This window comes from Vigna umbellata, chromosome 1, assembly GCF_029865625.1.
Source record: "Vigna umbellata cultivar VRB3 chromosome 1, Vumbellata_1.0, whole genome shotgun sequence".
Classification (NCBI taxonomy): Eukaryota; Viridiplantae; Streptophyta; class Magnoliopsida; order Fabales; family Fabaceae; genus Vigna; species Vigna umbellata.
The window spans coordinates 93,917,298-93,975,016 of NC_142165.1; the positions used below are offsets into that span (position 1 = coordinate 93,917,298).

A 57,719-nucleotide genomic window follows, 5' to 3' on the forward strand; every position below is an offset into this window, starting at 1 on the left:
AAATGAGGTCCTCCACACTGAAAACATCTAACCGGCCCCTGTTGGTTTGACTGTCCAGCAACTACCATAGCTTGTGAACCACTTGACTGAGCTGGACGAGCGTACGGGGTCCTGTTACGATTCAAATTGGTCCTTGTCAGAACTGGTCCTCTTGATACTTGTTGCTTCTTCTGTTGTTCCGCCTCAGCCATATTTTTCTCTAATACTTTAGCCCTCTCCACCATGGCTGGAAACGTCCGAATGCACAAGCTAGAGATCAACACCTTGAGATCACTTCTCAGCCCGTTTTCAAACTTCCTACACTGCCACTCTTCACTAGTAGCCATTGTATAGAACCTCACTAGATGTTTGAACTTGTTTGTATATTCTGAAACCGACATCCCTCCCTGTACCAGTTGAAGAAATTCCACCTCTTTAGCAAAACGAACGCTATCTGGAAAGTATTCTTCATAGAACTTCCCTCTGAACACTTCCCAGGTAATAGGACGTTGAGCGTCCGTCAGTATAGCCTTAGCGCTCGCCCACCAGTGGCTTGCTTCTCCAGTAAGCAAATACTCCGTGAAAGCCAAGCGATTCTCATCTGGACATCTTTTAGCATTGTAAATTCGTTCCATATCCTGCAGCCACTGGTCTGCCTCATCCGGAAGGCCCTTCCCACTAAACTTGGCCGGATGGTGTTGAAGAAAGCTCTCTAAACTCCATTCAGTATGATGAACAGCATTGGAAGAGGACGCTCCTGGCGTGCCTCTGGTGGCGGCAATTAATTCCATCAATTGTCTTTGAGTGGCTTCAGAGTTGGCGCGTGCGGCCTCCAAACTCTGTAGAGCAGCAGCGTTCTGCTCCATGAGGGTAGTATTTTGCTGTTGCAGCCTCTCAATCACTGTCTCCAACAACCTAGTGTGATTAGGTGCATCAGACTCGTTTGGTTGTGGGGGAGGAGGTAATCTAGGCGCCATCGTTTTCTGGATCAGAGAAAACGAACGTTAGTCATGTCTAAGAGTTAAAACAGTAACTCATTAAACATTAAAAAAGCACACAGCAAAATGCAATGCACTCATAACCTACAGCGTCCTTAAGAGAACAAAACTGCTCTGATACCAATAATGTAACATCCCAGAAATATACAGTCATCAACTATATACTTAGAATAATCACATTAATCAATATGGCAAAACAGTTTAATAATACAGTAAGCAGATTGAATAAATGGCCGAACGGCCTTTCATTTAAAACAACGAGCGTTTACAAAACAAGGAGGACGAACGGTTTACAAGAATTGACCGAACGTTCCAATATATATATACAGCAACAAAAGAGCGCTCGCTCACAGACGCTCGCTACTCTAATCAAACTAACTAAATAACCGAACGCCTCACTGTTCGGCCTTCACCTCAACTTCTACTAAATTTTCTTCAGTAACGAGTTCCTCTTCAAGAGTTTGCTCCAGAGACGCATCTCCCTCTGCTCACATCCACACGGATGATCATTGCATTTGACAAGACGGATATACATAGACAAGACAACACGAAGGAAATGCAAGGGTAAGCTTATTGAATTTAATTCAAGTCAAACATACAATTTATACTTATCAATCATATCAAATACATCACAACACATGCATCCAATACATACATTAACTCAAATCAAACTTCCTGATACTAGACAGACTGTCCGGACTGTATGAAACCTGTGTAGCTAAGGCGTCCATGCACTCAGGTGGGGTAACTGGAATGCTCATCAGTATCCACCTGAGGTTAGTCTTTTTGCCAAGTTACAGTTATGGTCTAGACCTCCTGCCATTCCCACGCATGACCTACTCCTCTCTACTTGAGAACGAGCACTCACGGAATATCAGGATGGATCACCATCTAAGCTTACCACGTTCATACTACAAATATCAATATCCAGTCAAGAGTCGTTCCACCCTGGAACGCTCGTTCAAATTCCAAAATCATAATATCATATCATATATGGTTCGCACAATTTATACTTCCCTCAACATCACATTTTCATTCTTAATTACACTTCCATAAAAAGACGAACGTTATTTCACTGTTTGGACGAACGCTATTTAAGATCAGAACGAACGCTATTAAAGACCAACGCTCGACAGAAGACGAACGCTATTAAGGATGTACGCTCGACAAGGGTCGAACACTATCAAATACAAAAAGCTCGAAAAAGAAAGAGCGCTATCACGAAGGATAAAAATAAGGAAAAAAAAAAAAACAGGCGAACGCTCGACATAAGAACGAACGCTATCAAGAACGGACGTTCGACATAAGGTCGAACGCCACCAAAGACGAACGCTCGACAAAAGAAAGAGCGCTACTAATCGTTTGCCTTTTTGAACGACGTTCGGTCTAAGACCGAACGCCACTTAGGACGTACGTTTTTAGATCGAGACTCTTGGCTGAATTCAAAATCATAGAAATTGGGATTTATATAAGATGAGATATTTAAAGTTTATGTTTCAATAATTTGACTAAAAGTTCACGGGGATATTATCAAAATTCTCAATTCTCACACAACACTCGTGATGTTTACGTCTGGCCGAAAGCACAACGTAAAAATATATTAGAGGGCGTTCGTTCTCAAAGGGAGTCCTTTCCAAATGAAAGGGTCCGACTAATACAAGAATTTACTGATAATACCGAACGGTCAATGACCGTATCAATACGAACGTTCAATTCATGCACTTTCATATAATTCTTCTTTACAGTAACTCATTTTCCAGTATAAACTTTCATGCATTAAATCAATCTTAACATAGTATTTTTCCATACTTCTCATGCTTTTAATCAACATCATATACTAACATTCAAATATCAAAATCATCCACGTACAACGTCACAGACCATTCATACACTCAGCATATAATTCCCAGTACATACATGCAACATTTTCATATATCATCTCAGAATCATAATCCTAAACTCCAAAGTCAAATATCATAAATCATACTTTCAAACATTACGTAACGCGCATGCAGTACAGAGATCATGTGAATTAAATTCTAACAAGCTTCCCTTACCTGGATTGGAAACGTGCTTTCGTTCTTTAAAAGAAAACCAGATCCCAGTATCAACTCTTCTACCCTTTTCGTTCAAAAACCCAAAACTCTTCAACTAAAAATTCAGAAAACCAATACTGGTTCAGAGAAGGTGCATGCAGATTTAAAACGAGCTTGCATGTGGAAAATGAAGAGTGGTTGAGGACGTGAAACTTACCCGTTTCAGAATCCAAAACCAATCGGTTTGATGGAAAGCTCACGGTGCAGTGCTGATTATCACGGTGCTGAAACGTGAACGGAGAAAAGGAGGGTGAGTTGCAGAAGAGGGAAGACGGAGAGTTCTAGAGAGATGGAGGAGAAAAATGGAGGTTTGGTTTTATGAGGAAGATGAAGGAGCACGCAGAGAAGGGAAAAGTGTTTCAGAAAAATTAGTTTCTCTTCCCAAGTCAAACGGACATTCTCTCCTGCGCTGCCACTTGGCTTCCACTATCAAACTCAGAACCTTCCAATTTGACACCTGGCGGTGGCATGCAGAGTGAGGGCGTGTGCTTCTTTAATGGCACAGAACACGTGTCACACGTATTAATGGAAGCAGGGAGGTGACTAAGCAGAATAATTAATGGGGCGTGACAATCCCCTAACTAAAAAAAATTTTCGTCCTCGAAAATGGAAGACTTACCAGGGAAATAGATGAGGGTATAGGTCCTTCATGGCATCCTCAACTTCCCAAGTAGAATCACCAGTTTTGTCGTCCCACAACACTTTCACCAAACGAACATCCTTCCCTTTGTATAGCCTGGTGCGTTCGTCTTCAATGCGAATTGGCTTCATTTCAAACGTTCGATCTTGGCGAAAGTTGAATGTTTTCCAGCTCCAATATGTGCGAGGGATCAGCTACGTACTTCCGAAGTTGCGAGACGTGAAACACTGGATGAAGGTTGGACAACTGTGGAGGTAAAGCCATCTCGCATGCAACTGGTCCAATCTTCCTTGTGATCTGGTACGGCCCTACGAACTTGGGAGATAATTTCTTTGATCTCAATGCTCTTCCTACTCCAGTAGTTGGATGCAGCCTCAGAGAAACGTGATCACCAGCTTTGAACTCCAAAGGTCGTCTCCTCTTATCTGCGTATGATTTCTGCCTGCTTGGACGTCCTCAATCTGTCTTGAATTAATTTCACCTTCTCAGTTGTTTGTTGAACAAGCTCCGGTCCTGTTAATATGTTCTCTCCTTCTTGGAACCAGCAAAGAGGTGTGCGGCATTTGCGTCCGTAAAGCGCTTCAAAGGGAGCCATTCCAATGCTTGACTGGAAACTGTTGTTGTAGGTGAACTCAACTAAAGGCAAGACTTCATCCCAAACGCCCATGTGATCAAGTACGCATGTCCTCAACAAGTCCTCTAACGTCTGGATCGTTCTCTCGGATTGACCGTCCGTTTGAGGGTGGTATGCTGAACTCATTTGGAGTTTGCTGCCAAGTTCATTTTGCAAAGACTGCCAAAACCGAGAGGTGAACCTTGTGTCTCGGTCAGAGATGATGCTGGATGGCACTCCATGTAGACGAACGATCTCTTTAATGTAGAGCTTTGCCAAGTTAGTCAATGACATCTTCAGGTTAATGGCAGAAAATGAGCACTCTTCGTTAAACGATCCACTATCACCCAAATGGAATCGTGATTCTTGAATGTGCGAGGCAAGTGTGTCACAAAATCCATTGAGATGCTGTCCCACTTCCATTCTGGAATCTCCAAAGGTTGAAGTAGTCCACCTGGTCTTTGATATTCAGCTTTAGCACGCTGACATGTTAGACATGATGTTACAAAACGTGCAACATCATTCTTCATTCCTGGCCACCAGAACGATTGCTTTAAATCATGATACATCTTAGTCATGCCAGGGTGCATGCTAAGACGGCTGTGATGACCTTCGGCTAAGATGATTCGCTTCAATTCTCCATCATTTGGAACGCAGTCCTACCCATATAGCGTAGTAGACCGTCCGTCCCAACATTAAACTCCTTTGCCTGCTCTGTGCCGAGCGCGCCTCTTATCTTCACTAATTCCTCATCATCCAGTTGCTTCATTCTGATCCGCTCAAACACATCACTGGATATCTTAAGGTTGCAGCATTTGATGCTGTTCGGTTCTATATTAAACTGCAACTTTAAGTCCCTAAAGCTTTCCACTAAGCTTATCTCACGCACCATCATGGACGAGACATGCACCACTTTTCTGCTTAGAGCGTCTGCCACTACGTTTGCTTTACCAGGATGATAAAGCAACTCAAAGTCATAATCCTTAAGAAATTCCAGCCACCTCCTTTGCCTCATATTCAACTCTTTTTGATCAAAGAGATACTTAAGACTCTTATGATCACTGAAGACTTGGAAAACGGATCCATACAAGTAATGTCTCCAAATCTTCAAGGCAAAAACGACCGCTGCCAGCTCTAGGTCGTGTGTTGGATAATTCCTCTCATGTATCTTCAATTGCCGAGAGGCGTAAGCCACTGCCTTCTTCTCTTGCATGAGAACGCACCCCAAACCTTGGTGAGATGCATCACAGTATACTTCAAATGGTTTGGCAGTGTCCGGAATCACCAAAACTGGAGCGCTCGTCAGCTTCTGTTTCAACTCTTGGAAGCTGGATTCACACCTATCGGTCCAAGCAAACGATGATCCTTCCTGGTCAGCTGTGTTAACGGTGCTACTATCTTAGAGAACCCTTCTATGAAACGCCTGTAGTAGCCCGCCAGTCCAACAAAACTCCTCACTTCCGTGACCGAACGTGGGCTTTCCCACTCTAAGACCGCTCGCACTTTAGCAGGATCAACTGAAATTCCACCAGCTGACACAACGTGTCCCAAGAACTGTACTTCCTTCATCCAGAATTCACATTTAGATAGCTTAGCATACAGTCTTTTTCCCTCAACACTCCAAGTACTAATCTCAAGTGCTCTTCATGTTCTTCACAGCTCTTCGAGTAGATGAGAATATCATCAATAAACACCACTACAAACTTGTCTAAATATGCCTGAAGATGCGGTTCATGTAGTCCATGAAAACTGCAGGAGCGTTCGTCACACGAACGGCATGACCACGTACTCATAATGTCCATAACGTGAACGAAAGGCTGTCTTCTGAATGTCTCCCTCCTTAACCCGAATTTGGTGATAGCCTGATCTCAAATCTATCTTTGAGAAGACGTTCGCTCCATGCAATTGATCCAACAGGTCGTCAATGCGAGGCAGTGGGTATTTGTTCTTGATGGTCAGCTTATTCAATTGACGATAGTCAATACATAGCCGTGAGCTGCCATCCTTTTTCTTTACTAACAGTACAGGCGCTCCCCAAGGTGACACACTTGGACGGATGAACTTCTTGTCCATCAATTCTTCAATTTGCTTCTTAAGTTCAACCAATTCAGCAGGTGCCATCCTGTATGGTTGAACGGATATGGGAGCTGCGGTTGTTACCAGATCAATTGTAAACTCAACTTCACGAACGGGTGGTAATCCAGGCACCTCATCGGGAAAACGTCTAGATATTCACCTACTACTGAACTTGCTTCTCTCAATTAGACTGCGTTCGTTCAGAACCTTCAGATTCATTATCCACGTGAGTCATGATCAAAAAGCAACTGGCTCCTTCCATTATATCTTCTTTCCACTGGCCGAGTGTCACACCCAACTTCTCTTCATATTCTTCAGGAAAAATCAATTCCTTTGCTCCACAATCATGAGTATGTGATTGGTAGTAAGCCAATCCATCCCCAGAATCACTTCTAAGTCCTTGAGAGGCAAACATATGAGGTTCACCTTATACCTACGCCCTTCAATCTCAAGAGGACATCTAACACATACGGTAGACGTTCTCACCTCACCAGCAGCTGGTGTAGACACCACCAAATCAAACTGCATCTCGCGCTCCACTATCCCAACTTATCAACGCACGCCTTCGAGATGAAGGAGTGTGTCGCCCCCGAGTCAAACAACACACAACAATTTATTCCATACAGCAAGCATGTGCCAGTGACGAGCGTACCTGAGCTCGCTGCTTCTGCACCAGTGATCGCATAAACACGCCCAACAGCTTGGGCTCGTCCACCACCTCTAGTCTGATTTCTTCCAGTGTTGGGTGGCCTCATCACTGCACGTCCACCCATATTGCATTCACTCTCTAGATGTCCAGTTCTTCTACACCGATTACAATACTTTCCTCCAACCAATTGCGGGCATGATGATCTGAAATGAGGTCCTCCACACTGAAAACATCTAACCGGCCCCTGTTGGTTTGACTGTCCAGCAACTACCATAGCTTGTGAACCACTTGACTGAGCTGGACGAGCGTACGGGGTCCTGTTACGATTCAAATTGGTCCTTGTCAGAACTGGTCCTCTTGATACTTGTGCTTCTTCTGTTGTTCCGCCTCAGCCATATTTTTCTCTAATACTTTAGCCCTCTCCACCATGGCTGGAAACGTCCGAATGCACAAGCTAGAGATCAACACCTTGAGATCACTTCTCAGCCCGTTTTCAAACTTCCTACACTGCCACTCTTCACTAGTAGCCATTGTATAGAACCTCACTAGATGTTTGAACTTGTTTGTATATCTGAAACCGACATCCCTCCCTGTACCAGTTGAAGAAATTCCACCTCTTTAGCAAAACGAACGCTATCTGGAAAGTATTCTTCATAGAACTTCCCTCTGAACACTTCCCAGGTAATAGGACGTTGAGCGTCCGTCAGTATAGCCTTAGCGCTCGCCCACCAGTGGCTTGCTTCTCCAGTAAGCAAATACTCCGTGAAAGCCAAGCGATTCTCATCTGGACATCTTTTAGCATTGTAAATTCGTTCCATATCCTGCAGCCACTGGTCTGCCTCATCCGGAAGGCCCTTCCCACTAAACTTGGCCGGATGGTGTTGAAGAAAGCTCTCTAAACTCCATTCAGTATGATGAACAGCATTGGAAGAGGACGCTCCTGGCGTGCCTCTGGTGGCGGCAATTAATTCCATCAATTGTCTTTGAGTGGCTTCAGAGTTGGCGCGTGCGGCCTCCAAACTCTGTAGAGCAGCAGCGTTCTGCTCCATGAGGGTAGTATTTTGCTGTTGCAGCCTCTCAATCACTGTCTCCAACAACCTAGTGTGATTAGGTGCATCAGACTCGTTTGGTTGGGGGGAGGAGGTAATCTAGGCGCCATCGTTTTCTGGATCAGAGAAACGAACGTTAGTCATGTCTAAGAGTTAAAACAGTAACTCATTAAACATTAAAAAAGCACACAGCAAAATGCAATGCACTCATAACCTACAGCGTCCTTAAGAGAACAAAACTGCTCTGATACCAATAATGTAACATCCCAGAAATATACAGTCATCAACTATATACTTAGAATAATCACATTAATCAATATGGCAAAACAGTTTAATAATACAGTAAGCAGATTGAATAAATGGCCGAACGGCCTTTCATTTAAAACAACGAGCGTTTACAAAACAAGGAGGACGAACGGTTTACAAGAATTGACCGAACGTTCCATATATATATACAGCAACAAAAGAGCGCTCGCTCACAGACGCTCGCTACTCTAATCAAACTAACTAAATAACCGAACGCCTCACTGTTCGGCCTTCACCTCAACTTCTACTAAATTTTCTTCAGTAACGAGTTCCTCTTCAAGAGTTTGCTCCAGAGACGCATCTCCCTCTGCTCACATCCACACGGATGATCATTGCATTTGACAAGACGGATATACATAGACAAGACAACACGAAGGAAATGCAAGGGTAAGCTTATTGAATTTAATTCAAGTCAAACATACAATTTATACTTATCAATCATATCAAATACATCACAACACATGCATCCAATACATACATTAACTCAAATCAAACTTCCTGATACTAGACAGACTGTCCGGACTGTATGAAACCTGTGTAGCTAAGGCGTCCATGCACTCAGGTGGGGTAACTGGAATGCTCATCAGTATCCACCTGAGGTTAGTCTTTTTGCCAAGTTACAGTTATGGTCTAGACCTCCTGCCATTCCCACGCATGACCTACTCCTCTCTACTTGAGAACGAGCACTCACGGAATATCAGGATGGATCACCATCTAAGCTTACCACGTTCATACTACAAATATCCATATCCAGTCAAGAGTCGTTCCACCCTGGAACGCTCGTTCAAATTCCAAAATCATAATATCATATCATATATGGTTCGCACAATTTATACTTCCCTCAACATCACATTTTCATTCTTAATTACACTTCCATAAAAAGACGAACGTTATTTCACTGTTTGGACGAACGCTATTTAAGATCAGAACGAACGCTATTTAAAGACCAACGCTCGACAGAAGACGAACGCTATTAAGGATGTACGCTCGACAAGGGTCGAACACTATCAAATACAAACGCTCGACAAAAGAACGAGCGCTATCACGAACGGACGCTCGACATAAGGTCGAACGCTACCACAGGCGAACGCTCGACATAAGAACGAACGCTATCAAGAACGGACGTTCGACATAAGGTCGAACGCCACCAAAGACGAACGCTCGACAAAAGAAAGAGCGCTACTAATCGTTTGCCTTTTTGAACGAACGTTCGGTCTAAGACCGAACGCCACTTAGGACGTACGTTTTTAGATCGAGACTCTTGGCTGAATTCAAAATCATAGAAATTGGGATTTATATAAGATGAGATATTTAAAGTTTATGTTTCAATAATTTGACTAAAAGTTCACGGGATATTATCAAAATTCTCAATTCTCACACAACACTCGTGATGTTTACGTCTGGCCGAAAGCACAACGTAAAAATATATTAGAGGGCGTTCGTTCTCAAAGGGAGTCCTTTCCAAATGAAAGGGTCCGACTAATACAAGAATTTACTGATAATACCGAACGGTCAATGACCGTATCAATACGAACGTTCAAATTCATGCACTTTTCATATAATTCTTCTTTTACAGTAACTCATTTTCCAGTATAAACTTTCATGCATTAAATCAATCTTAACATAGTATTTTTCCATACTTCTCATGCTTTTAATCAACATCATATACTAACATTCAAATATCAAAATCATCCACGTACAACGTCACAGACCATTCATACACTCAGCATATAATTCCCAGTACATACATGCAACATTTTCATATATCATCTCAGAATCATAATCCTAAACTCCAAAGTCAAATATCATAAATCATACTTTCAAACATTACGTAACGCGCATGCAGTACAGAGATCATGTGAATTAAATTCTAACAAGCTTCCCTTACCTGGATTGGAAACGTGCTTTCGTTCTTTAAAAGAAAACCAGATCCCAGTATCAACTCTTCTACCCTTTTTCGTTCAAAAACCCAAAAACTCTTCAACTAAAAATTCAAAAACCAATACTGGTTCAGAGAAGGTGCATGCAGATTTAAAACGAGCTTGCATGTGGAAAATGAAGAGTGGTTGAGGACGTGAAACTTACCCGTTTCAGAATCCAAAACCAATCGGTTTGATGGAAAGCTCACGGTGCAGTGCTGATTATCACGGTGCTGAAACGTGAACGGAGAAAAGGAGGGTGAGTTGCAGAAGAGGGAAGACGGAGAGTTCTAGAGAGAAGGAGGAGAAAAATGAGGGTTTGGTTTTCTGAGGAAGATGAAAGAGCACGCAGAGAAGGGAAGAGTGTTTCAGAAAATTAGTTTCTCTTCCCAAGTCAAACGGACATTCTCTCCTGCGCTGCCACTTGGCTTCCACTATCAAACTCAGAACCTTCCAATTTGACACCTGGCGGTGGCATGCAGAGTGAGGGCGTGTGCTTCTTTAATGGCACAGAACACGTGTCACACGTATTAATGGAAGCAGGGAGGTGACTAAGCAGAATAATTAATGGGGCGTGACAAAAAAAAACATTGGGAGAGATTATCGAGTGATAAAGAATTTGTGTATTAAAAATCTATAACCCTTAATTTAATCTATGAAGCCTCCAATGAGTTGGTATGCTGTAAACTTTTTAATTGTGACTATTATTAAATATAATATACATTTTGATGAGATAAAAAAGTAAGACCATTTAAAATACTAATATTATTTTCTGAACTATTTTCTACTCTCGCTTTCCAATATGGCCACCTGTTTTGAGTATTTTCCATGTGTTGGATTTTGACATTGATAGGAATTGAAAATAATGTTCCAGTAATTAAGACGGATATAATAATAATATGTGATAATTTTATTTTTAATTTTTTAATTAATGTTCTTCAAGAGTCACCCTAGTTAACATTTATAACTATTAAATAAATAAATAAAAGGCTGGCTCTGTTTTTGACTTTAACAAGTCTAATAGTAAGTTTCTAATCCTTTTTTAGTAATTTTAAATCAATGTATTAACTTTGTTTGCTAATTCTATTAATGGTAAATTTATTTTAAAGAAAATTTTAAATAAAAGTAATAATAGAATTAGTATTCAATACTCTACACAAAGACAAATGAGAATGACAAATTGACAATACACACTTCCTCTGTAAAATTTAATGTCAATGGGAAAGAATATAAGAAAGGAAAAGAAAAGAAAAACAAAAATAAAAAATCTGCTGGGAAAGTGTCACACACTTCGCGTGTTGGTGTCGTTTCTGCTTTTTCTCTCACTACTCTCTATCTTTCCGTCATTAGCCGGAACCCTAATTCGATCTGCCGGAACTCGAACTCACCGGTGAGTCTCTGACTTTCAGCGAGACATCTGGACCTTGTCGGTCTTCTTAGTCTTTCTATGTTCAAAGTTCGTTCATTTGATTGAAGTTACAGTGACATAACTTGAATTGTTGATGCAGTAAATGATTGTACGATTGAGGAATAGGTGAGATCAGAGGGGCTGGATTTCCTCGCCGAATGGAGGGAGGTAGCGTCTTTAGATTTTCTTTTTCTGGTACTTTTCATGTCCAGCTTTTTTTTTAGGGGTTCTGGCTATTTTTTTATTAGGCTTGGATGGTGTTTATTGCTCCTTTTTTTTTTCAGCAAAGATATAGGTTTGTTGGTGTTTAGATTTTCTTTATGGGGGTGAAGTGGTGATTCTTTTTTTAATTTCTGATTGGGTTTGACTAATTTAATTGACGTGGAGACTGACTGCGTTTAATTCCTCAAACAAGGTGGCCAATCTCAGTAAATTAATTGGGAAGGTTTTTAAGGATATATTGTTAAGAAGCACTGTTTGTCAGTTCGTTGGAAGGGTTGCTGCTCTGTGTTAACTCTAAACTGATCACGCAATTGGCAAAGTGGACATCCTTTGTGTAACTGCAAACCCGGTGTGTTTTCAAGAAAAAAAGGAAGATATAGGTCATGAAACAATTTTTGTGAGAAATCTAATTTTATACAAGCCATTCATGAATGATTTCACGTGAAAACTCTCACGACGTATACCGGTGCTATTTTTATTCAATAGCACTACAAAGAAGAAGCTTCCTTAGTCTTACTACGTGATGCTTGTTTTAACCTATCTGTGTGGTGAATGAATGGAAACCACATGGATGTCTTCAATTAGCTGTTTTTATCATGCATACCTTTTGTTTTTTGCCACATTTTATACTCTTAAACAACATTCCCCGACCACTTGACAGTCATTAAGTCGTTTGCCACTGCCTCCTACCCTGAATGTTCAGTGGCTTTCTCAGTGTATTAGTTGTGCGGAGAATATATATTCATATATATTAATCATTTAATCCGTATTAGTGACTAGATAATTTTTCAATAAGACTTTTGTTTTTTCTTTAATTATGATATTTTAGGGAATTCTTGAATTGGAATGATATGTTAACTTATGAAACATGATGAAGTTGTTTTCTGCTGAGGCTATATGATACCTGCTTCATTGGAGTAGTTGTTCCTAAGTAATCAATAGCAGCCGGAGTGGGGCTAGGTGGGCGGAGTTTGCAGCTCCCAGATGCATGTGTCTCTGTTTTTAGTATATATTGATTTGGTGCATCTCAGTTTTGGCACTTCAGAAACACGGGTGGTGGACATAAGCAGTTACTTTTGGGGTTTCTGTATTAGATCTGGTTGGACAAAGGTCACTTCAGTTTCTAGATCTAGATCAGCGAACCCATTGAGCATCCATAACCAAAAGTACCTTTTCTAGTATTTAATCTTCTGCTACTCTAGCTGTTCTGCTCTATGTTAATGGAAGCTTCTTAGGGAAGCATTCTTTTGTCTGTATGTGCATATATATATTTATGAATATTAGTATATAAAGTTTAAGCGTGTATTTATAGTTATTTGACTTATTTCTCATATTCTAATATGCTCATATGTTTCAGGGATACATCCATGGATTATGATGACAATGATTTTCAAAGCCAGAATCTCCATATACCTGGTGAAGGGAGCACAAAATTTCCTCCTGTTTTAAGGCCTTATGCTCTCCCTAAGTTTGATCTGGACGAAAGCCTTCAAGGGCATTTAAGATTTGATAGTTTGGTTGAAACTGAAGTTTTCCTTGGTATTGAAAGTAACGAAGATAATCAGTGGATTGACGCATACTCCCGTGGGAGTAGTGGAATAGAGTTTGGTTCAACTGCTGCTGAAACTTGCTCTATTTCAAGGCACAATAATGTTTGGTCTGAGGCCACTTCCTCAGAATCTGTTGAAATGCTATTAAAATCTGTTGGACAGGAGGAATTTATCCCAAGAGAAACTGATATACAGGAGTCTGATGCCTTTGATGAACTGGCATGCTTAGCTAAGCAAATGGAGCCTGATCCAAAACCTGATGATAGAAATGAATATAAAGATAACGCTACTGATTTAAAGCCACCAGGTTTTATGCATGAAAACTTGGCTGGTTCAAAAGAAGAAGAAAGAGACCGGTCTCTGGCTGTAGTTTCCCAAGGTGAACTGTCCATTGATGGGAGTTTAAGTAATCTGCCACCACATGATTTATTGGGAAATGATGACTTGCCCGTGGCTAGGGGAATTCCCATTACCGATGACAACAGTGATGATGCAAATGAACAAAAAGTTGAGATTGTGGCTGATGGTTCTCTTGAAGAAAAAACACCAGAGGACTCAGCTGTGTCTGGGCCGAAGAATAATAGTATTACTGTAACTTCCATACAAAATATCTCTTCTACTTGTGAAGTATTAGAGATTCAAAATGTGCAGAATCATGTAGTTCACATGGGTCATGAGGAGCAAAGTTCTATACAGATGCAATCTAAGGAACACGATTTGGATTCTTTGGCGATTAACAAAGATTCTGATGTTGAAATTCGAACTTCAAATTTAAAGGCAGTTGGGGCAGAAGAATTTCTTTCTGATAAACCTCTTTGTTCAATTCCTATGGAAGAAGCATTGAAAAGTGGCAATGTAGTTGAAGGCCTGGAGACTTCTGGAAGTAGTTTAGGGGGCTCCTTGGGCATGGTATCTGATGATATTTCTGGCTTGCAGAACACAGGAAGATCCAATGAAGATGCATGTTTCAGAGATTTGTCTTCAGCCAATGCAAATGAAGATACAATTGTGGATAATCTATCTGCTGTAAATACATGTGATTCACCAATCGTTGCAATTAAAGACGATTCCAGTTCTGAGGGGCAAATAATTGGGGTCAGCAAATCTGACCATGGTACTTGTCCTAATTTTCAGAAGAATACTGTTGAGACTACATATAGCGAAAACAGTGATGCTAAGGAAAATGAGTTAGCAAACAATGGTAACCAGATGGATATGGAGCTTTCATTCAGTAAGTCAGAGGCATCTATTTTTTCTGTTGGGAATGATAAAACTTCTACTATTAATAAAAGGAATGATGATATCAAAGCAGGTGGTTTCGCAAGTTTAAGTTCAGTGAATTCTACAACATCATGTATTTTGGGTGAGGAAGCACAGGTATGTGAAAATGATGAGCCTGACAAGCAGGGTGACCAAGGAAGCTTTTTTCAAGATATTTCTGCCATTGACCTAGTGAATAAAAAGGTCACTACTGATTCCAGCGTAATGCATTGCAATGTTGACCAACCACATCATGTTGATTGTGGAGTTAGTTCATCATCTCTTAGTACAGATAACTTGGAAACTAACTTGACTACTGCCAGAGTATCAGATGATGTTGAGCCTGTCAATAATTCAGGTATACTAATAAAATAGAGTGGATTAAACACAAGGATATGAATGAAGTCATTATATGATTTAACTACATATCTTTCTTTTGTCTTATTTTTCAGACTAACAATATATATTAGAAAATATTAGTTTAACATTCTGTGAAATGGCAGATGTTACACTACCTAACAGAGTTGTATCCACACATGGAGTTACAGACCACTTTGAAGTTGAAGGAGTGATGCTTGTTGGGTCTGCTTCTATTGATGAAAAGGACAACACAGAAGCTACCGTAGCCAATGAAGCAAGTGCTGAAACTACCTTAGCTAATGAAACAAGCGCTGAAGCTACAGAAACCAATGAAGCAAGCGCTGAAGCTAAAATATGCATTGAATTAAGCTCTGAAGGTAAAAGAGCCAATGAATCTAGCTCTGAAGCTAAAATAGTTAGTGACGTAAGCTCTGAAGCTAAAGTAGCATATGAAGCAAGTTCAACACTTCCTGTTGGGTCTTCTGAACAGGAAACTGCTCCTTGTCCTGATACTGGAACTAAAAAGTTACATTTTTTTGATACATCAAGACAACCGTTGTGCGAGACAATAAGCAGTTGTGTGACAACTGCTTCTGGAAAGATGGATAAACCTCAAGAGACACCAAGTGATAAGGCTGATCAGGAATGTGCAAAAGATGCTGGTGAGGCTCTAGTTCTCCATGAATCGATAGAGATGCGGGGTGATGAAGTTTCCGTTTCTTTTACCAAGGATGACAAGGAGGCAATACCAGAGTTCCATGACAAGTCATCCTCAAAAGTATCAGGTATTCTTTAAAATCCTGTTGTAAGTGATTTATGTGGCCATCCTAATAGAAAATTGGAAAAAATAATGTAGCATACAACACTGATTATGATCATTTATCTACTTTTTCCTAATTGAATGATCTATGCTTATGTTCTTACCGGTCTTGACTGATGATTACATCATGTAACCTGAAGCAAAGCATTGTTATTATGTATCAATTCATGAAATATGATATCATGGGTATCTCATTATTCTTCAGTTTGTTTATTATTGCACACAATGAGAAACATTGTTCCTGTTGTCTTTTCTCGTCTTATTATTTTTTGGTGCACTTAATAAAGTTTTAGCCAAAAAAACTGTGTTGTTGAAGAATGCTTGACTATTTTATTTTAAAATAGTGATTTTGTGGCTTCTTAAACGTCGAACTAATTCTAAACTACAAGTGATTCTTAATCATTTCATGTCTTTGGGAGAATTTTTCTGCACCAAGCAAAAAATATCTGGAGTAAGGGAAGCCTCTGCACTATTACTAGAATAAAAGTTACAGCGTAGCCTTATTTTGGCTTCATTGTGGATTGTATTTCTTGTTTGCTAACTGATCTTAAATTCAACATTGGCTTATAGGACTTGTCAGTTTTTTTCTCCCCAAGAAACTAGAAAGCAATACATTTACTTGTGATATATACATGTGTGATTGATTGAGCAGAAATGATGAAGGCAAGGAAAAGTCAAAGTTAGATCAGGGGAGAAAAGCAAATAATGACCGTTTTCCGACTAAAAGTGAAAATGGAAGACTTGTTGAAAATGCTTATATTATTACCACCCTAAAACATGTGTTAATTTATAGAAATTGTTTTTGATTGAACTAAGGACTGTTTTTCGACTAAAAGTGAAAACTAAAAACTTGCCCTCTTGTTTCCACTTTTGAGGGGTGTTTGTGGTTCAATTTTAATATGTTAGTGGCAAAAATAATTTGTTCCAATCATTAAAAAAGCTTGGTTTGGTGTATCAAATTCAAACCAAGTCAATCTAATCTTTTTTGGTTTGGATCAAATTATTTCATTTCATTTTTTCTGTATTTTCTTAAGGTGATAACACACTCTCTTGATCAATGAACAAATGAAACTTCATTATCTAGAGTAAGAGTAAAGGCCTGAACTAATACATGCATCAATCTTTCTTGCAGATAATTTTTAATTTAGTTATTAGTTCTTATTCAATAACAAGTTGAAAAGACTTAATCAAATTATCAAGTTTCATCCAAGATCACAACCAAAAATTATAAATCACTTGTCAAAATAATCTCAAGTTTCTAAAGATACAATTACATATTCATAATCAATTATTCATTGACTTTTATTTTGAAGTTTGAACATGAGAAGTAAAAATTGAACCGCCCCAAATGAATTAATGCAGCTTTTTGGTTATCTATTGTTTTGGATTAGTTTATTTATTTGGATACATTCTTGAATACTCCTCTTTTCTTACTAATAGTAGGGAAACAAAAAAGTAAAAAGGAAGTTGAGTTGTTTTATCCGCATATATAATTCCTCAATTACCTAAGCTTTCTTTTTTAATTTTTTTGGGGGAGAGAGGTGTTTATAGGAAAAATTAATAATTGAAGTTTGAAACTTATACAATTTAGAATGTGCAGAGTTTATGATCTGTGTTGCAACAAACAATAATGGCAATATTGATTAATGGGCGATCAAAAGGGCTCGGGCTAGGTTTCAAATACTTTTTGGACCAAGGTCATGGATGATGCCTGTTATGAGAAGAAGGGTTCACGAAAGAAGGTCCATAGTAACACATCCTTCCAAAAGAAAAATCAGGAGCAAATCTCCCATTAGTAGAGAATGAGATGAAAAAATGTACGAGAGGGATGAACCTAAGAGATTGTGTGTTGTCACGTGTCATTGCTATAGCAGATACTCACGTGACAACAAGTCACAAGTATTTTGTGTGTTGTCAGAAGGTTGACTTACCATGCTTACAATGACCATATTTCTCTCCACGTCACCTCATCCTCTTTATTTTGTCGTGTGCCCTTGAGAGTGATGGTCTCTGCTTATTGCATATGGTGGCATTCTTATTCCTTGTTACTTGTCTACCTTCAGAATGTTTATTGGGCCTGCCCTGTTCTTTTTTTGCTGGCAGTTTCCTTGCACAGCAAAGCCAGTGGTGAACTTCTGGTGAACGTTGTAAATGTTTGGTAATTGTGTACCGATTTATTTTGTCCTGTCTTAAAGTTATCCAATCATATGATGATAGAATTGTTGAATGTAACGTGCAAATTATGTGTTAGTTGTTTTATCGTTGTAACATGCATCCCTTCCTGTTTAACATTTTACTGAAGTTCTTCTGGCTTTTGCACCTACGATTAATTAATTTTGTAGGTAAAGATTTATCGGCAAATATAAGTTCCAAATCTTCTTTGGCTGATTCTTGCACCAAGTTGCATGAAACGGGAAGCAGTCCTGCCAACCATACTGATAATGCTCGTGGTACCTCTGTTAATTTTCAAAGCCAACCTGAAACTGAAAAAGATGTGAATCAAGTTAAGGCTTCCGGTCATCTAAACCCTTCAATTTCTGAAAGCATAAAGAAGGATGCATTGAACATGTCAACGGATCATGATCCTAAGGGGAATGGTGCATCTAAAGACGAGAGAAGCTTAGCTCCTGTGGCAAATTTGCCCAAAAAAAGTGCTTCAGGAAAGACCACCAAAGGAACAAATTCTGGCAAAAGGCAACGAGCTGCTGCCAACCAAGCTTCAATGGTAATCCCTGTTGTGGTTCATGATCTAAGTCTAAAGGCTCTATTATCTGAAATCTATTCTCTGTAATATATATATATATATATATATATATATATATATATATATATATATATATATATATATATATATCATTATAAATTCTTCGTTTTTTATTTCAAATTCCAATGCACTCATTTTTTTCTCCTTTTTCTTCTGTTCTTATTTGAAGGTTGGAGAGGAATCTCCGCTTGCTTCTGTAGTAGGTGCTCCCAAAACCAAAGTTGCTGGAAATATCTCCGTTGGGACTCCACAAATATCTGATGGTGTCATGGCACTCACTGTGTCTCAAGGAACACCTGAACACAAACCTAGGCGTTCCTCTAATAAGACAGCTGGAAAGGAAACTTCTAGGAAAGCAAATAAAGGAAAAAGTCCAGGAAAACATTCAGAAAGAGGGGATAGATCAACTAGCTTGTCTTTGAGCCCGTCCCCTGGTTACCAGGTGATGCAATTGAATGAGATGCAGCAGTACGGGCATGTTGATTCTGTCAGTACAAAGCAATTTGCTATTTTAAATGCTTCCACTTCTAGCCTTCCAGATTTGAACTCTTCTGCTTCTCCACCTGTTCTGTTTCAACAGCCTTTCATGGATATTCAGCAAATACAATTGCGTGCACAGATCTTTGTCTATGGAGCGTTGATGTGAGTTTAAATCTTAACTATGTTATATATTTTAGTTTCTTCATTGTCGAGGATACATGGATGTGATGTGCACACATGCCTATGAATTGTATTTCTTCATCCATTCCCCACAAGTATTCTGTACCTGTCTCTCCTAAACTCCCATGGTTAATTAAAAATGGGATCTGATTTTATTTTATGGATTTCGGATTTAATTGATTTGTTGAGCCTCACACCTATTTTATGCTCGTTCAATCAATATACTATATTAAAGCAAAGTAACTTCATGAGATAGTAATCTGTTTAGGTGGCTTGTTATGTTCTGTACTCCCTTTTGTGATAGTCAACAACGCCTGTTATTTCTCATATTGATTGATGTTGCTGCAGTCAAGGCATGGTACCTGATGAGGCCTATATGATATCAGCTTTTGGGGGCCCAGGTCTTTTTCTAAATCATGTTCCTTTTTCATACTCATTTCTCTTTTTTTGTTCAAAATATTGAGTATCATTGTGCTCTTTAGATGGTGGAAGGAGTATTTGGCAGAATGCCTGGTCTTCCTGCATGGAGAGGCAGCATGGTAAAAAATCTCATCCCATGAACCCGGAAACGCCTCTGCAATCAAGATCCGGTATCCTATATGCTTACATACATTAACGTGTTTAATTTTTTTCTATAATTTTACCGTGTAACTATATAGATTTGAGATCTGCAGGTGCAAGAACCACTGATGTAGCAGTTAAGCAAAATGCACTTCAAGGTATCTCTTCACCTCTTGGTGTAGCTGGCAACAAGGCTACTCCGACAATTGCCAACCCATTAATACCCATTTCATCACCCCTTTGGAGTTTACAAACTCCTTCCTGTGATTCCCTTCAAAGTGCCCTTGCAAGAGGTTCTATTGTGGATTATTCACAGGCACTTACTTCTTCACATTACCAAACCCCTCCTTTCAGAAACTTTCTGGGACACAACACATCTTGGTTATCCCAAACCCCTCTTCGTGGATCATGGACTCCAATTCCTGCCTCTGATAGCAACACTTCCCATATTTCTGCGTTACCTCTCACTGATACAATTCAGTTCAATTCTGTCAAAGGATCGTCGGTTCCTCCAAGTATTAAAAATGCTCCTCTTGGTCTGCCACCTTCTAGTGCAGGTGGGCAAAGTGTCTTTTTGGCAACTACCCCTCTGCATGATACAAACAATGTGATGGTATTGAATGCTCAGCATTCTTCAGATCCAAAACCCAAAAAAAGAAAAAAAAGTATGGTGTCTGAGGATCTTGGGCTGAAAGCCATGCATTTGCAGTCTCAACTAGTACCAACTCCTGTTGTAAGCAGCCATATATCTACTTCTGTTGCCACTGCAACCCCTGTTGGGAGTGTGCCCATAACTACTGTTGAAAAATCAGTTGTGTCTGTAATTCCTCTATCTCTTGCTGAACACCTCACAAGTGACTGGAATGTTAAGATGAGGATTTTGTCAGATGAGTCTCTTACAAAAATTAAGGAGGCTAGAGAGAATGCTGAGGAAGCTTCTGCTCTTTCTGTGGCTGCTGTGAATCATAGCCTGGAGATATGGAAACAGTTGGATAAACACAAAAATTCTGGACTGGTGTCAGATATTGAGGCCAAATTAGCATCTGCTGCAGTAGCAGTTGCTGCTGCTGCTGCTGTTGCAAAGGCAGCCGCTGCTGCTGCCAATGTTGCATCAAATGCTGCATTGCATGCAAAATTAATGGCTGATGAAGCATTAGTTTCATCTGGTTATGAGAGTTCTTGCCAAATTTCTTGTTCAGAGGGTATGAATAACTTAGGAAAAGCAACCCCTGCGTCCATCTTGAAGGGTACTATTGGAACCAATAGCTCTAGTTCTATCATCGGAGCTGCGAAGGAGGCTGCAAGGAAGAGAGTGGAAGCTGCTTCAGCTGCTAGAAAACGAGCTGAAAATATGGATGCTATTGTGAAGGCTGCTGAGCTGGCAGCAGAAGCTGTATCCCAGGCTGGAAAGATTGTAACTATGGGTGATCCTTTGGCATTAAATGACTTAGTAGAAGCTGGTCCAGAGGGTTGTTGGAATGCAACCCGAGAATCAAGTCAGCAAGTTGGCTTGTTAAAAGACATGACCAGTGGTCTGGTTAGCGCTGACAATATTGGAGACAGACCTGGAGCTTCCCAGATACGTAATAGAGATATTTCATCTGATGAAAAGGGGAAGACTGCTGCTAGAGAGAAGTCACCTTTTCATACAGTGCAGAGTGAGATATCTCAGGACTATATGAAAGGCATTGATGGCATTTCTTCTATTAATGTCAATGAAAACAGTTCAAAAGGACCAAACCTAGTCAATCCCATTGACGAGCTTCCTGAATCTGAGATTGAAATGCAGGCTGCTTCCACAGCTGGCAATAGACCTGAAGATGTGGAGGAAGATAGCATAAAGGAGGGCTCACCTGTAGAGGTTGATTTCATTATTAGTGAATTTGATTAGGTTAACTAGATAATACCCATTTGATTTCATAGTAGGCATAACATCTTTGGCGATTATTATGTCATAGTTAATTAAAATTAGTGCAACGTTTCCAATTTTGGAACTGGTTTTGAATTAATCTTTTCCTGGTTATCTGAAGCAATCATATGTTTCAGGTTTTCAAAGATGGAGAAGGATTTAAGGCAGCATGGTACAAAGCCAAAGTATTAAGTGTGAAGGATGGTAAAGCTTATGTAAGCTACGATTTGCCTGTTGATGATGAAGGTTAGTTTTTAAGAACAAAATACCTTAATTACTTGACATGTGAGACAAACTACGTTAGTTTCTTTTTCAACTTTTGTACTACACACGAGCCAAGTGGACCTTGATATTTTTCTAGCGTGTGCCATAGCTTTAATACATAAATTCTCAATTTAGGTTGGAAAATTGAGAAAACAATTGTTTTACAGGTGCGGGGCCTTTGAAGGAATGGATTTCACTTGAAGGTGAAGAAGACAAACCTCCCAGAATACGCATTGCTAGTAATATACCTGGTTTGCGTAACGAAGGGACAAGGAAGAGACAGAGGGCAGCTATGGTAGATCATAATTGGTCTGTTGGGGATAGGGTTGATGCATGGGTAGAAGACAGGTATAGTTTTACACTTTCTAGTGCCTGTAAGGTTTATTTGTTTGACACTAATGAACAGAATTAGAGGAAGCTTTAAGGTTTACGTTTTTTGACACTAAACAACAGAATTAGAGGAAGCGATTTAGTTCCTATTACCTTTTCAACGTAAATGAAACAACAGATTTTTTTAACAAATAATTCTGTCGACCTCTGATTGTATCTTATATATGTTTGATTATGGAGACTGTAAAGTTTTTATATCTTTATTAATTATAGTTAAGATGCGATCAAGACATTTGCAAAAGAGAATGGATTTATTGCACAGAATAATCAGTATTGCACCATTCTAGGGAATGCTTTTCAGATAATACCAATAAATGGACTCTTTAAATGAACATTTGGTTCTTTAAAGATTAAGTGTGTGAAAATATCAGATTCAACTCATCCTGATATTAGCCTGTCTTGTAGAAGCTTCATAGTTGCAAAATCTGTTTTGAACGGAAGCATTTCTTCTATTGTTGCAATTTTGGAAAGCTGAAGCACTTTTAATTAATATTTCAGACATAGGTTCTGTTTAGATAAACTTAGTTACACTTTTAGGTGAAGAAAATTAAATAAAACTAATTAAGCTTATTCCATAAGTTAAAATCAATATATCATCACAGCTTATCTAAACTGGGCCATAGTTCTATATAATACTCCTATATTTTACTGTGGCTATCTCATTTTATTGTTTTTTATCAGCTGGCAGGAGGGTGTTATCACCGATCAGAACAAGAACGATAAAACAATAACTGTTCACTTCCCAGGTATCTGCATTATTTGATTAAACTTTAATGAATATTGTGCTAACAATTGTGTATGTTGGGCCACTTTGAAACACACAGTCTAAATTGTTTGCTGCAGTTAGTGGAAAAACATCACTTTTCAGAGCTTGGCATCTACGTCAATCTTTTATTTGGAAGGATGGGAAATGGATTGAGGCTCTCAAGGCTGGTGCAAATGACAGTTCTACGCATGAGGTACTTCGTTTGCAACCTCTTCTGATGCTTTAATTTTATGCATACCTGCACTGAGTTGTACGTTTGGCATGCAGGGTGATACACCTCATGAAAAACGACTCAAGTTAGGTAGTCCTTCAGTAGAGGTAAAGGGTAAGGGCAGGATTCTGAAAGGAACTACTGCCGTAGAGTCAGCAAATCCTGGCGAGTTGAGGTTACTGGACTTGACTGAAAATGATAAAGTGTTCAATATTGGGAAGAACAGCAAGAATGAAAATAAATCTGATGCACACAGAATGGTAAAGACTGGTCTTCCAAAAGAAGGATCAAGAGGGATTTTTGGTGTTCCTAAACCTGGGAAGAAAAGGAAATTTATGGAAGTAAGCAAGCATTACGTTGCTGATGGGACAAGTAAGATCAACGATGGAAATGATTCGGTTAAGCTTTCAAACTTCCTGGTACCACAAGGTACCGGTGGATCACGTGGGTTGAAAAACACCTCAAAAAATGATACCAAGGAAAAACTCGGAGCTGGCTCCAGGCCTGCTTTTAAGTTTGGAAAACAGCAGAGTGTTTCAGGGAGAGTGATCCCACCGAAAGAAAACACTTTATCAAGTCGTGCAGAAAGGATCAAGGATTCTTCAAGTCATTTTAAGAATGTATCTCAGAGTGAAAATCAGGTGGAAAGAGGGAACGTTGGAGCTGGGGTTGGACCAATCTTGTATTCGTCCCTTGAGTCTTTAACTGATTCTCATTCCACTAAAAAGACATTAACATCAAGGGCAAGTAAAGGAAAACTTGCACCTGCTGCTGGTGGAAGGTTGGCTAAGATTGATGAGGAAAAAGCCTTCAATGGAAATCCTGTGAAGTCAACATCTGATATCGCTGAGCCTCGTAGATCCAATCGCAGGATACAGCCAACTTCTAGAGTAAGATCATGACTAACGTTAACTGAAAATGGTTGTTCTAGTTCGCATGTTATTTATTTTATGCGTCTACAATAAAGCCATTTTTATTATCTGACCTGTAATTTTTTTTTTCATATTGTTGTCTTTTGTTGAGTCTGACGGTTTTGACTTTGCGTTGGCAGCTATTAGAAGGATTGCAGAGCTCTTTGATTATCTCAAAGATTCCTGCTGCTTCACATGAAAAGGGTCACAAAAACCAGAATCGGAATATTTCTAGGGGGTGAGAATTTGTGTACATATATAATTCAAGTGCGTCGACTGCTCTTGAGTAACCTTATGAATGTAATAACATTTCAACTTTTTACTGCCACAGGTAACCAAAGTTAAACGAGAAGTTGCTATATGCGGTTTAGTTGGAAGAACAATACACTCGGCATAGATGTGTATATTTATTTATAATAGGGAACATAGGAATGGAAATTCTTGTTTCCTTTGTTTTAGGCAGACTAGTCCAGTAGATGTTAATATCGATTTTATGTTGTTTACAGAATGGTTGAATTTGATCCTGTAGGCTGTATATGGAATTTATCCATGTTGACTTGTTTATAGAAAGGTTTGTTGATATGATCAAATGGTAAAGTCATGTTCCTCTTCTCCTTTGAATATCAGCTTGCGTTCGTCTCCCGTTGTACTTCGTTATCTCTCTTTTCAATCTTATCTGCAACAACGATAATTTGGAAAAATGAAACGGATAAATGAGCACTTATTCAGAAATGGTAGGCGGAATCATAGGTAATCTATACAATAACTTTGATCATAAGCTCTTCCAAAGCAAATTTCCATGAATGTCTGATGATGTCAGAGTAGTGAGGTAATGTAATGATACAGAGGGGGGCACATGAGGGAAACACTAATTATGTTGCAAAATCAAATGACCTATAAGACATCTATTATCAACATTTGCAACGCGTTAATGTCTCTTACGTTTAGCCCTATGCATGAATCTGAATTGAGCCATTCACTATGTAAACAAAGAGGATTTTGATTGTGGCCAATGACTGAATAATTACCACTAATTTGATGGTTGCCAAATCGGACTTTAAAATGGACGACTAGCCGAAGAGCATTTCTTGCCATTAACGAGGTCTTACTTCTCTATCCGATTAAGGACGCTGTACCAAATTTACTCATGTTTATTTATCTCTTTCTGCCCTTCTCCCAATTACCCTTCGTACAACACTTTCTTCGCCGGCAACAATTTCATTGTCTGCTTACAACACTTTCTTCGGACGGGTTCCATCTTGACTCAGATCATCCATAAACGGTTTCTCACACACACACGTGCTTGGGTATTCGTGAAACTCTCCTCGGCCAGGTCTCATCTCATCTGGCTCTCCCATGAATCCTCTTTGGCATGCTTTAACCTTGCTTGCAAATGTATCCCAGACCATCTCGTGCCTTGATGTGAATAGTGCACTCAGCTTCTTTGCATTAGGTCTGATGGTTCTTTTGTGACCCATATACCTCCTGATTCGCACAAATGCAATAAACATGTTCATCGTATTACTTTTTGAAACATAAAGGAAGAATAAAAGGATGATACCATGTGTTCTTACCTACGTCCAGCTAGGATTTTGGCCATGTTACCATTGTTGTTAGTGACAAACACATTACTTTCATCACAAACGATGTAGTCAATAGCAGCAAGGCGGGAGGAGAATGGAAGAAAAGGTTTCAGCTCTTCTTCAGCAAGCATCTCCTTTGTATAAATGTTGGGGAAGAGATCTTTGAGAGGCTGCATGGTTTCATCTCCACCATATATCTCTCCTGATGCAACATAGAGGTATGTGTCATTTGCAAAACCCAGCGCTCGCAGCATTAAACCCACTTCATGAGGAGTAAGAGGACATTTCCCACGCTTTCGCTCTCCATCAGGGCTCAAATCCTGTAAATACCACAAAATGATGGCTAATCAATATCAGCGAAGAAATAACTAGTTTTAAGTGCTTCGGAACTTCAGCACGAGAGAAAAGAACAAATTGCCATCAAGTTGTCGTCTTGCCAGTATGATAAGATTGTTATTAGAAGTCAGGATTGCAGTCTTACAGGTAATGTTGTCCACCTTTTCCTGATTTCACCGAGCTCATGTCTTTCTTTCTCACCCCCACCAAAATAGCAACCTGAAAATGCTAGCATATCTGGCTCAAACCTGCAATGAATAATTATGAATGAGATCCTTAACCTTTTGCGAAGGCAATAGCCACAGTTCAAACCTGCCACATTGTTATTATTAAACTCTGTTGGAGATTTGACAATTTCAAATTGTTCAACGCAAATCAACCAATTTCAGAAAATCGTATAGAGAATGTGAAAAAAGGGGAAAGTTAAATCAACCAGATTAAAACAGCTCAAAATATTAAAAAAGATAAGAGTGGAAATTGTGTGATTGGGAGAGCAAGTGCCCAAAGAAAAGAAAACTGGTTCTAAGATCTATAAAATTTAAGTGATTGCATGCCAGAGCAAACAACGATGCTTTAGGTGGAAGTTGAATTTGAACTTTACACATCAGTTTCATTGGGCAAACCTCAAATGGACTGCTACATAACGGCTTGCCATCTTACGCATTTTCATTACAACTCTTTGACCAAGTTGTCGTATAGGTTTTGTAAATCTCAAAGCATGATAATTAACACGGCAGCGTAATTTTTGCAGCTCATCATCAAGATTATTTGCAAGTCTATAATCAAATTTAGTCAATTGTAGAACCTGAAAATATCCAAGAAACCAGTTACCACCACAGCCAAAGTTAAAGGGAATTATCAAAACTGATATAAAACAAAACTAACAATTCAGTATGCAAGTCGTTTACAGAATCAAAACATTTTCAAGGAAGATAATTAAGAAATTTCAAACATATATCAATCATAATAAAAAGTGCCATTACCCGTCTTCTCAAGAGTATTGGCAAAACTTGATCAAGATAATATTCAGGTTCTGATTTCCTTGGGACACGCATTGTATAAGGGGGCTTTTCCATAGACCGCATGATCTTATCAGGAACTCTTTTAATAATAGTAACATCTTTTGCAAGATATGTAATGAACCAATTCACATCAAAAATATTGGCGAAGTCACTGTATTCAACCAAAACGGTTGCTATTAAAAGAAAGAATTGTTGACTCGATTTTGTTCACTGTAATCAGCATATTGAATGAATGTTAGAATCTGCAGTTTACCTGTCATCCTTCCAGAAAGAGTGATGATCCAACTCAGGAACAACTAGTGTAGCATTAAGAATTCTTGCAACCACAACTGCGTCTGTTATCTAGAGGCAAGAATACCATTGTCATTTCCACAAGAAGGGCGTATGAATCACTTTAGATGAGAAAAAAAAATATGATCATGACAACAAAGAGAATCTGGGCCTCGTATGCTCTTTTAAAAACTGAAACAGAACCAATGAGCTAAAATAAATGTTTTTCATGATTTAATGAATAGGAGAGACCACCAAATGGCCTATTATTTTCCATTCATACAGGTACAGCTAATCACCACCAGTGACCGTCAGATCTTACAGAAAATTATCTCCAACGAAGATATTCTATATCATAAAACTTATGTCCTACTTACCCCAGTTCTTTGTTGGTTAAGTCCTCCACTTGTAGCAATCAGCAAGTAGCCACTGGACTTGCGCTCACGTACAGCAGCTATATTATCCAATAACCAAACAAGATAGAAAGTGTCATGTAGAAAAATCAGATAGTTCAACCAAATCACAAGGAATGCATAAGCATTTGTTTAAAAGAAAAAGCAAAGCATAAGACAACAACCCCTAGATTTCTACACAAGGCACATAAAGGAAGATGATGACTTAGCAAACTGATTTAAAGAAAAACGGGAAACCATTTAAAGTTTTCTAAACCATTCAGCTGTCATATGTAACACGGAAGTAAAACTATACCATATACAAAAGCAGTAAAACTCCATGCTTAAAATGCTAGCCTAGAACTGTCACACTAAAATCGCTCCTACTGTTATAAGCCTGTTATTCTGGAATAAAAGAAAGCTACTGAACACTGGTACAACACAAGGTAAACACCAGAAGCATACAAGACATTGACTAGCGTGATGGAAATCCGTCAAATCACTGGAAAGCTCACACACTGCACCCAGTAAAACTCTATTCTTTCTTCTTGGCCTAAAGTATCATGTACCATCCTAATCTTGCTAAAATATCTCAAATGAAACATATTTCCTTCTTTTCTCCCGAGGTTTAGTGTTAGAGACAACAAGGTAAAAAAGGACTCTGAAGTTTGAACTTCACGTAAAAATTGCAGCAATCTATAATGAACCTACGGATATCACATCACACAACCCAAAGCAGCAAAGAAATCAAACAACAGACAAAGAGTAACTAAGCCCCAACTTAGCAAGAAGGAAAATCACGACAATCTCAAATCCCAAAATTCCAAAATTGCCGTTAGGATTCATAAACCTTCTTCCATAATAAGCAACCACCACACACCAAAACAACAAGGAGACAACAGCAACATTAACACAAGAAAGCAAGAAGACTTCACTCACGACCAAAATGCCGCCCCCTCTCTTCGCATCCATAGTAGTATTTAGAATACTGCGATTGCCAAATATCAATTGGCTCATCCTCACCTCCATCCTACAAACATTCAATTAAAACACGGTTAGCATCATCATTATCAGTAGCATCAAGAAACACATTGGTGTTATGTAATGTTGTTACGAACCAGTGTGGAGAGGGTACGGCGGTGGAGTCGGTGAGAGTACCATTCGAGATGAGAGGCGACGTGACCCGTCAAGAGGGAAATCAGGCCCAACCCGAATAGCATTACCCCACAAACCATCGACCAAGACACGTGCTTGCCATTAGGGTGCAAAAGAGCCAGGCTGGTCCGAAACCACCGACCCGTCCACACACCGTTTCCCATTTCACATCACCAAAACCATCTCCGATTCCTCATTCCGAGTAATAGAAAAGCCGAGGCAACGAAAAACCCTGATTTAGGGTTTTGCAGAAATGTAAATGGAAGAGTGCGCAGGGGTAGAAGAAGAAGAAGAAGAAGGATTTTTTTTTTTGTTTGCTTTCCCAAAATGAAAATGAAAATGTCTGAGATGTTTAAATTTTATGTGTGATTTAGTTTGGTTTGTTTTGGTTTACCTAGATTCCGTTATTAATAGAAATATATGAGGTGAGAAATAATGTCTGAAAGTGGTTTTATTAGTTAAGACAGAGAAAAAAGAGAGGAAAACACATCATAGATTCTAGTGTGTGTGTGTCACATGATGCATAGATACAATTGGCATGTCAAAATTCAAGTCAAAATTTGCATAATACATCATATGACACACTACACATTAAAGAAAAAGAAATGGCACATACTATGTAGCTCATGTTTACATTATGGTATTACTAAAACTGTTTTATACTATAAGTGTATCATCTTTAAACCTTTTTTTTATCAATGATTTTGAAAGTTAAAAATGAAACTCCTTAAATTTTATGACCCTTCCTCGATTAATTTCAGTGCATTAAATTTCTAATAAATATAAGTGTTTTAAACAATACTTCCTTGATTAATTTCGAACAGATTGACCTTTAAATACAATTTAATGTTGATTAGCATTTTTAATTGTTTATTAATATTCAAATCTTATTTAATTTTATCTTAGATATGTTGGGATATTTAATGAGGTATTTCAAAAGATTAGAAATAAAATAATAATAACGACGTTTAATAAGTATAATTACTTAAAGTAATTATGTCTTTACCTTATAAAAAATGAAATGTGGAAAAAGGGTATTTGTGGCATTTCATTCGCCAAACTTGTAGATCTAATCTCAGGTCACACAGTATACGTGATGTCTATGTCTGCCATTCAAACTTCAGTAATTAGCATAGTTCAAAGTCAAAAAAGAAAAGAAAAGAAAAATAGAGAGTAAATTAGAATCCCAGAAAGAGCTAGATTTATACGTATAATATATATCCAGACGAGACTCATAAAATTTTATTTGTAATTCTTATATAATATACTACTTTTTAGAAATTATATGTAAATGGAGTGTCATATATCTGTTTGATCCTATACGATATGTTGAAATTATATCCAAGATATTTAATTAATTGCTTTGTTTTTAATAAAGTTAACATCTTCATATAACTAGACCAGTGTAGCAACTTCAAGTATATCCGCAACATGTTTCTAGTTTTTAAAGAACATTAAGTAGACACGTGGATCAATGTAGTTATCCATGAAAATAATGCTTCAATTAGATGTAACAAGTATGCTCGTGTGATACACTCTCATTATTGTTACTCACAATATTTATTATAAACATCTTTTAATTAGTTGAGCCTAACTTAGGAAGTACGTGTTTGTTTCATCTTAGCCCTAGTGTGATTCATGCTCAGTGGTTGATTATAGCAAACTAAGATTTTTCAATCCAATGTTACATTCTGGCATAATTGTCCTACTATAGGTAGGTGTAGCATCACAATCACATTATCTAATGTGTCAATTATCTCACTAATCAGGACATGAAAATTGTTTGTCTCTCTATGTCACATCTCAACAAATGTTAATATCAAGCCTTTGTTAAGTAAGAAATATCATACAGAGACATTAAACCAAAATTTAACACAAAAATGTTGGATAGCCACATGACATGTTCCAAACTTGTTTAATTTTTTTTCCACGAAGAAACTAACTTGGTATTCTCTTGGTCCCACACAAAACAATTAGATATAAAGTTCAAACAATTCATCAACCATTAAAATTCAAGTACAATAATAATCTTATCCTACCACAACACATATACAACATTATCCACCTAGTTCGTCAAGAGTGATGTATCATATCGACCTCTTGAAAATCTACCTATTTTATCTTGTTCTTGAACAACATCCTCGTGTTGCTCAAGAACATCATTTTGTTGTCCAATAACATTCTCATACTCCTCATGAACATCAACATCATGTAATGCTTCAACTTCTTCGAGGCAACTCCTTTTACGAAATATCGTAGGTCTTCTTCTCTATTCATCTTATAAAGAACCCTCAGTCTGATATGTAGATACACTTCATATATTCTTGCCATATCTGTAACAAAAATATTCATTAAATATTAAAACACGGATAAAAATATAGAAACACAAAAAAGAAAAAAAAAATATAGAAACCAAAATTTGAAATTCATGAAAGACTTAACTAGATTTCAAAATTAAAAATGAATTTAACCGGATTTCAAAATCCTTATAAGCCCTCACCATATTTTGTATTGGTCCTAAATCTAGTAGATCCTTAATCAATTTTTGAAATTGTGATAACAATCACTGGATTTCAACCAAAATCACACAAATTCGTCCATATAAATTGTAAAATTCAAATGAAAACCAATAAATCTCAACGACAACAATTGTGTACCTATCTTGTCTCGCATGTACAGGGATGAAAAACAAGTTTTTTTATAGTGTAGTAAGAAAGAAAGCTTCGCGATAACTGCGATAGTATGCAAATTTAGGCTCTGTTCACATGAAGGGATTTTACTGCTCAAGAAGAAAGGCGAGCGTAGATTTGAGCTTATTTGCGAGATTTGTAACTTTTTCATCACTCACGAAACTACCCAAATTTGAGAGGATTGCGCTTAAAAAGTAACATTTGTCCTCAACTTATTCCATAATACCACAGTGCATTAGTTTATTTTTTGGTCAAGTTTTCTTTTTTTTGAGCTTGCACGGATGTTTGCTAGAGATGAAAACCAAGAACGAGACCGGTATATGGTTCATGTGAGGTCGATGGTTATATTGAAGATGAAGATGAATAACAAAGTGCTTGAAGATGAAGAAGATGAAGAGGAGTGGTTGAAGATGAAAAACAAAGTTTGAAGGAATTGGGTTCTTCAGGTACGTATTTGGTTCCACGTGAACCATATTCGGTTTCGACACTATGAATAAATATAAAGGAACCTATATTCGATTCCTCTATATTGTATTCAGTTCCCCATGAGTGAAACCATGATGTATCCGACTCCATTGGTGTGTATTTAGTTTCATTAGTGTATATCTGGTTCCATTGATGTATTGAGTTCCAACACTCCTTTAATTTGTTTTATCACATCATGTAAAACATAGAAGTTCTCTCTCCCTTCTTTACTTATGAAAAAATGATAATTTTAACTTCAATTTTTAAAATTTTTTACACTAAATCTTTAGTGTCAAAGCAAGAGAAACATATACAAGCAGATAATTCCATCTTCAATGAGGAAACAAAATAATAACTAATAATAATAATAACTAATAATAATAATTAATAATAGTAATAAAAATAATTAATAAGAGTAATAATAATAATAATTTTTTCAAGGTAAACACATCCTTAAAAAGGTGGAAAGGAAAAAGGTGCAGATGCTTGCGGTGGTGCGCTAAGTTAAATTTTGAAACTTGAGTAAATGACGTGGTTATGCACTTTAATAGAACAGAAAAAAAGTAAAAAAAAAATTTACCCTATGTCATCTATCAAAGGTTAATTCTAGAATTAAATGAAATTTTGGAAATGCAGAAAGAAGGATTTGGAGGTGCAGGAAGAATCCCCTTAAAGGATGGGAGAGGTGGGGCTCAACCTGTCAAAAGGCCCAATAGTTTTAATTTCGAAGAAAATAGATAAAATTAAAATAATCTCATAAAGAAACAGGCAAAACCCTAAACCCTTTCTGCGCTGTTCTGTCTCCTCTTCCGATCTGATCTATCGTCAATGGCTTCCGCGTGCAGCAGAATTGCGCAACGAACGTTATTTTCGTCTGCAAAATCCGTCATTAAGTCCAATTTTCGCGCTTCTTCCAAACCAACTTCAACTTCCGTTCCTCTTCGACAATCCTTGTTGACCAGGTTTCCCTTCCATCTACGACTTTCGTTTCTGTTCCTAATCGCAAAACCTCTGAAATAATCCATTTCTTTGTTGTGGTTGGTCTGTTGTAGGATCTCGCCGGAACTGAGATGCGCACAGTCGCTGTTGCCGCTGCACAGTGCGGTGGCGGCAGCTAGAATGACTTCTTGCTTGAGCGTAACTTCCAGAAGCTGCCGAGCGCTTTCTCAGGGTACTCTCTGCTGCACCTCTCCCGGCCTCTAATACTTTCTTTTTCAAAATTATACGCAAAGTGTGAGTAGCTTCTTTGCTTCTCCGATTGTGTTATTCTTTCGATTTTCTTTCGATTTTCTTTCTCTTTCCATTTCTGAATAAATCGTTTTGAGCAAACTACAACAAATAATACAAAACCTAATACGTTTATTCTATTTCTTTGTTTAATTAGGACCCATGCTCTGGTATTTCTCTTATGTAATTAAAAGTATTTCGTTGGAGTTTAATTGGCGAGTTTCAGTTTCCAAACTTATTCAAAAGGCTGTAGCCTTTTTGCTTCTGCTCGTTAAATTTTAGCATCATTTGGCCTCTTCATGATACTGTTGCATCAAATGTGGGTAGTTGATACTAAATGATGTATGGAGAATGAACCAAAAAAATGCAATACAGATATTTTAGCCAAAAAAGAGGGTGCAGGGAAGTTTAGAATTAGGAAGCTATAGATAATTAAGCCAGCCGTTATAGATACTAAGCTAGATAATTTGTTCTGACGATAGCATAATTTCAACATGCCGTGTCTAATCAAGAATGTATCTTTTTTTAGTCCTTCAGACGGCATTGTGTGGCTTAGTTGGGGTGTTATGGTTCAGTAGATGGGTTTATGGAAAACAATTGGTGGCTGTGAGTAAGACGTAATAGTGCTTTAACCAGGAGTTTTGTCGTTAACTAACTGTAAAATTTGGTTCCTGCAGGCACATAGTAATTTGGATTTTGCGGGACAAGCCAATTATGGCGTACTGCTTCATTATCAAGTATGAAAAAATTAGCGTTTATTTAACATAGTGTAATCTCTTCAACCAATATTAGAATGGCTTCGATTTCTGCTATCTTTAAAACAAAGTCTGTTGGCAGCTTCTGCAGATATTTGAAGTCTAAATGGATGTCCTTTGTGATAGTGTCGTCGTTTTTCTTTTTTGTGTGGGAAATGAAATTGTGAGGGAGAAAGAAGTTAGAGGATGTATCTTGTATAATACTATAAAGTCTATATTCATTGACAGTTTCCATTTCTCACACTCTCTTCTCTCGAATGTTTCCTAAGCAAAGGAAATAATGATGTCCCACTTTTCTATATAATAAATCGATGATCTGTGTTTTCTTTGACACATGTATTCTCACTCTCCCATTAGTAAAAACAGTGTCAAATCAGTGTAGGTGTGTCAACCTACCAGTTTACTACATAATATGGTGAGCTGGCAGTCCTGTATGATTTTTAGAAAATAGCCATTTCATTTACATATAAAGCCTTTTGTTAATGATTTCAACTCATTACCTTGATCTATTATATTCTATCGTACTCTGTAACCTTCATTTCTAGGGTGATGAGCGCGACGAATTTAAATAATTAAACATATAAGTACACAAACTGCTTCCTGTTGAGTGATTTGTAATTGAGATTCATGGAATTCTGGAAGAAAGTCACCCTCAGTCAGGACTCCAGCGCATTAGCACCCGAGCTGGAAATACCACTTCCCTAACTAATCACGTTTGCAAATAATGCATGTCTTAAACTTTATTAATGATTGAGAATGAGTATACTGGTTTAACGTGTTTTTGTGTTAACAATGATTTGTTGGATTAAGTTTTCATCAGTGGTTTGGAGATATTTGATAAAACAAATGGAAGGCCTTATATTGGTACGTAGGGAAATTAGGCAGTGAATTGGGCATTGGTGCAATGGATAATTAAAGGACAGTTATGATAGCCAATCAGACTCTTGAATGCAAATGTTTGTCTTAAGTTTATGATATTTTGACTTTTCACTTTATAGTAAATAAATATAACACGATAACATAACTGCTACTTTCATCAGATGGAATTGATGGGACGTGAGACATGCATGCTGTTTTTAAGGTGTGGTATTTTGTCTTTGCTGTCCGAATAGTTTGGACAATCATCTTCTCTATTAGCATGTCTATCAATTTGTGCTTAGAACATATGTTTAGACATGGTGTGAATAACAGAGCTTATAAATTTCATTAACCATAATTACCCTTATTGACCTTGACATCATTGCAACTCAATGGGCCTTTGATTTAATTAGTGTTTTTTAACTCAAGCATGTTACTAACCGTGTCTTTATTTTATTTTAGAGCTTGGTTTATCAGTGCCAAGGTGATACCTGCTACGAGAGAGATTGAAGAAGGCCTTGTGTTTGTGAGGATATCTAGATGATTAAACCCTAATGCGCAGTAAGCGGCTGTAAACACTGTGATTCTTTCAGTCTGAGAAAATGAATATCTGCTGAATAAAAGATTCTCGCCCTGAATGTTACATTTATTCACTTGCCTTCCCCGCTAGTGTTTACTGCCGTCTTTACTTTTAAGCCCAAGTTCTTCAGTTATTACAATTATTGCAATTAATAAACCCCAAAACACATTCTAAGTATGATATTTAGGGTATATGATTTTTTAAAAAGGATTTTTATGAAAATTAGGAAGAAAAATGTATTAGTTTTTTATAAATTAGAATTATATTATTCACGACTTTTTTTAAATGATGTGAAAGAGTAGTTAAAAATTAGTTTCTGGATAAGTTCATTTTAGTTTAGAGTGAAATATCAATTTTTCATTTTCTCTTTTGACAGTCGTTGTGGACTTGTCCAAATAAACCTTTTTTTATCAAATCATTGCCTACTGCCACTGCAACTTGATCTCAAACGAAAATGTCTCTGCCAGTAAAACCTCTTTTTCACAGCCACAGTTACCCTGCATGCGTCAGTGTGGATTTGAATTCAAGTAGATGAAGATTGGGACCAAGTTACCAAGCTCAAGAAAGAAAACTAGTAATACTCGACCTATTTTATTAACAATAAACTCTATAATATCATTAGTTTAAGTTGTCTTTTAAAAACGTAACCAAACAAATCTCATGAAAAATAATATTCCAAAAGAAAATATCATATTTAGTACGGAATGGTTACTAGACAGAGATTTGTTCGGCCCCATTGGCTAGCCTCAGTCATCAAAACCCCAATGAATGAACAGACAAAATATGTATGGGTTTGAAAAACATAAGTTGGCCAAGGCACTCAGAATATTGAAAAAGACAATTCTTATTGAACGGGTAAGATTGAATCTTAGAAATTTGGAAATCATAAACTAAATAGCGGAAATAGCTAACAACAATAGTGATGGGTAATTAGGATTTGAATATAAGTTGGGAAACGTATGAAATAGTTTGTAAATGAGTGATTTGGGAGGATGGTGAGGAACCTTTGTCGCGGACGGCATACAAGGTCATAAAGGTGAGGGAAAGGCCTCTCCCATCCAACGCAACACTTTGTTGCTACTACGTTTGGTCTTAAGATGAACTTCAATCTGCTGTGGAAACTGAGCAAAGGCAGCAGTCTCGGTTACGAAGCACTCCCATACGCCTTAGCTCCTTCACATCCTCTTGTTGAATGAGAGGGCAGAGTAGAGGTGATCTCCAAATCGTTCCGAAACCCTAGGCACATGGAAATAAGAGCCATTGAACCACCGACGACGATGACTATAGGAGGAAGTTTTAATTGTCCATTCATGAAAATTGGATATAAAGAATTTGAAGATTTAGTTATTCGAACGGTCCCAATCCTGTACTTTCTGAGGTGCAGGCATCTATTCGGCATCTTTATTTCCCTACAGCTTTGTAAATAGTCTAGAAGATGAACCGGTTCCTCTTCGTCTTGTTCATCTTCTTGTATTGCTCGGTTCTGATGCCTGCCCTATACCATTCACTAATAGGAAATTGTGCATGCATCTCTTGAACTTCGCTTTGTCATTGCATAACAGCTTCAGCAATTGGTAAATAATTCTGACTTACAAGTTACTGGGGTCCAGAAATGGAGATAAGGTGGGAGACTAGCGTCAATTGCCTCACAAAGTTTTCTATCGTGTGTAAACAACTGCTCGAGGTTAGACTTCATTTTTAAATTGTTTGATTTTCTTTTTCTCTTATTGTTTTCAATCTTTCTTTTGACAGTAAAGATAAAAGTAAGTGTTCTTGATGAATAAAAAGTATATAATTGTTTTGTATTATTTGTTTATATGCACGATGAAAGTGATATAATATATATGCCAAAGAAATAAAAGCTCATTCATATTATATTAGAAAACAAATGAATTATAATAATTTGACATAAATATTAATCATTGAAATTACTCAATATACAACTCTTAAAAAATTAAATATAAATTAAAAGTTCTACATAGTAAAAATGAAAATGTTAGTAGTAAAAATGAAAATGTTAGTTAAGAAAAATAATATCCATAAATATTAAGGTTTAAGATTTTATATTAAAAATGGTGTAAAATCTCTTATATGAGCAACTTATTGTAGAGATGGTTGATAAGTAAAAATGTGTTGAGATAAATGATGAATAAATATATTATGCTAAAATCCAACTCAGACTTGTATATAAATAAAAAAGTTGGATAGTATATAAGAAAAAAAAAACATTAATTTTTAAGATTTTATGTTGAAATTGATGTCAAGTAAGTAACTCATACATTAATCAAGATTCATATTTTTAATTTATACTAGGCTGACAAAATGGGTATGGACTATAGTCCGTGGGTGAGCTCGTCAAAATATAGGTTGGATTTTTTAACCTGTTGGCCTAGTGTGTTTTTTATTTTTTAATTAAAAATTAAAATAAAATAATTTAAGAAGTTAAATTTTTTTATTATATTTTTAAAGATTTAAATATATAATAGTATTATAATTTAAATCATTAACATGTACAAATTAAATTTCAATTCTTAATTATAATATATAATTATTTTTATTTATCTAATTAAAATATAATAAATTAGTCAATTAAAAATTTAAAAATATTTATGTTACTAAATTTATTTTTAATATATATATATATAAACAAATTTTAAAAATTTCATTAGAATATTATTAACATCTTAATTTAATTCCTTTTTTATAAACATAAATATAAAACAAATGCAAAATGTGTATCTAAAAAATTATGATATCAGATGGAAGAAGCACAATTAATATTGAAAAAAAATTATAAACAAAAAAAAGTTGTATTAAAAAAAATCATATTTCAATTTATTTAAGACAGTGTTGAAATTTAAAAAAACAATTATCTTTAACCTAAAACATTAAAGAAAATAAGACTTTCTACTTAAGATATCTTCATCAATAAGGTGATAAGTTTATGACATGTCTTATAAGACATTTCCATTATAATATATTGATATAACATAAAATTTAAGACTTTGATTTCACTAAGGAGAACAAATATTTTTGCAACAATTAAATGGAACATGAATTATAAGGTGTGGGTGAGTCTTTTAAGACACTTGTAATAGAATGAAAATTACAAAAATGTCTTAAAAGTGATGTATCACATTAAAACCCGTAAAAAGTGAATCAAAACTTATAAAAACCTTAGACTCTATTACACGAATAAATTTAAGTAGGTTTAATTGCTTGCTTTGTCCCCAGTTTGGCTGCAACATGTCAAGTTAGTCCACCATTTTAAAAAAGTTTCAATTACGTCCAAACTTGGTTTAAAAGTGTCAATTTCGTCCAAACGTAGTAAAATTTACTTCAATCAAGTCCCTTCCGTTAAATCTACATAAACGGACGTTAATTCTTTTTCTCTCTCCTCTGTTGCTCTGCTCCTCTCCTCTGCTCCTCTGCACAACAGCAGATCCTCTCTTTCTTTTGAATATTAAAATAAATTTTAGTGTATGCAAATAGGGTATTAAGCCTATTTTTTAACAAGTTCCACTTTTCTTCTGTTTCCTTTTCTCTTATCCCATATTTCGAAACCTTTTATTTACCGTCTTGTTAAAATCAAAGGATAATATGTTCACATGGACCTTTCAAGCATGCATATAGATTCATCATCAAGTTTACGTTTTTAATTTATTTAAATCATTAGATGATAGGTTTTGAAAAATTAAATATTTTCAGACCTTTATCAAACACACCCACTTGACAATTTTATTTTAATAATATAATAATATGAATTAATTTTAATTTAAAAAATAGAAAATAAAATTTAATTAAAATATTAATATAATTAAATTTTAAAAAGTTAGTTTTTATTATAAATAAAATTATGTATTATGAACAATTTTTTTTGAGTTAAATATAATTTTGTTTTTGAATTTTGATATAAAATTAAAATTTTTCTTTATCTAAAATTTAAATAAATTTTAATCTTAAACTTTAAAACAAATAAATATAATTTTTTAACCTAATTATATTAAAATTTTAATATGTTTCATATTAATATTTAAATTTTTTATATCATTTGATATCTTTCTGTTTGATATCTGTTGAAAAATGATTATTAGACTAAAAAGTTATATTTAATTTTAAAATTTTAAAATTAAAATATATTCAAATTTCGGATAAAATTAATTCTAATTTCCAAAGCTTAAATAAATAATTACTTGAATATGAATATATACTATGTATTCGTTCATAGCTGTTCTATTATATTTTTCAAGAATTTGTTATCCTACATGAATGTTAAAAGAATTGTCTATATTTTCTGAACATTTTTAAAGGTATGTGTTAATTATTTTAGTGATAAAATAATTGAAACAAAAATAAAAATAAATAATTACTTAAAATATAATATAACTTTTTTCATGTTTTACTTTTTTGAATTTTTTTGTTTATCTATACATTCTTTAAATTAAAGTATAATTTATAATATGATATATAATTCATATAATTTATGTATTAAATTATTGAATCAGACATTCCAAAAATGATGGATTCCCACCTAGTACTTGAAGTGGTCGTGGTATTAAATGTATGGACAAAACAACATGACTCTCATTCAAATAGGGTATTTTATCTCTTAATCTAAACTATTCATTTAAATTCAAATATTAAAATAAATTTTAGTGTATGCAAATATTCAAAAGAAAGAGAGGGTATGCTGGCAGAGAAACAGAGTAGAGGAGCAGAGGAGAGAGAAAAAAATTAACATCCGTTTCTGTAGAATTAACGGAAGGGACTTGATTGATGCAAATTTTACTACGTTTGGACGAAATTGACACTTTTAAACCAAGTTTGGACGTAATTGAAACTTTTTTAAAATGGTGGACTAACTTAACATGTTGCAGCCAAACTGGGGACAAAACAAACAATTAAACCATTTAAGTATGCTGACATAACATGAAATTTTAGATTTTGGACGGTCTTAGATAAAACTCCCAGTCATAAAAAATAAAATAATATTTTCTGTGTTAAAAACACGTTTTTTTTGCTAATAAAGTAAAACATTAATTAAAATGCGAGTTTTATAAGAGTCTTATATTGGAGTAAAAGTTAAAAAAAAAGGTTCTAACAATAATATGAGAGAGTAAACCCAGGAAAATAAAATGACTTTTATGATATGATAACTTTTGTAATGAAAATAATCGTATAGTTCTTCATCGGATAATTATACTTTGACAATATCTTTCTTTACAACATCTTTTTAACAATATTTTAACATTATTTACGTGTTATTCTGTGATTGGTCTATGTGTATTTATGATTATTATTATTAATTGTGAAGAAATTTTGCATCAATCACATAATACGTAAATGATATTAAAATATTATCAAAATATCATTATTCTTCATTTTATTATTTAATTTGCCGCATGTAATTCACGTTGAATTTCTAATACAAATAAATGTATATTTGTGTCAAGATACAATTAATTTTAAGTTAGTTACACACACACACATATATATATATATATATATATATATATATATATATATATATATATATATATATATAAAATTAAAAATCATTGAGCCTTCATTGTTCATAATTTTTTATTATAATCTTTAAAAATTTATATAAATATAAATTTAATAGTAAAACCAATAATTTTAAATTCAAATTTTATTCTGGGAAAAAAACTTGCATAAGAGATAAAACAAAACAGTTGTCGAGTTACAAAGTTATTTTCGAATAACATTAAAAATATCACAGTTTAAGTTACTTGTAAGAACAAAAGGAACGGACAATCCTCCCTATATCCAAGGAAAAGAAAATCTAGATTTAGATTTAGCAAACAACATTTGAACGTTAAAGAACTCCCTCTATTTATGTCTGAAAAAAAAATCAACAGAAGAAAACTGAGAAAAGTTGGTACGACAAAAGAAATTCAAGGAAGAAAGGGCGACAAGAGAGAAAGAAAGTTTGGTAGAAGAACGTGAAGGGTAGCCAGCTCAGTTCTATAATCTAACTCAGATTTCTCATGCAATAAGTTTCCACAAAAAAACGACATTTCTATATTTGCGTCTGTCGTTGTCTGCAACCATAAGAAACATGCAATAAAGGAAGTTGAAAGGAAGGGACGGAAACGAGAATGAAGAGAGGATAGGGTGGCATATATGTCCTCTCTTGGCATCAGTTTTCATTTGATTTTCAGAGAGGAAAGTTACGACAATGGTGAATGGAGGGTTGGTGGAAGATGTTGCAGTGATTGGAGGGTTGATAGGGGTGCAATTTGTTTACGCAGGAAACGCTTTGTTGCTCAGTTATCTTATGTCTTTGGGCCTCGAATCTCTTACCATTGTCACTTTTACTTCCTTTGCTACGTTCCTTATTCTCTTACCCTTTGCCTTCTATTATGAAAGGTTCATCTTCTTCTCCTTCTCTCTCTACATTTATCTGCTTTTGGGATGCAGTTTCATTATAAACACCTTTTGCAGGTGTAGATGGCCCACTAAAGTTGGTTTCAAGTTGTTTACACAGCTTTTCTTGCTTGCACTGGGAGGGTAGGCAAATCTTATTACTAACTTCTCAATTTCTTTATTAAATTTTCATCTCAATTTAAATTCATGTTTTCAGGTCCCTTTTCTTTTCTGGTGTAAAGTATACATTTTTTTTAATTAACTCCATTTTTTTTTTTAAATTCGGGGATGGAAGTTGTTTTGGAATATTAATCCAACAAAAAAGTTGCATAGAGCATGCTGGGTTTTGACTTTTGAATCCCAGTTATAGGAAGGAATTTAATTGAAGGATAATTATTTTAGGGAATTGTTGAAGGGTGATAGAAACAATATCATTGATTTTTTGGAATATCTAATAATCTGAACCCTAGAATATATCTAACACAGTCTTGCTTGTGTCCGGCACCAGAATTGTCTTTATTTTCCAACTATTAAGTGCAAACACCGTAGTTTGAGCTAATTAAACCCTCAATTTTAGGAACCCTTATCTTATAATTTTCTCATTGGATTGCAAAGGCTTTACCTTGATGATGAAAGGTGGGTCTATTTTAAGGAATTTGATGACTGTAAAAGGACATAAATTGTTGTGTATAGAATCAGTGGCTCATGGACCAGTTAGCGTTTTGGATTTAACAAAAAATGACAAATCCAAATCATCACTCCATTTTCTAATTACCTGACCCAAATGGTATAATGTTATTTACCTTTTTTCCTATCTTTTGCTTAATCAGTTTATCCCTTTTTCTTTCTCTTGGTATCTATTCATACAGGGTTGGTATCTTGGTATGCAGGGTAACAATGTTCCAGTCTCTATTCCTAAAAGGAATCAATCTAACCTCGCCAGCAATGGGAACAGCCATGCCAAATCTTGCACCAGGTCTCATCTTCATCATGGCATGGATTTTTCGGTAATATGATCTATTTTTCATGAACTTTATAATTTTAGTATTTCTCTTATATATGTATGTGTTTAGTTAATTAAAAAGGTGTAGGATTTCGCTAGTATCTATATAATTTGAATGCTAATTAATGAAAATTTTGATGTTAGGCAGGTTGGAAAAAGTAAAGTTAAGCTGCACATATAGTAGAGTAAAAATAGTTGGCACGTTGCTTTGTGTATTAGGAGCTCTCACACTGAGCATAATGCAAAGCATCTCTGCACCTCATAAGTCCAATAAAGTGGGAACAATTCAATCACCATCTCCACCGACACATGTAACATTTGACAGACACAAACTAATCGGTTGTCTCTATCTTTTGGTCGCAATCCTCATATTGTCAAGCAACATTGTCCTACAGGTAACTTACATTGTGAGACTTTTACATCAAACAATTGATTTCTTACTTCTCATGTTTTCAAACATGCTAATACCGGAAATTGTGATTCTTGTAGGCCTTTACTCTAGGAGATTTTCCTGCACCGATGTCGTTGTGTTCAATAACTTGCTTTTTTGGGACATTCATGACTGTCGCAGTTCAATTAATTGAAGATCACGAATTCAAAACTGGTTGGCCTATTGTGAGTGTCGGAGACATGATTGGATATTCTCTTCTGGTAATTTCAATATATAGATAACATCGTTATAATTCGTTTTGACAATTTTAAAACCCAACATTTAGAGACATTGAAAAAGAGGTAGCATGTGATTGTATAATGTAGCTTTTAGAGGACTTCAGTTTCACTTAAGAACTATATTTTAAGTCGAATTTACTCTAATTAGCTTATTTTAACTAAATTTATTGTTTGTTGGGTTTAATGTTTCATCCACTGTTGATTTTGGGGAGGCAAATTGAAAGTTTTATATTAACTAAATATTAAACCAATTTATACGATATAAATGGATACAAACTTTATCTTATAAGTCGATTTTGTAAAATTGAGTTAAACCATTTCTTAATAGTTTTGTATACAATTTACTTTAGAAGTAACATTTTGTTAAAATGTAATGCACAGGCAGGTGTAGTGAGTGGAATGTGCCTGACTGTGAATTGTTGGGCACTTGAGAAAAGAGGGCCAGTGTTGGTGTCCATGTTCAGTCCTATTGGTACAGTCTGCTCAGTAATTTTCTCAGTTGTTACTCTAGGACACACCACCAACATTGGAAGGTACTTTCATAATATACTTAAATTCTTTTTTATGTTTCATATGACTTCTCAAGTACAGTATCTTATTGTTCAGTACTGTATTGCAGCTTAGCAGGTATGTTCCTGATGTTCACTGGGCTCTACTTTGTGCTTTGGGCCAAAGGGAAAGAAGGTTGCTTTGAGAGTGAATATGACGCAGAGAAGCCCCTTTTAAGTTAACCTTTTCAAATGTCAAAAGGAATAGTATGTAGTATGTACTTCTTTTATACATAGAAACAGAGTAAATGAAATATAAGTTTATTCCCAAATCTTACTTCTAAATTCTAATCAAATACGCTATGCAATTAGATTAAAGCGGTTAATGACAACCAAAAGCGGTAAATAGTATTATGAAACAATATTCACACCAATGATATTATGTCACACGACAAAGTAATCTCCAGACGTGTCGAAAAAAGTGTTCTACCACAATTTAACTTTTTGGCAGAACCATGTTCTTGAAAAAACAGCTTTTTAAATTTCTCTTGAAAACGCTGAAAGGAGGTAGAGGCTTATTGGCAACTAAGATTTTTCACCTCTTTAATTGTTGAGCTACCTAGATATGGCATAGGATGCAACTAAAGCAACTCGATGTAGCAGCACAGGATCTTGTGATGCCATTTTGGGACCACCATTGTGAGGAATTAACACTTTTTGTTTAAGGACAAAGCGTTTAAGAATTTGACATGATTATGTTAAAAAATTATACAAGAAAGAAGATGGACATGCAAAAAGATTGAGAAGACAACGCTATCATGGTATCAATGAATACTAACGAGTTTATATATGGTGTATGTTTTTTTGTGGTCTTTCATATATAGATAAATAAGATGAAGCTACTACTAAGGGAGGTTTCGACAGTTCACTAAAAATAACTAAGTGGTGGATATTAAAAGTGGTAAAGACACTTTTTGTGACGTGAAAGAGTCACAGAATATTAATCAAACAAGTAGCAAATTTTAATGGTTCAAGTTTCCTACTTTTTTTAGCCACCAATAAATGTTGAAGGAAGGAGAGATATCTCTTACTATTTTTGCTGCGAGACATTACAGATTCTAGACTCTGTTTTTAAGCTCAGCCAATAAATACAAGTATCTTCTTCTGTATTCCTTTTACTTTTCGAGAGTATCCTTGCTTTCTCCTTCGTTCAAAGAGAAAACACTATTATTATAGGCAACTTTTTAAATCTCTTATTCTTATCCCTAATTTTTCCATATTTTATGATTTTTTTATACTTAAATTATTTTACCTATTTCTATTTTTTTTTTCAAGTTTATTTTAGTGTTATGGTATTATATGACTTTTTTAGCGTATAATTAAGTTTTTACAACGTAATTGTCTTGTTGATATAACAGTTTCACATGCAAAATCCTTAACCTTCAAAAATAGTTAAAAAATAATATACGAGGAATCCAGTTTTTTACATGGATATATCTAAAACTTTAACTTATCTTTATTTTTATCAAATGATTATATATGACATTATATATATCTGAAATGGATTCGAAAAAAAGTTACGTGTAGACTTGTGCAAACATACTCATAAAATATCCAATAGAGTTATCTATTGTTCAATTCTATTTGACATTAAAAATAGACACATGACCTGTTTTCTTTTTTTTCATATTTCTCATTATTTAAGACGTATTAAATTAACTTGTTCAAAACCAAACTTAGTTATATTGCATTGATTTTGACTCAGGTCAAAGTAGAGAGTATTAAATAACATTAAAATATAAATGAACATAATTTTGGATAAATGTTTACACATCCGGTTGTCTTTAAAGTAAAGAAATTATTTTGAATGTAAGCAAGTTTATGATGTTTGGTTAGAAAGTGGTATAGATTAAACTCATGATAAATGTTTTTGAAAGACCAACCAATAATATCATTATAAATGTTCAACAATTCTCATGAGAATCACTTTGGTTCCATTAAAAAGTACCCAAAACCGATCTGAGTTAATGACCACAATGTGTCAACTTTCTCGCAGACTGATGTCATACTCTTATTTTTTTTTTTTTGAGTTCCAATATGACCTGCTGATTTCAACATGAATTTTGCTTTTCCCATTGCAATACACCTTTAATACGTTCTTCTCTTTGTAGTGTCTTCAATGTTCCATCACACAAGTCACCAAAGTTAGGTGCTGAAAACACAATTTTCGGAATCGGACACTCCATGTGCAACCAAATTCTCACCAACAACAAATTCTAAGCTCAGATAATCTTTCTCTCTAAAAATGTAAATAGTGACTTAAAAATGTTTATATTAGCTTTTTTCTTTTACCATTATACATAGTAAAAATTATAGATATAGATTTTTGTTAAGAGACCTGCTCATGAATACAAATTTTCTCTTCTAATAAATTTAACATTCTTTAAAGTTAAATTAAAATTAAAATTTATTTAATTTAATAAATTGTTTTTTAATTATACTCATAATTTTATTTTTTAAAATTCTCTATTCTACATAACATTATAAAATTCAAAAAAAATATGTCTTGATCTAAAACTTTATCATAAATCCTAGTAAATGTTCTTTTTCTAAGTATGTTTGAAGATATCACATTTCACTAACAAATTCTATCATCCTATGTCAATATCGTAACTTTTCAAACGATTGAGTCGGATAATTGATAAAATTTTCAAGATGAACCAATCCAACATTTTTGGGTCATCGTTTCCCAGTTTGTCAAAAGTTTCTTCAAAGTCTAATCTGAATTCTCGCATGGATGAACTGTCGATGCCACTTACCTATCCAGAAAATTTCGTTTTGACTTATCACCCCACTCTAAAAGTTTCATCATATTTTAATTTTGAATTTTTACAACACCTCCATTGGAAAAACCAAGAATTTTGGTAGAGGTTGGATCTCTGTAGTGTTTAATGCAATTCAACAAACCCCGTAGCTATTTCTTTTCTCCACCATTTATTTATTAATTGCATTTGCCGGCGTTGATCGAGCAATTACTCGAGATTCGGTAACATGGCATCAAATTAAAAATAGTAATGCAAGTTGTGCATTCCATGCACCATCAGTTTCTCATTCACCCACCATCTTAGATCCTCTTTTAACTGATTATCAATTTTTTAATGCAATGAATCCGATGGTGATGATGAATGCTTCTACGGGTGGAGCATATGTGAGGGCATTCCACAGTAGAATCCACTCTCTTATTATCTCAGCATCATCTCTTAACACCAATAAAAGTGCGGAACCGTAACTAGTCAGAAGATAAATGATTAAAGTACACAACCATGAATTTTTATGACTGTTTCTTCCTTTTTGCACTCTGACTCTATGCTTGTACTCTATGGGTAAAGTAGTTATCAACATAACTATAGCATAATTCAAATGTTTAATTCAAAAGTCTATATATTAAAGTTGTTAAAGTAGTGAATTTTAGGTTCATCTTTTCCAAAGGAACTATAGTGTTTTTTTCTAGCAAAATTGATTGTTTGTTCCATATATTATTTCATTCTTATTGATTTTCTTATTAATGTTTAGTCTCGTCTTAAATATAGGTAAATTTAAAGTATATAAATGTATTTAGGATGCAATTTTTGAGGATGTTGTTGATGTTTATTTTTGGGTTTTGTGTTTTGTAGGTATAGCAGTTTATATAGGTTGATTGCAGTTCCAGCAGACAAGGGGAACAAAAGGGAAGGAGACGTCCAGTGTTGTAGGCCATTGGATAACCTTGACACATGTCTCTCATGTTTGGTCTATTCCTGTTGCACCGAAGTGTGGTCCCTCGTGATTCATCTCTTGTTCGAATGCAAAAGCAAGAGCTCATAGTTGTCATGATGTCTGTCATAATATGCTTGACTTGGAAGCCAAAAACAAACATTTGATAGGCAAGACTTAAAGCTAGGTTGGTTCTTTTTTGGAGCAAACCAAGTCTCAAAGATCACTACATTTTTCATTTTTCTAACCATGTCTTCCCCTTATGTGACCCGACCCTACATTCATTTCATTCCCTAGTCAAGTCAAACTCCTCAAGAATGAAAATTTGCAAGAGCTGAAGTGCAAGGAAAGAGTTGTGTAACTGTGTTGTGTTGTGTAGTGTAGTGCCAGATGCCATTCCTTGTCAGAATCACTACTTGCCCTCACTAGACTCTAGCCACTAGTACCACTCTGCTTGCAAAAAGCAGAATCAACAAAAAGAGAAAAAGAAAAAAGATTTACCACTTTATGTTTGTTGTTCGGACAGCATTTACTATTTGGTGTTCAGTTTGAATGCAGTAGCAATTTCATCTAATTATTTATTTTCTGTCACAAGACATGAATGATTTAAAGCAGTACCATCTTGTAATTTGAAATCCCTGCCTGTTAATTAATATGGTAAACACAAGGCTGGTATTTATCACTGTCACAGAATTTATACTGGGCTAAACCAACCACTACTCATGGATGCTAGCAGACTTTGATGTTCTGTCTTACCTATACCTTTTACTTTTTATTGGTTTTACGCAAATCATTTAATACCCACAATAATTACAACTTTTCTTTTATTTGTCAGATGCTTCTTTAAATTTTTCTGGACTCTCACCACAACACTTTTTTCCACATCACCACGAACCTCAATAGCTCAACGGATTAATTACTTATCTATTTAGAATTCTCCGGAACTATCTTTATATAGCAGTTTAACTCATTCGTTAGCGTCATGTTCGTGAAGCTTTGTGACATGACCTTCTGTATCAATTGAATTGAATTAGTATTGTTCTATGGAAAATTTGAAAAAAATTAGCATTTGGGTTGTTAGCTTGGTTAATGACATTGCTTAAGTTAAAAGGCATCTTGTGTTTAAAAATTAAAATACGTTCCCTTTTTACTTTAGGCGTATGCAGAGTTCCAATTATATCTTTTCCAGTAGCAGTTGCATGCTTTGTTGTTTGTTGAATGTTGAAGTAAGTAAAGAGAGTTTGAGAATTAAAACAAGTGCACAGTGTAAAGAGGCAATTATAGCCACAGATTTTGAAGAATTTTGGTACCCTTTCGGATAAGAATTTTAGTCTTGGTTTCTGTAAATGTGACTTGTCTAGATTTAGAATGCTTCTAACTGTTTACATTGTCGTATTGACCTTGTTTGCATCATTGCGTGAGCAGTGAGCTTGATGCGTAGAACAAATTTTATGACTAATCTTTCCACGATTGAAATTTGTTTTAACTTTCTTTTACCATAAAAATCATAAACTTAAGTATTAATGTGAAGAATCTAGGACAAGAAAAAGCACATCATAGAAAAATGAATTGAAGCATCCTCGACCGAAGCAACGTACACTGAAACAAAATCAATGATGTGTGTGACCGGTACCTTGTTGTTTTTTAATCTATTTTCACCAAGTAGATTCGAATAGTTGATGTTACAAGCAACTGCAATCAACTTTTACTGTATCCAACTGCAAAGTAGGTGTAACTTCAAGTTAAATATGAGGACTTCATCTTAGAATAGGAAGCTTCTGTCATAAAGTGGTTGTAAATGCCTTAAACTTCACCAAATGATGGATATAAGGAAACTTCTGCGGTAGTTAAAATGGTTGAAAATGATTGAAATTTGACGATATTAAATGTTTTTCCCCCTTCTCTTATTAACTTTTTATTCATTATTTCACAAAAAATTGATTGATAATGGCACTGCTAAAAGAATCTATTTAATTGATGTTTAAAATTATTGTTAAAATTGAAGTAGAAAATTAACAGGTGATATATATTTTTAAGCTAAAATTTTAAATCAATATGGATTCTGGTAGGCGATCTATAACAATTAAGCTCACCAACTAAACACTTAAATACATAATTATATTTTTGTTTATATAATTTATTATTAATTATAATAATGTAATTACTGATCATGTTTGAAGAACTTAATGATTTTACAATTACATAAAAACCACAGGTACCTGAAAGATGGTTTGAGCAAGCATGTTTGCTCAAAAAGATTTTAAATATGTAAAAATAAGATATGAATGAGGAAAATATTTCGAGTACATAGATTAAAGGGAAGATTTGCAAAACTAAATTGATCACATTAATAATCTTAGCATTAGAGTAATTATTTTGTACATATATAATGATAAATGATACCTATAAAACGAAAACAAACAGACACTGGGAAATTATCTTAGCTTGATATAAACTGAATATAGCGTATAATCTCTTTTCGATACATGTATTCATAATCAATGTGATTTTTTACTACAAAATGCAGGACTAATATGAACGAACCATGTTATTATTGTATGTTATTGTTTTAAAAAAATAATTACTGCAAAAGAAATGTCATGTTATTGTATGTTATTGTTGTAAAAAAATAATAATTGCAAAAAAATGTTAGTTAACAATGTTTATTTTTTTTATTAACGTTCATAAATATATAGTTTTTATTTTCTTATTAAAGTTCATAAGTGTCCGTCTTTATTATTTATTATTGTGACAACCGTAGATAAAACAATTTTTGCATTCTAAAAAATACACAAAATCAAGTTTTTTTTTATTCTCGAGATTAGCACAATATAATACGAATAAATCCTCAAGGAGAATGATACATGTTTGTTCGTAACCATTTTTATTTCCTTCCATTTGAAGGGGAAAATCTCTCCGGCATACATATCCGTGAAAATGTACCCAAATGAGTTTGAATTCAAAAAGTGTGTATGATAAAAGATATATATTTCTTTTTGTATTTCATACCATAAAGCGTGTAGCCATAATAAACTTGTTTTATGGGTTCTGAGTTACTCCACTCCCGAATTGATTTAAAATGAATATTGAGTGAGTGCATAGTCTATTTAGCCTCCAAGTTGTAACTACTGAGCAGCATGGCATTTTGGAAATATGATCGGCACATGTTAGGTAAGAAGAAATTGGCTTGGTACACCTGTCAATTTATTTTTAACATGTTAGTAATTGGTATTATTAACCTTTCAAAATCATGGGTTTATAAAAGAGATGAAAAATGGCATTAATAGAACAGTGCATTGTTGCTTTAGTTTGGCAAGGTTTGGAGTGGCATGAAGCATTTGTGCTTTGATGGTGATTCTTGGTACGAGTGGTGGCTGAAAGAAGTTAGTGGTATATATAGTGGAGGAGAAAAATTGGACCGAGTAGATACTTTATTTCTTTATTTTCGTAATCTGGAAGTTTTTCTAAAACACCAATTACCAAGAGTTTGTTGCTCTCGCAATTAGTCTGCGTTTGTTGAGGACCATCATCATCATCAGTGTCCTCACATTTCTTCTTCTTTCCATTACCGGTTGTTGGATTTAAGTCTCGGGCACAACTTAACTTCAGTTAACCTACCTACATTCATCAAATCTCTCTTAACCAATCTGTATACGTATACAAAAATTTAAATTAATTATAATCAAGTGCATTTTATCCTTTAAAATACATTACTTTGCTTCTAAATAAACTAAATTAGAAAAAATGGAGTGCAAGGAGTTTATTTATTTATTTATTTATTATTATATAAGAGAGAATCCCATCTTATTTTTTACATGTAGAGAAGTTATCACATGATAGGAAAATTTGGGAATTTGTCTCGGTAGCGTCATATTGTATTCAATGTTACATTTTGGTTACATCTTGCAATCAGAATTTAATAGAACCACCAATCATTCAGATTAGTGAGTTGCACATCACAACCAAATAATGATCCATTATCACACCTTCCATTCCAATGAATAATGAATATATTTCAGGGTCCCATAGGTTTTTTTTTCATGTAATTCTGGTTATACATACCAAATATAAGATTAATCTATCTTATTTAATAATTTTGGAAACGAAGTCTGAAATACACAGTATTATTACATAGCAGGATGAAGTTAATAAAAATGATTAATGATGGTAATCTGTGGATTTACTGAGAAGGCAGTGGTTTACGAAAGCAGTTTTAAAGTTGTGGTTTGGAGAGCCCTGGAAGCAATAAATGGAAAAGGGTTAATGGAATTGGGCAGCAAGGTTTGCATGTTACTTATGGCTCTTTCTCTGTTGAGGATCACACTTTCTTAATTTTGGGCGCTGGATAATTAATGCCACTGTTATAATGTGTTTTGACATTTTAGCTCGCACACACAAGTCATATTTTACGGTAGGCCAAAGAAAAAAAAAAAATCATAGTTTTGGAGTGTGTCTTTTGGTGGAGGAATGCTTGTCACCTACTCCTTTTAAGTTCCCAATTCCTCCAAAAACACTCTTGTGTGAGACACCACAACAACAACAACCAATAACAATAACAACATTAGAAGAAGAACAAGTACTAGAAGTAGTAGAAGTAGCACTGGTGGTTGCTCCTCATGGACAATAGACACAAATGCAAGCTTTGTTCCAGGTCTTTCACCAATGGCAGAGCCCTTGGTGGTCACATGAAAGCTCATCTAGCTTCTTTCCCTCTTCCTCCAAAGCCTCAAACTTTAACTCACTCTTCCTTCACTTATTCCTCTTCCTCAGACTCTCAACAAGAACACCTCAAAGAACAAGATTCCCTTAGTTACGCGCTCAGGGAGAATCCTAAGAAGACCTTCAGAGTAACGGATCCTGAAGACAGAGAGAGCGAGACCGAGTCAAAGAACCCAACTCGCCAACGATCCAAGAGGAACCGGAAATCCGCCATGCTCAAGCTAAGCTTCGTCGTCTCCACACCTCTCGTCACTGAACCCGAACCCGTGAGTTCGGTCTCCGACACCTCCCCGGAGGAAGACGTAGCCATGAGCCTCATGATGCTCTCCCGCGACACGTGGAACGTAGTCACCAATGCAGGTCCACCGCAGAGATCAAAGAGGCGCTGCACGGGATCAGAGACCAAGCTCAAGAAACTCCGAGGCAAGTACCTCTGTCACACCTGCGGCAAAGCCTTTCGATCCTCTCGAGCCTTGGGGAGTCACAGAATCATTTGTTGTCGTCAAGAGGAATCTCAGAATCAAAACAACGACAACAATAGTATTAAGGTTTTCGAATGTCCCTTTTGTTACAAGGTGTTCGGCTCTGGTCAAGCTCTGGGTGGACACAAGAGATCTCACCTAATCCCTTCATCGTCTTCAACAGTTAACGATTCCCTTAAATTCAAACAGACCTTCATAGATCTCAACATGCCGGCGCAGCCGGAAGAGGATGACCTCAGTGTTGTCTCTGATGCCTGATTTCCATATCTTTAATTGTTTAATGTTTAGTTGTTGCTGCTAGAGTGATCTTTTTTGTTTTTTTATATAAAAGTGACTGAGAATATTTCCTTATGTTTATTCATAGATCAAATGCTTTTGATTCTACAATGGTGGCCTGAGTATAAGTGGTGTTGGTTATTTTTTTCACTTTTCTGTGTATGAGCAGAGTTAGTTATAACTTACACATGGTGAATTACTAGTTAACAGGTGAATTTTATTGTATTGTACAGAACTTGGTTCATCGTACTACTAATCTTAAACATAGTTTCAATGCAAATTTGTGATGTGGTTGTGGACCAATAACTCTGGCCTTTCAAGTACTAAAGCGCCGCTGCAGTTCTGTTTTAATGCTTTGGTTCTGTTCTGTCCTTCCAGCTTGCACTTTTGGTAGGAATAAATAAATAAATCGATTCTTTTTCTTTCTTTTTAATTCCGGCTTCGGTTTTGCCTTCTTTTGTGCTTGTATTGAGGACTTGGCGTGAAACGTGAAAGCAATGATTCCAAAGATGGAGTTAGAATATAATAGAACTGTACAGTTCATTAGTTCATTTGTTTATTTGTTTTTGTGTGTTGTGGTGCTTTTGGAGTTTCAGAGATATCAGGGAAGATTTTTAAATTCTCTTGAATTTCTGAGGAAGCTTTTGGTTTGCTGGGATAGGGATAAGTATATTTTTGTTTTATTAAGCGAGACTTAATCTTCTTTGAAAAGTCCCAAGTATAATGATGGGTAAAAGGAAGAGGGTTGTACTATTGCTGTGGAAGAATCAGTCAGACTTATGATATGATAAAGTATATGCCCATCAAATGCTCATTCAGATAAAATTATCAATAAACTAAATGTAAACAAGGAGGATTCTGTGCATGTGATAATTTGCTTCACGAGAATTTGCTTGAACAGTAAGAGTGATTCATAGTTTTATTTTTTCTGTGTTGGGTTTGGTACCAAAGCAGTATAGGAAGGTGAAGGTAACATGAATATGAGTTATGGATCATTGATTTGGATCCTTAAAGATAGAGATTGAATGAAGAAAATCAAAGAAGGTGGAAAATAGGACAAACGAGAAGCCAGACATGGTCCTAACTAAGTGGCTTGGTTTGCACGATGCTGCAGCGGAATTGGGATTGGAGGTTGAAATTTGGCCATTAGATAAGATGAATAAACGACAAGATTTACGTTAGAAGAAAATTGTCGACTATTTCCAACCTTTCTGCTCCAATGTGTTAATTGTCATTTGTGTTCTCAAAGGTAACATATCTGTTTCCTAATCCATACGTTTTACGGTTGATCTTTCATTTTGGCACAGGATTCCTGTTTTACTTTTGTCCCTTTCTTTTCTTTCTGATACAGGTCCCCACCCACTTAAGCCAATGCGTGTGCTTAGTTTGCTGTTAGAAGTTTCAAATTATGTTTTCAACATAAAAAAATAATATTTACAGGGATGAGAATCTTCAAGAAGGCCAAGATAAGTAATTAGGAAATATAGGGCAACAACAATAGAAAAGAAATTGAGAGTGAAAATGTGAAAGGATTATAAATGAGATAAATTACAGCTTCACATAATATGTAGAAAAGAAAATGAAGCGTTTGGTGTGGCAAACTTCCACGGGTTGGAAGAGAGTGGGAGTAGTAAAATCTCTTTTCCACTAACTAAAGCATCAAAATGTCATTTACTGCAAAAAAGGTTATGTGATAAAGACATGTGGATAATTAAGAGTGACTTGTAGGAGCACACTTGGTCAATGTTCCTTAAAATAAAAGGATTCTCGTCTATGACTCAAATCTACAGTGACCACTTATAAACCCAAGAGATAAGGGATGCCATTGTAATTTCTCCAATAACATGGAATGCTAAATTATAGAAAATGCGCAACATAAGATTAAAAATCCCTCAAATAGTAACTTAGAGGGGTAATTCTGTCTTAATTAATGTATCCATGTGATGTATATAAGAATGAAAATGGTTGGGTTGAGTAGGAAGAGTGTTTACCCACTATTCCATTCTACAACAAAAAAATATTTACTTTTTCCTCGTTACTTGTTGTAATGTTTATATATTATAATTATATGTATGATGAGTAAAAATGTTTTGTTACAATAACATTTTTACTAATTTTATGTATGAAAAAATTGAATTAAATTTCATTTAAGAAAAATATAAACTTGATGTTGTTTTAGATAAAAATTGGTAATCAAAAGGACTGTTTATTTACATAATAAATAAATAAAGTTTCGTGGAGTTTTGTTTAACACTAGTAAAGATTTCATATTTAAACATAGTAAAGTGACTTGACCTTAAAGAAAATTAAATTTATAATACCGCCTGATTTTGATACAAATATTTTTATAAAATGAATTCGATTTTTAAAATTAACATTATTGTATAATGTAAATGGGATTTTAAATATAATTTTAATTCTAAAGAGTCTCTTTGTAAAAGTATGAATACAGGAATAAAACAATATTTGAGGAAAAGTAATAGAAAAAGCAATAAATCACGAAATAAAAGCAATTATTCACCAGTATTAACAAAAACAAATATAATTTTTTTTCTTGATTTACTTCAATTGACTCTATATATGTGTGTATAATTTAAGAGACAGATATTATTTTCCTAGACTAAATTTTGTTTTCATTTGGGTTTCCGTTTGTATTGGACGAATCTAACCTTCACCAGAGTCACAAGTGACAAATCTAAAATACATTAAAGTTATTTCACAATAATTTTATACTATCAACGTAAAAAGAATCTTACATAATATACTACTTAGAAGTAATATGCCCTGTAAAAAGAAATCATGTTGGATATATCTTTTGAAAACATATACATAAAATCAATAAATTATTATATATGACTATACAAAAAATGTTTTTTCTTTTTACTGGTAATATTGTCAAAGTTATTAAAGTATGACAAATAAATGAAGATATTTTATTAAAAGAATAGAAATTGTTTCCATACGTGGAGTTGACTTCAACTGTCTTCTAAAATTCATTAGTATGTCTTACAATGTTTATTATTTAATTTGTTCGGTTACGTTTGAACGTTATCTGCACACGATACTTTGATACTAAAGTCAATAAAGATTTGATATTTCTAGCGATAAATGTATATTAAATTTATATATTTCGAAATAAACTTAGAATTAGTGTCATCTAATTATGGTTGAATTTGTAATGATTGAATTTTGACTTAAGTTAATCCTAATTTTTGTTTAAGATCAACTGTTCGGTTCATATCACCTAACCAATTCACTGAATGTTTCTTATGATACCAATCTTATTAACTATCATACAATATAAAAAAATTAATGATTCATTTATATTCATCACTTCACTTCTTTACATACAACTGACGTGGAAAAAAAAATATGAAATTAAAATTAAAATTATCTCGTTAAACGGGTTACAATGTGATATATAAAATATTAACAAATGATGAAGTAAAAAATTCTTACAAAAAAATTAGAATATAAATATTTCAACGCTTTAACTTATGATTGACTTTCTTTATTTGGAAAAAAAGAAAAAAAAAAGAAGTAAAGATGAAGATGATCATGATTTAAAATAGCGTGATAATATAAAAGATTTATCCTGATCTTTAGTAAAAACTTACTAACATGAATTGTATTAATTTTACCAACGAAAAGAAATTATATTATATATAAAGTATCGGGACATTTTACTTGTACACAAATTTTCAATTTTAATTTAATTAAGTTTTAAGTATATATTTATGTATTTTTAATTAAATTTTTTAAATTTTTAATTTTTTAAATATTTAAAATGTTTATTTTTTAAATTGAGCATTTCTTATTTAAAATTTTCTGAATAAATGAGATTTATTTTAATCATAATTTTGATAGAATATGAGAATTCTGAATAAAGAAAGTTTGAACAGATTATTGATATCCAACTCACCTGGAAGATATTTGAGATAAATTTAAACACATTATTCGATTGAGTTAAATAGGTAATTATGATTAAATTTAAATAACGAATTAAAATCTTATAGATATTTAATCTAATGTGAATTTATGTTTTAATATTTATAAACTCATAAATATTTTAAATTTTAAATTTTATTTTTGGTATGATATTTTTTTGTTATAATAATCATTATTAAAATTACTTATGTTATTTTTTAAGTTAAAAAATATTATATTTATTTTATTTATTTACAATAAAAAAAATTGTCTTAAAAAATTGTTCGAATTAACTAAC

The 57,719-nt window shown here is 35.1% G+C and overlaps 6 protein-coding genes across 23 annotated transcripts in view; 4 read left to right on the forward strand and 2 right to left on the reverse strand.

Moving 5' to 3' along the window:
* Positions 1-956, reverse strand: part of LOC148206838 (uncharacterized) — a 2,735-nt gene extending 1,779 nt beyond the window's left edge. The window contains exon 1 of the mRNA XM_088108916.1: positions 1-956. This exon is cut by the window's left edge and continues 203 nt beyond it. Within this exon, the coding sequence (XP_087965042.1) occupies positions 1-956 (956 nt within the window).
* Positions 957-11,556: 10,600 nt separating this feature from the next.
* Positions 11,557-25,002, forward strand: LOC124824744 (protein SWOLLEN 1-like). 6 transcript variants are annotated; one of them, XM_088104827.1, is made up of 17 exons: positions 11,559-11,715; positions 11,834-11,901; positions 13,313-15,123; positions 15,269-15,910; positions 18,288-18,670; positions 18,879-19,196; positions 19,290-19,351; positions 19,718-19,770; positions 19,852-19,959; positions 20,044-21,791; positions 21,977-22,085; positions 22,271-22,451; positions 23,175-23,239; positions 23,337-23,452; positions 23,527-24,360; positions 24,522-24,619; positions 24,713-25,002. In XM_088104827.1, the coding sequence occupies exons 3-17, from the start codon at positions 13,323-13,325 to the stop codon at positions 24,714-24,716; spliced, it is 6,522 nt and encodes a 2,173-aa protein (XP_087960953.1). In that variant the 5' UTR covers positions 11,559-11,715; positions 11,834-11,901; positions 13,313-13,322; the 3' UTR covers positions 24,717-25,002. The 6 variants fall into 6 exon arrangements, with proteins under 6 accessions (XP_087960955.1, XP_087960953.1, XP_087960954.1 ...); XM_088104828.1 differs by having other exon boundaries at positions 18,879-19,151; XM_047297253.2 differs by having other exon boundaries at positions 18,879-19,351.
* A 126-nt stretch (positions 25,003-25,128) lies between these two features.
* On the reverse strand, positions 25,129-29,516 carry LOC124824777 (O-fucosyltransferase 29-like). Its single transcript, XM_088104830.1, has 9 exons — positions 29,103-29,516; positions 28,924-29,014; positions 27,970-28,046; positions 27,576-27,664; positions 27,284-27,473; positions 26,924-27,105; positions 26,446-26,548; positions 25,956-26,284; positions 25,129-25,866 (listed from the first exon to the last, which is right to left on the reverse strand). Exons 1-9 carry the CDS (start codon positions 29,301-29,303, stop codon positions 25,611-25,613), a joined length of 1,518 nt encoding a protein of 505 aa, XP_087960956.1. The 5' UTR covers positions 29,304-29,516; the 3' UTR covers positions 25,129-25,610.
* A 3,522-nt stretch (positions 29,517-33,038) lies between these two features.
* Positions 33,039-35,783, forward strand: LOC124824786 (uncharacterized). 12 transcript variants are annotated; one of them, XR_015783768.1, is made up of 5 exons: positions 33,040-33,256; positions 33,347-33,527; positions 34,199-34,258; positions 35,317-35,357; positions 35,597-35,783. XR_015783768.1 is itself a non-coding variant. In XM_088104834.1 (4 exons), the coding sequence occupies exons 1-3, from the start codon at positions 33,123-33,125 to the stop codon at positions 35,334-35,336; spliced, it is 273 nt and encodes a 90-aa protein (XP_087960960.1). In that variant the 5' UTR covers positions 33,039-33,122; the 3' UTR covers positions 35,337-35,357; positions 35,597-35,783. The 12 variants fall into 12 exon arrangements, 5 of the variants coding, with proteins under 5 accessions (XP_087960960.1, XP_087960958.1, XP_087960959.1 ...); XR_015783772.1 differs by having other exon boundaries at positions 33,347-33,465; XR_015783770.1 differs by lacking the exon at positions 34,199-34,258 and having other exon boundaries at positions 33,039-33,256.
* Positions 35,784-41,529: 5,746 nt separating this feature from the next.
* On the forward strand, positions 41,530-44,596 carry LOC124824711 (WAT1-related protein At5g47470-like). Of its 2 annotated transcripts, none has more exons than XM_088114998.1 (7): positions 41,530-42,107; positions 42,183-42,248; positions 42,995-43,111; positions 43,256-43,502; positions 43,597-43,722; positions 44,158-44,309; positions 44,396-44,596. In XM_088114998.1, the coding sequence occupies exons 1-7, from the start codon at positions 41,917-41,919 to the stop codon at positions 44,505-44,507; spliced, it is 1,011 nt and encodes a 336-aa protein (XP_087971124.1). In that variant the 5' UTR covers positions 41,530-41,916; the 3' UTR covers positions 44,508-44,596. The 2 variants fall into 2 exon arrangements, with proteins under 2 accessions (XP_087971124.1, XP_047153154.1); XM_047297198.2 differs by having other exon boundaries at positions 41,534-42,107; positions 43,597-43,758.
* Positions 44,597-52,313: 7,717 nt separating this feature from the next.
* On the forward strand, positions 52,314-53,774 carry LOC124824807 (zinc finger protein ZAT9-like). Its single transcript, XM_047297319.2, has one exon. It carries the CDS (start codon positions 52,634-52,636, stop codon positions 53,474-53,476), a length of 843 nt encoding a protein of 280 aa, XP_047153275.1. The 5' UTR covers positions 52,314-52,633; the 3' UTR covers positions 53,477-53,774.
* Positions 53,775-57,719: the final 3,945 nt, after the last annotated feature.

What these genes read in the sequence shown, in the direction of transcription:
- LOC124824744 (XM_047297253.2), top strand. Translation starts at nt 13,323, where the DNA reads ATGGATTATGATGACAATGATTTTCAAAGCCAGAATCTCCATATACCT. An exon ending in TGAGCCTGTCAATAATTCAG is followed by an intron (nt 15,124 to 15,268) that starts GTATACTAATAA and finishes GTGAAATGGCAG; the next exon opens with ATGTTACACTACCTAACAGA. An exon ending in GGATACAGCCAACTTCTAGA is followed by an intron (nt 24,361 to 24,521) that starts GTAAGATCATGA and finishes TTGCGTTGGCAG; the next exon opens with CTATTAGAAGGATTGCAGAG.
- LOC124824777 (XM_088104830.1), bottom strand. Translation starts at nt 29,303, where the DNA reads ATGGGAAACGGTGTGTGGACGGGTCGGTGGTTTCGGACCAGCCTGGCT. An exon ending in TTAACCAACAAAGAACTGGG is followed by an intron (nt 27,665 to 27,969) that starts GTAAGTAGGACA and finishes TCTTGCCTCTAG; the next exon opens with ATAACAGACGCAGTTGTGGT. An exon ending in AAAGGTGGACAACATTACCT is followed by an intron (nt 26,285 to 26,445) that starts GTAAGACTGCAA and finishes TGGTATTTACAG; the next exon opens with GATTTGAGCCCTGATGGAGA.
- LOC124824786 (XM_088104832.1), top strand. Translation starts at nt 33,123, where the DNA reads ATGGCTTCCGCGTGCAGCAGAATTGCGCAACGAACGTTATTTTCGTCT. An exon ending in CGACAATCCTTGTTGACCAG is followed by an intron (nt 33,257 to 33,346) that starts GTTTCCCTTCCA and finishes GGTCTGTTGTAG; the next exon opens with GATCTCGCCGGAACTGAGAT.
- LOC124824711 (XM_047297198.2), top strand. Translation starts at nt 41,917, where the DNA reads ATGGTGAATGGAGGGTTGGTGGAAGATGTTGCAGTGATTGGAGGGTTG. An exon ending in ATCATGGCATGGATTTTTCG is followed by an intron (nt 43,112 to 43,255) that starts GTAATATGATCT and finishes GATGTTAGGCAG; the next exon opens with GTTGGAAAAAGTAAAGTTAA. An exon ending in CAAGCAACATTGTCCTACAG is followed by an intron (nt 43,503 to 43,596) that starts GTAACTTACATT and finishes TGATTCTTGTAG; the next exon opens with GCCTTTACTCTAGGAGATTT.
- LOC124824807 (XM_047297319.2), top strand. Translation starts at nt 52,634, where the DNA reads ATGGACAATAGACACAAATGCAAGCTTTGTTCCAGGTCTTTCACCAAT.